At 50.1% G+C, this 68,029-nt stretch overlaps 2 protein-coding genes across 2 annotated transcripts; both read left to right on the top strand.

The window, feature by feature from the left end:
• Positions 1 to 1,533: 1,533 nt before the first annotated feature.
• On the top strand, positions 1,534 to 57,098 carry LOC127463076 (uncharacterized). The gene is made up of 26 exons (XM_051772101.1): positions 1,534 to 2,887; positions 3,012 to 3,315; positions 3,818 to 3,942; positions 4,264 to 4,393; positions 4,890 to 5,004; positions 6,572 to 6,703; positions 7,219 to 7,330; positions 7,652 to 7,781; positions 8,278 to 8,392; positions 9,961 to 10,092; positions 10,609 to 10,720; positions 11,042 to 11,171; positions 11,668 to 11,782; positions 23,832 to 23,963; positions 27,866 to 27,977; positions 28,299 to 28,428; positions 32,312 to 32,426; positions 33,994 to 34,125; positions 34,640 to 34,751; positions 35,073 to 35,202; positions 35,699 to 35,813; positions 51,211 to 51,342; positions 51,859 to 51,970; positions 52,292 to 52,413; positions 56,517 to 56,651; positions 56,872 to 57,098. The coding sequence occupies exons 2-26, from the start codon at positions 3,271 to 3,273 to the stop codon at positions 57,000 to 57,002; spliced, it is 3,003 nt and encodes a 1,000-aa protein (XP_051628061.1). The 5' UTR covers positions 1,534 to 2,887; positions 3,012 to 3,270; the 3' UTR covers positions 57,003 to 57,098.
• On the top strand, positions 17,579 to 18,647 carry LOC127463121 (basic proline-rich protein-like). The gene is made up of 2 exons (XM_051772210.1): positions 17,579 to 17,999; positions 18,510 to 18,647. Exons 1-2 carry the CDS (start codon positions 17,632 to 17,634, stop codon positions 18,511 to 18,513), a joined length of 372 nt encoding a protein of 123 aa, XP_051628170.1. The 5' UTR covers positions 17,579 to 17,631; the 3' UTR covers positions 18,514 to 18,647.
• Positions 57,099 to 68,029: the final 10,931 nt, after the last annotated feature.

Consider the following 68,029-nt stretch of genomic DNA (forward strand, 5'->3'; position numbering starts at 1 on the left):
TGGCCTTGGCCACTTGCAGGGATGGGGCAGCCACAACTTCTCTGTGCCAGGCCACCTCCCCACCCTCCCAGGGAAGAATGTCTCCCTTCTGTGCAATCTTTCCCTTTCTTCTCTGCAGGAAGTGGGCTGGGACAAGGGAATTGGCTCCCACGAGGCCGAGGATGAGAGCGGGCTGTGCACAGGGGACAACTTCCACTTCCGAACGGGGAAGGGCCCCTTCGTGCCCACCCCTGGCAAACTGGGACAGAGTAACATCTGCCTGCAGCTGGCTGGAGTTCCCGTTGGCTCTGGGCTTTCAGCCCGCCGGGGCTGCGGCGGGAGCCGCGCGGAGGGAACGGGGGGCAGGGCCGCGCCGAGGGCCGGGGCCGGGCTGAGCGGGCGGGGCGGGGCCGCAGGGCCAGGCGGGCTGGGATTGGGCGGAGGCGCTCGAGTGCTGATTGGGCAGCGCTGCCGGCCCGCGGTATAAAGGGCCGGCGGGGCAGGTGGGGGCGGTTGTGTGTGGGGGCTGAGGGTGCGGCCCCGCTGCTGCCCGGGCTGCGGAGGGGAGAGCGCCTTGGCCGCTGGGTTTGTGCACCGGGGCAGCCGGGGGCGTTTAGGGGCGCCTTGTGCTGGGCGGCGGGACCCGGGTAAGCCCCTTACCTGCCGGGTGCCCCCGGGGGGAGCCGTGGCATGGCTGTGGGTCCTGTGCTCTCTGGGTGTCTGAGGGTTTGCTTTGGGATCCCAAACCCTTTCCCCGTGCAGGGTTATGAGGCAAAGACTGCTTTAACTTGGTTTTTTGGTGCTGCGTTAATGCTTTTTGCTCGTTCTGTGTCCATTTGCAGCCTCGCTCGTGGTTTCCCCTGGTGTGGAGGCGAGTTGTGCTTCCTGCTGGGAGAGAGAACGGCCTTGGGAAGCTGCTCCATGAGCCACAGCTGTGCCGAGCCCGGCAGTCTGTCCAGGTAAGAGCAGGGCTTCTACTGCCCGTGAGGAGCTGGGTTTGCTGTTGGAAGATAGAATGTGCCCGTGCCTTTAAATGCAAGGACAGGCAGAAGCTGGGAGGGACCCTGAGCAGGTTTGGTGGCACGACAGCAGTTTGAAAAGACCTTGACTGTGGGAGAAATGTCCAGGAAAACGATTCCTTTTTTGCAGGGAGGCAGTTTGCGAGGACAGGGGGGTTGCTGTGCTCTCTAGCAAAACTACTGACCTTGGGATGTCTAGGGTGGGGAGATGTTGGCCACGTGTGGGCTGGAGCAAAGGTGTGTGGGTGCCTGTGTGTGACAGCCGTGGGTGTGCAGGAAGGGGGGTTCTGGTGCCATTGGAGCTGCCGGGGAGCCAAAAGGGGCACGGTTGTCTGAAAAAGGCAAAAAGTCTCAGTCTCTGTTGACACGTGTACCAAAGGAGATGCAAATTTTCCCTTTCTCGTTGCAGACTTCGCAAAGCTCCCCAGGAAAGGAAGCTTTATATTCCTCCCCAGCTTTATGCTAAAGGTTTCCTTCCTCCTGTCTCAGCACCCTTTCTGCTGTTGGGAGAGCACGAGGTGGATGGAGAGGATCCCCAGGCATCTGCAGGCACAAGGGACTCATACAACTGCGATTTTCCTCCAGCCCTCGTGAAAGGGACTTCCAGGATACTCTTGGGAATGTACCAGCTCTCCTGCTGGAGCTTTTCTATGGAATATTTGAACACAAAGGGTAAAACTAAAGTCAGGTCTGTTCTGGAGTATGTTACACTTGTGCAAAACTCCGTTCTTCTGTTTATTTTCTGTTCTGGAAAGCACAGTCTGGGGTTCCTGGGCACTTCCTATTGAGTGATTCCATGAAAATAATTTTGTACTGAAAGGGGAAAGGAGCTGTCTGTGGGAGGTCAGGTGTCCATGATAAAAGCTTTATGCTTTTCAGTCAGATAAGCCTTAAAATATCTCACAGTGTATAGGAATGCCTGGCTTCTAAAAGTCACCAGCTGAGTCTTAGAGGCTCCTTTGAAGAGCTGTTTTCAGGCAGGCAAATTGCCCCCCAGGAGGGACTCTGTGCCTGCTCTCCCGTGGCTCCAAGGGATCTCTGGCCCTTCACGCCGGCACCGAGATTTTCTCGGGAAGGGCCTCAGATCCCCGGACCAGTCTGGGACACAGGCAAGATCCCCCTGCATTTTGGGACCAAATTGGCCCCCTGGAGGGACAGTGCTGTTGGTGCCCCCCGGGTTGGGGCACCCCGAGGACTCCAGCGCGCACCGAAAGGATTATTCGGGGAGATCCTCGGGGTGCCCGGCCCTGGGGAGCTCAAAGCAAGGTCCCTGCCATGGATTCAGGCATTGCTGAGAGTATCCCAGGGGTCCCTGTCCCTGCTAGACAGGGAGCTCTCTAATGGGCTGTAATTGGGTTCTAAAAGTGGTGCTCCAAGTGCCAAAGAAGTGTGGGATTGGGATTAAGAAATGAGCAGTGAGGGTGCAATTGGCTGTTTTCTCTGGAATGTGACTGTGAGAGCTGCAGGAGTGCCAGGTGTGTGTTCCAGTCCCCAGCATTTGGTTTGCACATGTCCTGCTCAGACACAAGTACAATTTCCTCAGTCCTGAACACAGCAGAATGAGAATTATGGACTGGCAGTGTTAAGGTGATTGGTGTGACAGGGGTCAAACTGGGAAAACATTGGGGAATTCCTCAGTTTGTGTTTTTGCCAAACTCACCCAAACCTCTGCTAGGAAGTGATGGGCTGGAAAAGTTGAGGCAGAAATGGAATTTAAAACTGGGGCTCTTGACGCTGTAATTGCTGAAACTAAATGTGTCCAAGCAGCAGCTCTTGTTGTGCAGGGAATAACTCCTGTCAGCAGCAAGGCCCCCACTGAAGTGGCAGCTGCAGTTGTTCCTGTGGTGTGGGCCAGTGGAGCTGCAGGAGAGTGGAAGAGGGCAGAACCTGTAGGTATTACCCCTGATGTGGGATCTCTATGGGTAAGGCCAACCCAGTATCCTTTAAAATCAGAATGCCAGACTGGATTGGTTGCAGGAACAGCTAAATTGGCTCCTCCTGGTTTGCTTGTAGGACGTGAATGCAAGAACCTGCCAAGAAAACCAGTGGACAAGATGATTGATTAGTGCAGGACCTGAGAGAAGCACCTTGAATGACAACCTGGAGGAGTTTCCAGTATTGGATTTAAAAGATGGCCTTTGCATCTCCTTGAGCAAGGAAAGCCAAGAAAGCTTTGCTTTTGCAGGAGAAAATGGGGCAAGCAGGCAGGAAGAAGAGAAGCCCCGTGACTCCTCCCTGAGCCCCAGACAGCCCATGAACTGCCTTGCTGGGAATGGTGGGACGGGCTGGACTCTGCATTGCTCCCTCGGGATGTGTGGTAAGACTGTTATGGCGACTTTTTGAATAGATGGTGCAAGGGCAGCCTTTAAGCAGCTGAAGCATTCCCTGAGGAGAGCTCTGGGTCTGCCAGATGTGTCAGAACTGTTGGAAGCATCTTTGGTGGGGAGGGCAAACAAAGGCCAAGGTGTGCAGTGACCCCCCCTGAGAAGGGACATTCAGTTAATGGCATCCCTGATGGTGAACTTTGTGGGCTGTTCCCCCTGTAGGGCAGGTGATAGTCCCAGCTCCAGTTATGGGAAAAATGGTTAAAAGGGAGCCCCAAAAGCTGGAAGTCCTCCTGGAGGCTCCTGGCAAAGAGAGTTTGCTGCGTTCCCCCTGACAGAAGGACAGTGATAGCTTTTGAGTGCTGGTAGATCCTTTTAATAGATAGCCTTGAGTGTGTCCTTGTTGCACCAGTAGGACTTATCAAAGTCCCCATATTCCAGGAGATAGACACATTGAAGTTTAAAATATTCTTCCTAATCCTTTGTTGGCTTGAGGCTCTCCCCTCAGGAACTGCAGGAACTCCTGGTGCCGCCTGGGCCGATGGATTGGACGCCCCAGCCCCTCCGTTCCTGCCCAGCCACTGGGGCCGTGTCCAGTGGTGGCACTGCCAGCCCTGCAGGTGAAGTGGGAAGGGCCTTTGCAGGTCTTGTGGGTCACATTTATAGCAGGTAAAGTTGCAGTAAAAGGACCTGGGGTCTGTTATTCTTGAGTTCAGAAAGCTCCTTTTGATTGGTGAGCAGGACAAAGTGGATCCTTAAGAGTTCCCATCCGTGTTTGTGTCTCAGCCTGTGTTAGGATTCAGGGCTGTAGCTGTTGTTGTCACTGAGGAGTCAAACTGTGCTTTAAATAATGAGACCCTGGCCTGATGGCCCAGTGTCAAGGCAAAAGGTGGAATGCTCTCTGAGTGTTGAGATGTAACAAGGGCTAATCCTTTTTGCAGTGGGATGGAGCCTGGAAAGTGCACAGAGCTGAGCCCAGGGATTGAAAGGGACCAAGCAAGGGAGGTGAAGAAAGAAGGAAGAAGGGAAGTGAGGCAGCAGGCAAGCAGCACCAAGTTGCTGTGTAAGCAGGTGAGTTGTGTTGAGGTTCCTCAGGCAGGCACTGAGGACTTGGAGGGCTCCAGACAGAGCAGACCTGGGAAGGCCCTCGGTGAAGCCCCTCAGAAACCTGAAGCCCCTGGGCCTTTTGGGGAGCCTGAGCTATTGCAGCCCTGGGGATGGCTTTGGTTTCCTTCTCTCCTCAGAGTAAAACTCTGTGGGGGAGTCTGTGATCTCCCTGACTTTTGTGTCATAACTGAAACTTGGAAGGAAGTTGACCTTGTGTCGTTTCCCAACTGACTTGGCCGGGTTGAACCAGCAGTGCCAGATTGTTGTAGTGTGCAGGGTGTTGTTTGTGTCTGAGCAGTTTGGGGTTGATTTGCCAAGGGGAGCCATGGAATGTTATGGTGTTTTTGTCCCAATATTTGGAGGCAGTGCCCTGGATGAGTTGATTTCTGCCTCACTCCCTGATATCTGAGTTAGGAGATGTACCAAGAACTGGTAGTTTTTGCAGTGGGATGTTCCCTAGAAAGTGCATGGAGCTGAGCCAAGGAACTTAAAGGGACTGAGCAAGCAAAGTCAAGAAAGAATGAAGAAGGGAACTGAGGCAGCAGCCAAGCAGCACCAAGCTCCTCTACAACCAGGTGAGTTGTCTTGAAGTTGATAAGGTGGTCACTGAGAACTTTGGGGTCTGCAGGCACAGGTGACCACCAGAGACCCCCAATGGAGCCCCTCAGAGAACTTATAAGGGTTTGTGTAGATGGGAACAGGTGTTGGGAGTGTCCTGAATGTGCAACAGGAATGCAGGGAAGGAAAATGAACCCTCCTGTCATGCTGACCCCTCCCATCAGCTGCAGTGGAGACCCCTCCGTGTGCCCTTTGGGAGCGGATTGCCAGGACCCCCGTGGGGCTGGGATCATGGCAGGGTGTTGTAAGCAAGGAATGCCTGGCTTCTAAAAGTCACCAGCTGAGTCTTAGAGGCTCCTTTGAAGAGCTGAGTTCAGGCAGCAGAATTGCCCCCCAGGAGGGACTCTGTGCCTGCTCTCCCGTGGCTCCAAGGGATCTCTGGCCCTTCACGCCGGCACCGAGATTTTCTCGGGAAGGGCCTCAGATCTCCGGACCAGTCTGGGACACAGGCAAGATCCCCCTGCATTTTGGGACCAAATTGGCCCCTGGAGGGACAGTGCTGTTGGTGCCCCCCGGGTTGGGGCACCCCGAGGACTCCAGCGCGCACCGAAAGGATTATTCGGGGAGATCCTCGGGGTGCCCGGCCCTGGGGAGCTCAAAGCAAGGTCCCTGCCATGGATTCAGGCATTGCTGAGAGTATCCCAGGGGTCCCTGTCCCTGCTAGACAGGGAGCTCTCTAATGGGCTGTAATTGGGTTCTAAAAGTGGTGCTCCAAGTGCCAAAGAAGTGTGGGATTGGGATTAAGAAATGAGCAGTGAGGGTGCAATTGGCTGTTTTCTCTGGAATGTGACTGTGAGAGCTGCAGGAGTGCCAGGTGTGTGTTCCAGTCCCCAGCATTTGGTTTGCACATGTCCTGGTCAGACACAAGTACAATTTCCTCAGTCCTGAACACAGCAGAATGAGAATTATGGACTGGCAGTGTTAAGGTGATTGGTGTGACAGGGGTCAAACTGGGAAAACATTGGGGAATTCCTCAGTTTGTGTTTTTGCCAAACTCACCCAAACCTCTGCTAGGAAGTGATGGGCTGGAAAAGTTGAGGCAGAAATGGAATTTAAAACTGGGGCTCTTGACGCTGTAATTGCTGAAACTAAATGTGTCCAAGCAGCAGCTCTTGTTGTGCAGGGAATAACTCCTGTCAGCAGCAAGGCCCCCACTGAAGTGGCAGCTGCAGTTGTTCCTGTGGTGTGGGCCAGTGGAGCTGCAGGAGAGTGGAAGAGGGCAGAACCTGTAGGTATTACCCCTGATGTGGGATCTCTATGGGTAAGGCCAACCCAGTATCCTTTAAAATCAGAATGCCAGACTGGATTGGTTGCAGGAACAGCTAAATTGGCTCCTCCTGGTTTGCTTGTAGGACGTGAATGCAAGAACCTGCCAAGAAAACCAGTGGACAAGATGATTGATTAGTGCAGGACCTGAGAGAAGCACCTTGAATGACAACCTGGAGGAGTTTCCAGTATTGGATTTAAAAGATGGCCTTTGCATCTCCTTGAGCAAGGAAAGCCAAGAAAGCTTTGCTTTTGCAGGAGAAAATGGGGCAAGCAGGCAGGAAGAAGAGAAGCCCCGTGACTCCTCCCTGAGCCCCAGACAGCCCATGAACTGCCTTGCTGGGAATGGTGGGACGGGCTGGACTCTGCATTGCTCCCTCGGGATGTGTGGTAAGACTGTTATGGCGACTTTTTGAATAGATGGTGCAAGGGCAGCCTTTAAGCAGCTGAAGCATTCCCTGAGGAGAGCTCTGGGTCTGCCAGATGTGTCAGAACTGTTGGAAGCATCTTTGGTGGGGAGGGCAAACAAAGGCCAAGGTGTGCAGTGACCCCCCCTGAGAAGGGACATTCAGTTAATGGCATCCCTGATGGTGAACTTTGTGGGCTGTTCCCCCTGTAGGGCAGGTGATAGTCCCAGCTCCAGTTATGGGAAAAATGGTTAAAAGGGAGCCCCAAAAGCTGGAAGTCCTCCTGGAGGCTCCTGGCAAAGAGAGTTTGCTGCGTTCCCCCTGACAGAAGGACAGTGATAGCTTTTGAGTGCTGGTAGATCCTTTTAATAGATAGCCTTGAGTGTGTCCTTGTTGCACCAGTAGGACTTATCAAAGTCCCCATATTCCAGGAGATAGACACATTGAAGTTTAAAATATTCTTCCTAATCCTTTGTTGGCTTGAGGCTCTCCCCTCAGGAACTGCAGGAACTCCTGGTGCCGCCTGGGCCGATGGATTGGACGCCCCAGCCCCTCCGTTCCTGCCCGGCCACTGGGGCCGTGTCCAGTGGTGGCACTGCCAGCCCTGCAGGTGAAGTGGGAAGGGCCTTTGCAGGTCTTGTGGGTCACATTTATAGCAGGTAAAGTTGCAGTAAAAGGACCTGGGGTCTGTTATTCTTGAGTTCAGAAAGCTCCTTTTGATTGGTGAGCAGGACAAAGTGGATCCTTAAGAGTTCCCATCCGTGTTTGTGTCTCAGCCTGTGTTAGGATTCAGGGCTGTAGCTGTTGTTGTCACTGAGGAGTCAAACTGTGCTTTAAATAATGAGACCCTGGCCTGATGGCCCAGTGTTAAGAAAAAAGGGGGAATGCTCTCTGAGTGTTGAGATGTAACAAGGGCTAATCCTTTTTGCAGTGGGATGGAGCCTGGAAAGTGCACAGAGCTGAGCCCAGGGATTGAAAGGGACCAAGCAAGGGAGGTGAAGAAAGAAGGAAGAAGGGAAGTGAGGCAGCAGGCAAGCAGCACCAAGTTGCTGTGTAAGCAGGTGAGTTGTGTTGAGGTTCCTCAGGCAGGCACTGAGGACTTGGAGGGCTCCAGACAGAGCAGACCTGGGAAGGCCCTCGGTGAAGCCCCTCAGAAACCTGAAGCCCCTGGGCCTTTTGGGGAGCCTGAGCTATTGCAGCCCTGGGGATGGCTTTGGTTTCCTTCTCTCCTCAGAGTAAAACTCTGTGGGGGAGTCTGTGATCTCCCTGACTTTTGTGTCATAACTGAAACTTGGAAGGAAGTTGACCTTGTGTCGTTTCCCAACTGACTTGGCCGGGTTGAACCAGCAGTGCCAGATTGTTGTAGTGTGCAGGGTGTTGTTTGTGTCTGAGCAGTTTGGGGTTGATTTGCCAAGGGGAGCCATGGAATGTTATGGTGTTTTTGTCCCAATATTTGGAGGCAGTGCCCTGGATGAGTTGATTTCTGCCTCACTCCCTGATATCTGAGTTAGGAGATGTACCAAGAACTGGTAGTTTTTGCAGTGGGATGTTCCCTAGAAAGTGCATGGAGCTGAGCCAAGGAACTTAAAGGGACTGAGCAAGCAAAGTCAAGAAAGAATGAAGAAGGGAACTGAGGCAGCAGCCAAGCAGCACCAAGCTCCTCTACAACCAGGTGAGTTGTCTTGAAGTTGATAAGGTGGTCACTGAGAACTTTGGGGTCTGCAGGCACAGGTGACCACCAGAGACCCCCAATGGAGCCCCTCAGAGAACTTATAAGGGTTTGTGTAGATGGGAACAGGTGTTGGGAGTGTCCTGAATGTGCAACAGGAATGCAGGGAAGGAAAATGAACCCTCCTGTCATGCTGACCCCTCCCATCAGCTGCAGTGGAGACCCCTCCGTGTGCCCTTTGGGAGCGGATTGCCAGGACCCCCGTGGGGCTGGGATCATGGCAGGGTGTTGTAAGCAAGGAATGCCTGGCTTCTAAAAGTCACCAGCTGAGTCTTAGAGGCTCCTTTGAAGAGCTGAGTTCAGGCAGCAGAATTGCCCCCCAGGAGGGACTCTGTGCCTGCTCTCCCGTGGCTCCAAGGGATCTCTGGCCCTTCACGCCGGCACCGAGATTTTCTCGGGAAGGGCCTCAGATCCCCGGACCAGTCTGGGACACAGGCAAGATCCCCCTGCATTTTGGGACCAAATTGGCCCCCTGGAGGGACAGTGCTGTTGGTGCCCCCCGGGTTGGGGCACCCCGAGGACTCCAGCGCGCACCGAAAGGATTATTCGGGGAGATCCTCGGGGTGCCCGGCCCTGGGGAGCTCAAAGCAAGGTCCCTGCCATGGATTCAGGCATTGCTGAGAGTATCCCAGGGGTCCCTGTCCCTGCTAGACAGGGAGCTCTCTAATGGGCTGTAATTGGGTTCTAAAAGTGGTGCTCCAAGTGCCAAAGAAGTGTGGGATTGGGATTAAGAAATGAGCAGTGAGGGTGCAATTGGCTGTTTTCTCTGGAATGTGACTGTGAGAGCTGCAGGAGTGCCAGGTGTGTGTTCCAGTCCCCAGCATTTGGTTTGCACATGTCCTGGTCAGACACAAGTACAATTTCCTCAGTCCTGAACACAGCAGAATGAGAATTATGGACTGGCAGTGTTAAGGTGATTGGTGTGACAGGGGTCAAACTGGGAAAACATTGGGGAATTCCTCAGTTTGTGTTTTTGCCAAACTCACCCAAACCTCTGCTAGGAAGTGATGGGCTGGAAAAGTTGAGGCAGAAATGGAATTTAAAACTGGGGCTCTTGACGCTGTAATTGCTGAAACTAAATGTGTCCAAGCAGCAGCTCTTGTTGTGCAGGGAATAACTCCTGTCAGCAGCAAGGCCCCCACTGAAGTGGCAGCTGCAGTTGTTCCTGTGGTGTGGGCCAGTGGAGCTGCAGGAGAGTGGAAGAGGGCAGAACCTGTAGGTATTACCCCTGATGTGGGATCTCTATGGGTAAGGCCAACCCAGTATCCTTTAAAATCAGAATGCCAGACTGGATTGGTTGCAGGAACAGCTAAATTGGCTCCTCCTGGTTTGCTTGTAGGACGTGAATGCAAGAACCTGCCAAGAAAACCAGTGGACAAGATGATTGATTAGTGCAGGACCTGAGAGAAGCACCTTGAATGACAACCTGGAGGAGTTTCCAGTATTGGATTTAAAAGATGGCCTTTGCATCTCCTTGAGCAAGGAAAGCCAAGAAAGCTTTGCTTTTGCAGGAGAAAATGGGGCAAGCAGGCAGGAAGAAGAGAAGCCCCGTGACTCCTCCCTGAGCCCCAGACAGCCCATGAACTGCCTTGCTGGGAATGGTGGGACGGGCTGGACTCTGCATTGCTCCCTCGGGATGTGTGGTAAGACTGTTATGGCGACTTTTTGAATAGATGGTGCAAGGGCAGCCTTTAAGCAGCTGAAGCATTCCCTGAGGAGAGCTCTGGGTCTGCCAGATGTGTCAGAACTGTTGGAAGCATCTTTGGTGGGGAGGGCAAACAAAGGCCAAGGTGTGCAGTGACCCCCCCCTGAGAAGGGACATTCAGTTAATGGCATCCCTGATGGTGAACTTTGTGGGCTGTTCCCCCTGTAGGGCAGGTGATAGTCCCAGCTCCAGTTATGGGAAAAATGGTTAAAAGGGAGCCCCAAAAGCTGGAAGTCCTCCTGGAGGCTCCTGGCAAAGAGAGTTTGCTGCGTTCCCCCTGACAGAAGGACAGTGATAGCTTTTGAGTGCTGGTAGATCCTTTTAATAGATAGCCTTGAGTGTGTCCTTGTTGCACCAGTAGGACTTATCAAAGTCCCCATATTCCAGGAGATAGACACATTGAAGTTTAAAATATTCTTCCTAATCCTTTGTTGGCTTGAGGCTCTCCCCTCAGGAACTGCAGGAACTCCTGGTGCCGCCTGGGCCGATGGATTGGACGCCCCAGCCCCTCCGTTCCTGCCCGGCCACTGGGGCCGTGTCCAGTGGTGGCACTGCCAGCCCTGCAGGTGAAGTGGGAAGGGCCTTTGCAGGTCTTGTGGGTCACATTTATAGCAGGTAAAGTTGCAGTAAAAGGACCTGGGGTCTGTTATTCTTGAGTTCAGAAAGCTCCTTTTGATTGGTGAGCAGGACAAAGTGGATCCTTAAGAGTTCCCATCCGTGTTTGTGTCTCAGCCTGTGTTAGGATTCAGGGCTGTAGCTGTTGTTGTCACTGAGGAGTCAAACTGTGCTTTAAATAATGAGACCCTGGCCTGATGGCCCAGTGTTAAGAAAAAAGGGGGAATGCTCTCTGAGTGTTGAGATGTAACAAGGGCTAATCCTTTTTGCAGTGGGATGGAGCCTGGAAAGTGCACAGAGCTGAGCCCAGGGATTGAAAGGGACCAAGCAAGGGAGGTGAAGAAAGAAGGAAGAAGGGAAGTGAGGCAGCAGGCAAGCAGCACCAAGTTGCTGTGTAAGCAGGTGAGTTGTGTTGAGGTTCCTCAGGCAGGCACTGAGGACTTGGAGGGCTCCAGACAGAGCAGACCTGGGAAGGCCCTCGGTGAAGCCCCTCAGAAACCTGAAGCCCCTGGGCCTTTTGGGGAGCCTGAGCTATTGCAGCCCTGGGGATGGCTTTGGTTTCCTTCTCTCCTCAGAGTAAAACTCTGTGGGGGAGTCTGTGATCTCCCTGACTTTTGTGTCATAACTGAAACTTGGAAGGAAGTTGACCTTGTGTCGTTTCCCAACTGACTTGGCCGGGTTGAACCAGCAGTGCCAGATTGTTGTAGTGTGCAGGGTGTTGTTTGTGTCTGAGCAGTTTGGGGTTGATTTGCCAAGGGGAGCCATGGAATGTTATGGTGTTTTTGTCCCAATATTTGGAGGCAGTGCCCTGGATGAGTTGATTTCTGCCTCACTCCCTGATATCTGAGTTAGGAGATGTACCAAGAACTGGTAGTTTTTGCAGTGGGATGTTCCCTAGAAAGTGCATGGAGCTGAGCCAAGGAACTTAAAGGGACTGAGCAAGCAAAGTCAAGAAAGAATGAAGAAGGGAACTGAGGCAGCAGCCAAGCAGCACCAAGCTCCTCTACAACCAGGTGAGTTGTCTTGAAGTTGATAAGGTGGTCACTGAGAACTTTGGGGTCTGCAGGCACAGGTGACCACCAGAGACCCCCAATGGAGCCCCTCAGAGAACTTATAAGGGTTTGTGTAGATGGGAACAGGTGTTGGGAGTGTCCTGAATGTGCAACAGGAATGCAGGGAAGGAAAATGAACCCTCCTGTCATGCTGACCCCTCCCATCAGCTGCAGTGGAGACCCCTCCGTGTGCCCTTTGGGAGCGGATTGCCAGGACCCCCGTGGGGCTGGGATCATGGCAGGGTGTTGTAAGCAAGGAACGCCTGGCTTCTAAAAGTCACCAGCTGAGTCTTAGAGGCTCCTTTGAAGAGCTGAGTTCAGGCAGCAGAATTGCCCCCCAGGAGGGACTCTGTGCCTGCTCTCCCGTGGCTCCGAGGGATCTCTGGCCCTTCACGCCGGCACCGAGATTTTCTCGGGAAGGGCCTCAGATCTCCGGACCAGTCTGGGACACAGGCAAGATCCCCCTGCAGTTTAGGACCAAATTGGCCCCCTGGAGGGACAGTGCTGTTGGTGCCCCCCGGGTTGGGGCACCCCGAGGACTCCAGCGCGCACCGAAAGGATTATTCGGGGAGATCCTCGGGGTGCCCGGCCCTGGGGAGCTCAAAGCAAGGTCCCTGCCATGGATTCAGGCAGTGCTGAGAGTATCCCAGGGGTCCCTGTCCCTGCTAGACAGGGAGCTCTCTAATGGGCTGTAATTGGGTTCTAAAAGCGGTGCTCCAAGTGCCAAAGAAGTGTGGGATTGGGATTAAGAAATGAGCAGTGAGGGTGCAATTGGCTGTTTTCTCTGGAATGTGACTGTGAGAGCTGCAGGAGTGCCAGGTGTGTGTTCCAGTCCCCAGCATTTGGTTTGCACATGTCCTGCTCAGACACAGGTCCAACTTGCTCAGTCCTTAACCCAAGAGAGGGAGAATGAAGGACTGGCACTGTTAAGGTGATTGGTGTGACAGGGGTCAAACTGGGAAAACATTGGGGAATTCCTCAGTTGGTCTGTTTGCCAAACTAACCCAAACCTGTGCTAGGAAGAGATGGACTGGGGTCTCTGATCTCCTGGGCAGTTGTTTTGCATGACCCTGGGAGCCTCTGGGATTAGACTGGCCTGGGCAGACAGGGAGCAGTTTGTCCTGTGGAGCTGGGCTGGGTTTGTTGAGGATGCCTTGGGAGGCAGGGCTGGAGAGGCTCCTCTGTTGGCTGTAGTGGTGGAAGGTTGTAGCAGCAGGGCTGGAGCCTTCGCCCTCCTGCTCCCCCCGTGAGCCCCGCCGGGCCCGTGCCCTTGGCAATGGAGGGCCCCCCATTGCTGAGTCAGCGGTTCCGGGGGCCAGGAGGGATGGGATCAGGATGCCGAGCTCCGCCCAGGGCCGGGGCTGCCAGTGTTCAACCATGGAGGGAACTGAAAGCACAGTGAGATGGAGGCCAAGCTGCAGCACAGGGATGGGTGAGAAAAGACCCTGGTCCTCAGGTGGAGCTTTGAATTCCCTGGAAAAATGGATCCTGTCAGATGGATCAGGCCCTTGTGGGTGCTGGAGCAGAGGCCTCTGTCATTTATGGTCACCCTGAAAGGTTGCAAGGACAGCAAGTTCTGACTGCAGGATGAGGTGGCAAACAAAGTGAAGTGGTCCAGAGAAAAGCTGAGGCTAAAATTGGTCCTGTGCCAGAGCAGCCTCGTGCAGTGCTTGTTGCTGTCCCTGAGTGTCCCATTGCAGTGGATATTTCCAAGGGTGCCTTGTGCTGGGGAGCACTGGGGCAGTTCCCTTTCCCTGGGCAGGGCAGGCAGGGCACGTTTCCCCCCTCGAGGGTGGCTCCACAGTCCCCCCCTGTGCCCTGGGAGCGTGGCAGAACACCTGGACCCACTGTCCTTGTCAGAGAGGGCACAAGGGATGGTTGGATGGGGGAGGGAATGGCTCAGGGAGTACAAGCACCATTACAATGAGTAGGGCAGCACCTGGAAAGGAAGAAGGGGAGTTAATCCAGACAAAATCCAAGCACCTGCCCAAGCTGTGATATTTTTAGGAACTCAGTGGTGCTGTGGTCCCCAGGAAGTATTGCCCAGGACTAGGCAGGAGACTTCAGGCTCTGTCACCCCCAGAGCAAGTGTCCAGGGGCAGGCAGTGGGGAGGCAGCTCTGTTGTTGAGGATGGGGTTATTTTCTCTGCTTTATTTTGTCTCCAGAGATGTTCTTCCCATTAATCCAAACTGACTCCATCTCCTAACTCTCTGAAGAGGTTTTCTGCTTTTTGTGGGAGGGTAAGGTTTGGGTTCTAACTATAGAAGAGCCAACAAAATAAAGGCTTTGTGGCAAACAAATGGTGTCTCCCAAACTCTTTGTACTTCAAATAGATGCCTTTATTCTTAGTTTTTTCTTATTGGTATTCTCAAGGTACTTGATACCCTGTCTACAGTTATTTATTTTGGCTTCTCTTTTTTATTTGTTACAGAGTTGATGTGACTGACTTCTTTTTGAAATGCAGCAGTGCTCTCAAGGATATTTCCCCCCCACTCCTGGGCTTGTGCAGGGCTGTTGAGTCCGTGTGTGCCGCTGTTCTTGTCCCAGGGGGACCGAGTGACATTTGGAACCAAACCTGGGGACTTGAACTCTAGGAATGTTTCTGTGTCTTTGAATTTTAAATTGCACATGAAGCAGAAATATGTTTGTGTTTTCCAGGTTATATTGTCATGAAAATAGAAATGCATCATTGGATCTTACTCCTCTGAGGGCAAACCACCAGACTGATCATTTCTTAGTCCATCAGACCCAGTGCCAGGAACTCAGAGGGGTGTTTGTGTGCAAATGTGCTGAGTGGTGGTGGCCCCCGTGAGACTGTGACCAGCTGGAAATGTGTGTGTGTGTGTGTGCAGAGCTGGGCTGGATCCCTTGGGATTTGGCTCCCAGATCCCCCCCAGCCTTCAGGAAAACCAGAGGCCACCGAACCCTGAGGGAAGGGAGTCCCATTTGCAGAAGGGTTTGTAGATTGGGGAAAAGCTCTCCAGAACAAAGCCTGTGTTCCAAACCCCTTCAGGCCAAAGTCAAGGAGCACAAACCCTGGAGTCATCAAGTTATGAAGTTTGGTTCAAACCATTTCCTAATAAGTCAGTTTTAATGAAGTGTTAAAAGGAGAACTTAAATAAGGGTAATTTCTGATGGAGAATAATGGGAAGAAGTGGTTTAAGTTCCCTAAACATGTTTTATATCAGTCCATGGTTATTTAATTGAGCATTGTTTGGAATTTTTCTTTTTGCATTCGTTCCTGGTGTGCTTTTCTCTATCTAAGGGATGTTTGGAGGTCTTTTTGATTGCTTGAAGGTTTTTAATGTCAGTGCTGGATTGGGGTGGACAGTCATTGTAACATGATTTAGAGTTGGATGCATTTTATTCTGTGTGCCCTGTTTGATGTCTCGTGTTCAGCGAGTGACTGGTCAGAGTTTGGCCCAAGCCTTTGTTTTTCAGGTGAAAAAGCCGAAGGGGGAATTGTAGTTGCAGCTTTGCCCTTGAGCTGCAGCTGGAGCCTGGCCAAAGAACAAGGCAAAGCTCCCTGGGGAAGGAAGGGGGAGCCAGAGAAGAAAAGCAGCTGCAGCCAGAAAGGTGGGTTTGGGCGGGAGAAGAGGGGCTGTGACCCAGCAAGGGGCTCTGGAGGGCTCTGGGGTCCCTGTAATGGCTCTGGGGTCTCTGTAGGGGCTCTGGGGTCTCTATAGGGGCTCTGGAGGCCTCTGGGGTCCCTATAAGGGCTCTGGGGTCTCTGTAGGGACTCTGGGGTTTCTATCGTGGCTCTGGGGTCCCTATAATGGCTCTGGGGTCTCTGTAGGGGCTCTGGGGTCCCTCTCGTGGCTCGGGGTCCCTCTTGTGGCTCGGGGTCCCTCTCGTGGCTCGGGGTCCCTCTCGTGGCTCGGGGTCCCTCTCCTGGCTCGGGGTCCCTCTCCTGGCTCGGGGTCCCTCTCCTGGCTCGGGGTCCCTCTCCTGGCTCGGGGTCCCTCTCCTGGCTCGGGGTCCCTCTCCCTGCCGGCACAGGAGCTGCTGCCGCCCCAGCAAGAGGCAGAGGAGTCGCTGCCTAGAAGCAAGAACTCACTGAGAGCTGAACTGGGGCCGTGTGGGCAGGGCCAGAGGGGAGCAAAGGAAGGGATTTGTTGCTAAGAAAAGAAATAAAGTTTGGGTCATTTGTTGGGGAGATTTGTGTCAGTTTCTGATCATTTTTGGGGGTTATTTTTAGTGAGTTTCTGGTCATTTTTGGGGGAGATTTGGGTCAGTTTCTGGTCATTTTTCGGGATGATTTGGGTGAGTTTTGGGTTTATTTTTGTGGTAATTTTGGGTCAGTTTCTGGTCATTTTTTGGGGTGATTGGGCTGACTTTTTGGTCATTTTTTTGGGGAGATTTGGGTGAGTGTTGGTATCAGTGTTTTGGGATTTTGGGGTCAGTTTCTGGTCATATCTGGGGCTGATTTTGTATCATTTTGGGTCAGTTTGGGGGGGGGTTCTTGCATTTTTAGGTCAGGTTTTGGGCCAATTTGGAGTTAGTTTTTGAGGTGATTTGGGCCAGTTTTGGGTCAGTTCTGGATCAATTTTTGGAGTGAATTGGATCAGTTTTTGTGTCACTTTTTGGGGAGATTTGGGTGAGTTCTGGGTCATTTTTGGGGAGATTTGAATCAGTTTCTGGTAGTTTTTTGGGGAGACTTGGGTGAGTTCTGGGTCTCTCCTGATTGTAATTCCTTCAGGCTCCTCTCCTGATTTTAATTTTTTTAGTCCCCTCTCCTGATTTTAATTTTTTTAGTCCCCTCTCCTGATTTTAATTTTTTTAGTCCCCTCTCCTGATTTTAATTTTTTTAGTCCCCTCTCCTGATTTTAATTTTTTCAGGCTCCTCTCCTGATTTTAATTTTTTTAGGCTCCTCTCATGATTTTTATTGTATTAGTCCCGTGTCCTGATTTTAATTTTTTCAGGCTCTTCTCCTGATTGTAATTTTTTTAGGCTCTTCTCTTGATTTTAATTCTCTTAGGTTCTTCTCCTGATTTTAATTCTCTTGGGCTCTCCTCCTGATTTTTATATTTTTAGACTCTTCCCCTGATTTTCATTTTTTTTTTAGGCTCTTCTCCTGATTTTAATTCTCTTAGGAGAAGAGCCTAGAGAATTAAAACCAGGAGAAGAGCCTAATTACACAAGTAAATTTTCAAACCACCAGCAATCACAAGCCAATTATCCGATTTCCCAAAAGAACTACACGAACAAATACGGTTATAAAACAAAAAAAAAATGCCATAAGTAAAAAATCGCATAGCAACAGTGCCCCCTGGTGACAGAGAAAAGGAATTGCACATATATTTGAGATGAAATACTGCCACCTGCTGACGGAAAACAGGAACTGCATTGAAAAAATTTTGAACAGCGCATGCGCAGTCGTTGGCAAAACGCCGGCGATCACGTGGTAAGTAAGGGCAGGCAGGAGAGGGACCGGCGACGCATGCGCAGTGGCTCTCGTGCCGGTGCAGCGCTCCCTGCTCGAGTTAAGGGCCGGTTCCGGCGGCAGGGCGGGACTCGCGGTCTCCCGTCTGTCCCGGGGTGTGCGGGGGGGGAATAACGTGAAGATTTCTTGGGGTGAAAGCGCAGAAATTAGCGAGGAGGGACGCTAATTTGGGTAAACTCGGTCACCAGAAGTAGTGAGCGACCGGAAGTCCTCCAAGGCCCCGGCCCGGAAGTCCGCCAAGCCCATAGTAAAGATGGCGCCGCCAGGACCGGAACGACCACACTAAAGATGGCGGCCCCTGCCCGGAAGTTCGCCAAGCCCACAGTAAAGATGGCGCCGCCAGGACCGGAACGACCACACTAAAGATGGCGGCGAGAGGCTTCCGCCGCGACCCGGACCCCCACCCCGCGCCCGCAGCGCCGTCTCGCCGCGCTGCTTCCCGCTGCGGGGACAGGGCGGGGCGCTCGGCGGCGCCGGGCGCGGGCGGCAGGTTCGTGGGCGGCGGCAGGCACCGGCGCCGGCAGCCCCCGTCTCGGGGCCGCGGCGCGCGAGGACCGCATGGCGCGCACGTCGCGCCGCCCTCTCGCCCCGCTCCGCTCCCGCTCCCGCCCCTGCCCCCGCTTCTGCCCCGCTCGCTCCCGCCGTGCCCTGGAGATGCTATCGGGGCTGCGCCGCCGCCTTCCCCCCCCGGAAGCGACCCACGGCGGCAGATTCGACGGAGATCGACCCCGGGGTAAGCTGGGCGCGTCCAAAGGCGCCGCGGGTCTCGCCAAGGAGGGGAGGGGGGGGGGAGGCGCGCGGCTGCAGTGCCGCTCCCGGCCGTGTCCGCCAGGCGGCGACTGTGAGGCAGGGCCCGGCGCTCGGCGGCGCTCTTGCAAGCGACGCCCCTGGCAAAGCGGCGCTGCTTGGGCACTGCCGGCCTTCCCCCGGAGTGCCCGGGCTGGCCCAGCACCTGGCCGAACCTCTTAGGGAAGAGGCAAGGAACAACTGCGCTTCTTCTGCCCTTTCTTTAGCCCGGGACTGGAACACAGACAAAATCAAGGGGCTCTTGGACCTGTGCAGGCTCCGAGCAGTTTTCAGCCTTCCTTAGCAGGGCATTCTCACCCTCCGAAAAGCTGAAAGGCTTTAACAGCTGGACACGCGCCTGCAGCTGTGCAGATTAATGTAGTTTCTTTTAGGAAATGAAGGGGAAGTTTTCCTGTTGGGAGCCTAAATACCGAGTCTACTCTGCTTTTTCAATCAGGTGACGAAGCTTAGGGAAGAAAAGACCAAAGGCCTCGAGGTGAGTACATTCTACCGAGTTCTGCTTTTCTGGCATCGGTTTGGGAAAATCACGTGAAATTCTAAAAAGCTTCTCTCCGTGTTTTCTAGTTGTTTTTTCAGCCTTGCTCTAAGTTTCATGTAGAAAAGGGCATAGAATTATTAGAACAGACAAACTAGACTTCCTCGGGAGAGATGGAAGAAAAGTCTGCTGATTCCAGTTCTGCTTTTCTTGTCTTCCCTTCGACTGTCGTTTTCTCTCCCCTGCTGTTCAAATAGGCTGCAGTTAATTGCTCTGCTGAAGAGTTTGCTGTCCTAAGTGTCTGTCAAATTGATGCCTTCAACTCAAGACAGCACCTGCTCCTTAGTTACAAAAAGTTCCTCACAGGAAATTTTCAGGCGTGCCCATAAATCTCCTCGCTGTTTGTTTGGGAGAACAGGCTTTTCTCGTCTGTAACAGAACAGTCGTGTCATCTGCTCTGGAATGCTGGTGGCAATCTAGTCAGAAGAGGACCCCGTGCTTCACTAATTTTCCCTTTTTGTTGTTGGGGGTGACTTCTTCCCAGGCATGTTATTCTTGACCCCCCGGGGCAAACGGAGGTGTCAGCGTCAGGAGCCATCCTAACTGAGGCCCTGGGAGGTCAGTGCTTTTTGTGGGACTGGACGGTGAAGCTGTCTGTGGGAATGCCCTGGCTATGGCTCAGTGTAGTCCTAATTAAGGTGTCTTTTACTCCGTGTTCCCAGGCTGCCTCTTTCCCTTCGGTCGCCGTGGGTGTGCCGGACGCCTCTGGCAGGACTAACCCTGTGGCTTTTATGTCCAGCGTGCTGTGCTGTGTGTGCCTGCAGGTAAGAAAAGCTGGGAGTGCAGTCCCTCTGCTTTGGTTGCTGTGTCTCTTTGGGAGTGATTTTGGAGGGGAATCCCAGAGCGATTTGGTTTGAAGGGGACCTTCAAAGGCCAGCCTGTCTTCCGTGGGCAGGGACACCTTCCACTGTCCCCGGTTGCTGCGAGTCCCGTCCAGCCTGGCCTGGAACACTTGCAGGGATGGGGCAGGCTCAGCTTCCCTGTGCAGTGTGCTCTAATAGCTCTCCACTGGCATCGTGAAAAATGTTGTCAGCGTGTTTTGTTGGATGACGGTAAGCAGGACCTGGGTGAAAAGGACATTCTCTGAGGTGCTGGGAGAAGGAGGACTCGTGCGGGCACCTGCAGAGACAGCGGGAACGGGAGCGTGCTGCGGAGGAGGGAAATTCCAGGGGGTGGGTGCCGAGAAATTTGTCCTTCCCTCGCCCTGTGCTCTGCACTTAGCAGTGGGTCAAGTGCAGAAGTTTCCTGGGGACCCTGGGAAATGATGCCGGGTCTGCCAAGAAAAGTGGGGCCAAAGGAGCAGGACCTGGGTCTGCCAGCGTGGGAGAAACAAGGGACGGGTCATCCTCTGCCTCCAGGAGGGAGGGCAGCAGGAAAGGCCACGGACTAAAGCACTGAAGTGCCGTTCCCCAGGGAGCCCCTGCCCAGACCTGAACTTGCTTCTGCACTTGCTGTCCCTTTCCCAGCGGAGCCAAAGCGTCGGGTGCGGCTGCCGGGGGGATGGAGCTGCCAAGGACAAGCTGGGAGGGTGTTTGCCAGGGAAGGGGGTAGAAGGAGCTCTTGATGTGCTTTGTTTACTTCTTCATCCCACAGAATTGCCACGAGAGGAAATACTTCAGAGGGGCTTCCCTCCAGATAAGGCCTGAAGATGCCAGGAGGTTTCAGCCGGGAGGAAAGGAGCTGTGGAAGAAAAGCAGCCTAAAAACAGCCAGTGGGGATCATCAGGTTTTCCAGCCAAGAAGAACAAGGAGAGAGATGAGGGAATCGGGTTCCAATTCCTAATGCTTTGGTGGGTGCAGGAATGATTTCTGTGTGTTTTCCAGTCCCTTTGGATTCCTGAGATGATTTTAAAATGATGGCTTTAGCAATCAACTAAATCGCAGATGTTGTTTTTGAGAGGAAATGATGCCAAAGAAATGCAGAGAGAGAGCATGGAATCATCCTGGGATCCTGGAGTGGTTTGGGTTGGAAAGGATCTCAGGGATCATCTCCTTCCACCCCCTGCCACAGGCAGGGACACCTTCTAATAGACCTCCAGCCTGGCCTTGGCCACTTGCAGGGATGGGGCAGCCACAACTTCTCTGTGCCAGGCCACCTCCCCACCCTCCCAGGGAAGAATGTCTCCCTTCTGTGCAATCTTTCCCTTTCTTCTCTGCAGGAAGTGGGCTGGGACAAGGGAATTGGCTCCCACGAGGCCGAGGATGAGAGCGGGCTGTGCACAGGGGACAACTTCCACTTCCGAACGGGGAAGGGCCCCTTCGTGCCCACCCCTGGCAAACTGGGACAGAGTAACATCTGCCTGCAGCTGGCTGGAGTTCCCGTTGGCTCTGGGCTTTCAGCCCGCCGGGGCTGCGGCGGGAGCCGCGCGGAGGGAACGGGGGGCGGGGCCGCGCCGAGGGCCGGGGCCGGGCTGAGCGGGCGGGGCGGGGCCGCAGGGCCAGGCGGGCTGGGATTGGGCGGAGGCGCTCGAGTGCTGATTGGGCAGCGCTGCCGGCCCGCGGTATAAAGGGCCGGCGGGGCAGGTGGGGGCGGTTGTGTGTGGGGGCTGAGGGTGCGGCCCCGCTGCTGCCCGGGCTGCGGAGGGGAGAGCGCCTTGGCCGCTGGGTTTGTGCACCGGGGCAGCCGGGGGCGTTTAGGGGCGCCTTGTGCTGGGCGGCGGGACCCGGGTAAGCCCCTTACCTGCCGGGTGCCCCCGGGGGGAGCCGTGGCATGGCTGTGGGTCCTGTGCTCTCTGGGTGTCTGAGGGTTTGCTTTGGGATCCCAAACCCTTTCCCCGTGCAGGGTTATGAGGCAAAGACTGCTTTAACTTGGTTTTTTGGTGCTGCGTTAATGCTTTTTGCTCGTTCTGTGTCCATTTGCAGCCTCGCTCGTGGTTTCCCCTGGTGTGGAGGCGAGTTGTGCTTCCTGCTGGGAGAGAGAACGGCCTTGGGAAGCTGCTCCATGAGCCACAGCTGTGCCGAGCCCGGCAGTCTGTCCAGGTAAGAGCAGGGCTTCTACTGCCCGTGAGGAGCTGGGTTTGCTGTTGGAAGATAGAATGTGCCCGTGCCTTTAAATGCAAGGACAGGCAGAAGCTGGGAGGGACCCTGAGCAGGTTTGGTGGCACGACAGCAGTTTGAAAAGACCTTGACTGTGGGAGAAATGTCCAGGAAAACGATTCCTTTTTTGCAGGGAGGCAGTTTGCGAGGACAGGGGGGTTGCTGTGCTCTCTAGCAAAACTACTGACCTTGGGATGTCTAGGGTGGGGAGATGTTGGCCACGTGTGGGCTGGTGCAAAGGTGTGTGGGTGCCTGTGTGTGACAGCCGTGGGTGTGCAGGAAGGGGGGTTCTGGTGCCATTGGAGCTGCCGGGGAGCCAAAAGGGGCACGGTTGTCTGAAAAAGGCAAAAAGTCTCAGTCTCTGTTGACACGTGTACCAAAGGAGATGCAAATTTTCCCTTTCTCGTTGCAGACTTCGCAAAGCTCCCCAGGAAAGGAAGCTTTATATTCCTCCCCAGCTTTATGCTAAAGGTTTCCTTCCTCCTGTCTCAGCACCCTTTCTGCTGTTGGGAGAGCACGAGGTGGATGGAGAGGATCCCCAGGCATCTGCAGGCACAAGGGACTCATACAACTGCGATTTTCCTCCAGCCCTCGTGAAAGGGACTTCCAGGATACTCTTGGGAATGTACCAGCTCTCCTGCTGGAGCTTTTCTATGGAATATTTGAACACAAAGGGTAAAACTAAAGTCAGGTCTGTTCTGGAGTATGTTACACTTGTGCAAAACTCCGTTCTTCTGTTTATTTTCTGTTCTGGAAAGCACAGTCTGGGGTTCCTGGGCACTTCCTATTGAGTGATTCCATGAAAATAATTTTGTACTGAAAGGGGAAAGGAGCTGTCTGTGGGAGGTCAGGTGTCCATGATAAAAGCTTTATGCTTTTCAGTCAGATAAGCCTTAAAATATCTCACAGTGTATAGGAATGCCTGGCTTCTAAAAGTCACCAGCTGAGTCTTAGAGGCTCCTTTGAAGAGCTGTTTTCAGGCAGGCAAATTGCCCCCCAGGAGGGACTCTGTGCCTGCTCTCCCGTGGCTCCAAGGGATCTCTGGCCCTTCACGCCGGCACCGAGATTTTCTCGGGAAGGGCCTCAGATCCCCGGACCAGTCTGGGACACAGGCAAGATCCCCCTGCATTTTGGGACCAAATTGGCCCCCTGGAGGGACAGTGCTGTTGGTGCCCCCCGGGTTGGGGCACCCCGAGGACTCCAGCGCGCACCGAAAGGATTATTCGGGGAGATCCTCGGGGTGCCCGGCCCTGGGGAGCTCAAAGCAAGGTCCCTGCCATGGATTCAGGCATTGCTGAGAGTATCCCAGGGGTCCCTGTCCCTGCTAGACAGGGAGCTCTCTAATGGGCTGTAATTGGGTTCTAAAAGTGGTGCTCCAAGTGCCAAAGAAGTGTGGGATTGGGATTAAGAAATGAGCAGTGAGGGTGCAATTGGCTGTTTTCTCTGGAATGTGACTGTGAGAGCTGCAGGAGTGCCAGGTGTGTGTTCCAGTCCCCAGCATTTGGTTTGCACATGTCCTGCTCAGACACAAGTACAATTTCCTCAGTCCTGAACACAGCAGAATGAGAATTATGGACTGGCAGTGTTAAGGTGATTGGTGTGACAGGGGTCAAACTGGGAAAACATTGGGGAATTCCTCAGTTTGTGTTTTTGCCAAACTCACCCAAACCTCTGCTAGGAAGTGATGGGCTGGAAAAGTTGAGGCAGAAATGGAATTTAAAACTGGGGCTCTTGACGCTGTAATTGCTGAAACTAAATGTGTCCAAGCAGCAGCTCTTGTTGTGCAGGGAATAACTCCTGTCAGCAGCAAGGCCCCCACTGAAGTGGCAGCTGCAGTTGTTCCTGTGGTGTGGGCCAGTGGAGCTGCAGGAGAGTGGAAGAGGGCAGAACCTGTAGGTATTACCCCTGATGTGGGATCTCTATGGGTAAGGCCAACCCAGTATCCTTTAAAATCAGAATGCCAGACTGGATTGGTTGCAGGAACAGCTAAATTGGCTCCTCCTGGTTTGCTTGTAGGACGTGAATGCAAGAACCTGCCAAGAAAACCAGTGGACAAGATGATTGATTAGTGCAGGACCTGAGAGAAGCACCTTGAATGACAACCTGGAGGAGTTTCCAGTATTGGATTTAAAAGATGGCCTTTGCATCTCCTTGAGCAAGGAAAGCCAAGAAAGCTTTGCTTTTGCAGGAGAAAATGGGGCAAGCAGGCAGGAAGAAGAGAAGCCCCGTGACTCCTCCCTGAGCCCCAGACAGCCCATGAACTGCCTTGCTGGGAATGGTGGGACGGGCTGGACTCTGCATTGCTCCCTCGGGATGTGTGGTAAGACTGTTATGGCGACTTTTTGAATAGATGGTGCAAGGGCAGCCTTTAAGCAGCTGAAGCATTCCCTGAGGAGAGCTCTGGGTCTGCCAGATGTGTCAGAACTGTTGGAAGCATCTTTGGTGGGGAGGGCAAACAAAGGCCAAGGTGTGCAGTGACCCCCCCTGAGAAGGGACATTCAGTTAATGGCATCCCTGATGGTGAACTTTGTGGGCTGTTCCCCCTGTAGGGCAGGTGATAGTCCCAGCTCCAGTTATGGGAAAAATGGTTAAAAGGGAGCCCCAAAAGCTGGAAGTCCTCCTGGAGGCTCCTGGCAAAGAGAGTTTGCTGCGTTCCCCCTGACAGAAGGACAGTGATAGCTTTTGAGTGCTGGTAGATCCTTTTAATAGATAGCCTTGAGTGTGTCCTTGTTGCACCAGTAGGACTTATCAAAGTCCCCATATTCCAGGAGATAGACACATTGAAGTTTAAAATATTCTTCCTAATCCTTTGTTGGCTTGAGGCTCTCCCCTCAGGAACTGCAGGAACTCCTGGTGCCGCCTGGGCCGATGGATTGGACGCCCCAGCCCCTCCGTTCCTGCCCAGCCACTGGGGCCGTGTCCAGTGGTGGCACTGCCAGCCCTGCAGGTGAAGTGGGAAGGGCCTTTGCAGGTCTTGTGGGTCACATTTATAGCAGGTAAAGTTGCAGTAAAAGGACCTGGGGTCTGTTATTCTTGAGTTCAGAAAGCTCCTTTTGATTGGTGAGCAGGACAAAGTGGATCCTTAAGAGTTCCCATCCGTGTTTGTGTCTCAGCCTGTGTTAGGATTCAGGGCTGTAGCTGTTGTTGTCACTGAGGAGTCAAACTGTGCTTTAAATAATGAGACCCTGGCCTGATGGCCCAGTGTCAAGGCAAAAGGTGGAATGCTCTCTGAGTGTTGAGATGTAACAAGGGCTAATCCTTTTTGCAGTGGGATGGAGCCTGGAAAGTGCACAGAGCTGAGCCCAGGGATTGAAAGGGACCAAGCAAGGGAGGTGAAGAAAGAAGGAAGAAGGGAAGTGAGGCAGCAGGCAAGCAGCACCAAGTTGCTGTGTAAGCAGGTGAGTTGTGTTGAGGTTCCTCAGGCAGGCACTGAGGACTTGGAGGGCTCCAGACAGAGCAGACCTGGGAAGGCCCTCGGTGAAGCCCCTCAGAAACCTGAAGCCCCTGGGCCTTTTGGGGAGCCTGAGCTATTGCAGCCCTGGGGATGGCTTTGGTTTCCTTCTCTCCTCAGAGTAAAACTCTGTGGGGGAGTCTGTGATCTCCCTGACTTTTGTGTCATAACTGAAACTTGGAAGGAAGTTGACCTTGTGTCGTTTCCCAACTGACTTGGCCGGGTTGAACCAGCAGTGCCAGATTGTTGTAGTGTGCAGGGTGTTGTTTGTGTCTGAGCAGTTTGGGGTTGATTTGCCAAGGGGAGCCATGGAATGTTATGGTGTTTTTGTCCCAATATTTGGAGGCAGTGCCCTGGATGAGTTGATTTCTGCCTCACTCCCTGATATCTGAGTTAGGAGATGTACCAAGAACTGGTAGTTTTTGCAGTGGGATGTTCCCTAGAAAGTGCATGGAGCTGAGCCAAGGAACTTAAAGGGACTGAGCAAGCAAAGTCAAGAAAGAATGAAGAAGGGAACTGAGGCAGCAGCCAAGCAGCACCAAGCTCCTCTACAACCAGGTGAGTTGTCTTGAAGTTGATAAGGTGGTCACTGAGAACTTTGGGGTCTGCAGGCACAGGTGACCACCAGAGACCCCCAATGGAGCCCCTCAGAGAACTTATAAGGGTTTGTGTAGATGGGAACAGGTGTTGGGAGTGTCCTGAATGTGCAACAGGAATGCAGGGAAGGAAAATGAACCCTCCTGTCATGCTGACCCCTCCCATCAGCTGCAGTGGAGACCCCTCCGTGTGCCCTTTGGGAGCGGATTGCCAGGACCCCCGTGGGGCTGGGATCATGGCAGGGTGTTGTAAGCAAGGAACGCCTGGCTTCTAAAAGTCACCAGCTGAGTCTTAGAGGCTCCTTTGAAGAGCTGATTTCAGGCAGGCAAATTGCCCCCCAGGAGGGACTCTGTGCCTGCTCTCCCGTGGCTCCAAGGGATCTCTGGCCCTTCACGCCGGCACCGAGATTTTCTCGGGAAGGGCCTCAGATCTCCGGACCAGTCTGGGACACAGGCAAGATCCCCCTGCATTTTGGGACCAAATTGGCCCCTGGAGGGACAGTGCTGTTGGTGCCCCCCGGGTTGGGGCACCCCGAGGACTCCAGCGCGCACCGAAAGGATTATTCGGGGAGATCCTCGGGGTGCCCGGCCCTGGGGAGCTCAAAGCAAGGTCCCTGCCATGGATTCAGGCATTGCTGAGAGTATCCCAGGGGTCCCTGTCCCTGCTAGACAGGGAGCTCTCTAATGGGCTGTAATTGGGTTCTAAAAGTGGTGCTCCAAGTGCCAAACAAGTGTGGGATTGGGATTAAGAAATGAGCAGTGAGGGTGCAATTGGCTGTTTTCTCTGGAATGTGACTGTGAGAGCTGCAGGAGTGCCAGGTGTGTGTTCCAGTCCCCAGCATTTGGTTTGCACATGTCCTGCTCAGACACAAGTACAATTTCCTCAGTCCTGAACACAGCAGAATGAGAATTATGGACTGGCAGTGTTAAGGTGATTGGTGTGACAGGGGTCAAACTGGGAAAACATTGGGGAATTCCTCAGTTTGTGTTTTTGCCAAACTCACCCAAACCTCTGCTAGGAAGTGATGGGCTGGAAAAGTTGAGGCAGAAATGGAATTGAAAACTGGGGCTCTTGACGCTGTAATTGCTGAAACTAAATGTGTCCAAGCAGCAGCTCTTGTTGTGCAGGGAATAACTCCTGTCAGCAGCAAGGCCCTGACTGAAGTGGCAGCTGCAGTTGTTCCTGTGGTGTGGGCCAGTGGAGCTGCAGGAGAGTGGAAGAGGGCAGAACCTGTAGGTATTACCCCTGATGTGGGATCTCTATGGGTAAGGCCAACCCAGTATCCTTTAAAATCAGAATGCCAGACTGGATTGGTTGCAGGAACAGCTAAATTGGCTCCTCCTGGTTTGCTTGTAGGACGTGAATGCAAGAACCTGCCAAGAAAACCAGTGGACAAGATGATTGATTAGTGCAGGACCTGAGAGAAGCACCTTGAATGACAACCTGGAGGAGTTTCCAGTATTGGATTTAAAAGATGGCCTTTGCATCTCCTTGAGCAAGGAAAGCCAAGAAAGCTTTGCTTTTGCAGGAGAAAATGGGGCAAGCAGGCAGGAAGAAGAGAAGCCCCGTGACTCCTCCCTGAGCCCCAGACAGCCCATGAACTGCCTTGCTGGGAATGGTGGGACGGGCTGGACTCTGCATTGCTCCCTCGGGATGTGTGGTAAGACTGTTATGGCGACTTTTTGAATAGATGGTGCAAGGGCAGCCTTTAAGCAGCTGAAGCATTCCCTGAGGAGAGCTCTGGGTCTGCCAGATGTGTCAGAACTGTTGGAAGCATCTTTGGTGGGGAGGGCAAACAAAGGCCAAGGTGTGCAGTGACCCCCCTGAGAAGGGACTTTCAGTTAATGGCATCCCTGATGGTGAACTTTGTGGGCTGTTCCCCCTGTAGGGCAGGTGATAGTCCCAGCTCCAGTTATGGGAAAAATGGTTAAAAGGGAGCCCCAAAAGCTGGAAGTCCTCCTGGAGGCTCCTGGCAAAGAGAGTTTGCTGCGTTCCCCCTGACAGAAGGACAGTGATAGCTTTTGAGTGCTGGTAGATCCTTTTAATAGATAGCCTTGAGTGTGTCCTTGTTGCACCAGTAGGACTTATCAAAGTCCCCATATTCCAGGAGATAGACACATTGAAGTTTAAAATATTCTTCCTAATCCTTTGTTGGCTTGAGGCTCTCCCCTCAGGAACTGCAGGAACTCCTGGTGCCGCCTGGGCCGATGGATTGGACGCCCCAGCCCCTCCGTTCCTGCCCGGCCACTGGGGCCGTGTCCAGTGGTGGCACTGCCAGCCCTGCAGGTGAAGTGGGAAGGGCCTTTGCAGGTCTGGTGGGTCACATTTATAGCAGGTAAAGTTGCAGTAAAAGGACCTGGGGTCTGTTATTCTTGAGTTCAGAAAGCTCCTTTTGATTGGTGAGCAGGACAAAGTGGATCCTTAAGAGTTCCCATCCGTGTTTGTGTCTCAGCCTGTGTTAGGATTCAGGGCTGTAGCTGTTGTTGTCACTGAGGAGTCAAACTGTGCTTTAAATAATGAGACCCTGGCCTGATGGCCCAGTGTCAAGGCAAAAGGTGGAATGCTCTCTGAGTGTTGAGATGTAACAAGGGCTAATCCTTTTTGCAGTGGGATGGAGCCTGGAAAGTGCACAGAGCTGAGCCCAGGGATTGAAAGGGACCAAGCAAGGGAGGTGAAGAAAGAAGGAAGAAGGGAAGTGAGGCAGCAGGCAAGCAGCACCAAGTTGCTGTGTAAGCAGGTGAGTTGTGTTGAGGTTCCTCAGGCAGGCACTGAGGACTTGGAGGGCTCCAGACAGAGCAGACCTGGGAAGGCCCTCGGTGAAGCCCCTCAGAAACCTGAAGCCCCTGGGCCTTTTGGGGAGCCTGAGCTATTGCAGCCCTGGGGATGGCTTTGGTTTCCTTCTCTCCTCAGAGTAAAACTCTGTGGGGGAGTCTGTGATCTCCCTGACTTTTGTGTCATAACTGAAACTTGGAAGGAAGTTGACCTTGTGTCGTTTCCCAACTGACTTGGCCGGGTTGAACCAGCAGTGCCAGATTGTTGTAGTGTGCAGGGTGTTGTTTGTGTCTGAGCAGTTTGGGGTTGATTTGCCAAGGGGAGCCATGGAATGTTATGGTGTTTTTGTCCCAATATTTGGAGGCAGTGCCCTGGATGAGTTGATTTCTGCCTCACTCCCTGATATCTGAGTTAGGAGATGTACCAAGAACTGGTAGTTTTTGCAGTGGGATGTTCCCTAGAAAGTGCATGGAGCTGAGCCAAGGAACTTAAAGGGACTGAGCAAGCAAAGTCAAGAAAGAATGAAGAAGGGAACTGAGGCAGCAGCCAAGCAGCACCAAGCTCCTCTACAACCAGGTGAGTTGTCTTGAAGTTGATAAGGTGGTCACTGAGAACTTTGGGGTCTGCAGGCACAGGTGACCACCAGAGACCCCCAATGGAGCCCCTCAGAGAACTTATAAGGGTTTGTGTAGATGGGAACAGGTGTTGGGAGTGTCCTGAATGTGCAACAGGAATGCAGGGAAGGAAAATGAACCCTCCTGTCATGCTGACCCCTCCCATCAGCTGCAGTGGAGACCCCTCCGTGTGCCCTTTGGGAGCGGATTGCCAGGACCCCCGTGGGGCTGGGATCATGGCAGGGTGTTGTAAGCAAGGAATGCCTGGCTTCTAAAAGTCACCAGCTGAGTCTTAGAGGCTCCTTTGAAGAGCTGAGTTCAGGCAGCAGAATTGCCCCCCAGGAGGGACTCTGTGCCTGCTCTCCCGTGGCTCCAAGGGATCTCTGGCCCTTCACGCCGGCACCGAGATTTTCTCGGGAAGGGCCTCAGATCTCCGGACCAGTCTGGGACACAGGCAAGATCCCCCTGCATTTTGGGACCAAATTGGCCCCTGGAGGGACAGTGCTGTTGGTGCCCCCCGGGTTGGGGCACCCCGAGGACTCCAGCGCGCACCGAAAGGATTATTCGGGGAGATCCTCGGGGTGCCCGGCCCTGGGGAGCTCAAAGCAAGGTCCCTGCCATGGATTCAGGCATTGCTGAGAGTATCCCAGGGGTCCCTGTCCCTGCTAGACAGGGAGCTCTCTAATGGGCTGTAATTGGGTTCTAAAAGTGGTGCTCCAAGTGCCAAACAAGTGTGGGATTGGGATTAAGAAATGAGCAGTGAGGGTGCAATTGGCTGTTTTCTCTGGAATGTGACTGTGAGAGCTGCAGGAGTGCCAGGTGTGTGTTCCAGTCCCCAGCATTTGGTTTGCACATGTCCTGCTCAGACACAAGTACAATTTCCTCAGTCCTGAACACAGCAGAATGAGAATTATGGACTGGCAGTGTTAAGGTGATTGGTGTGACAGGGGTCAAACTGGGAAAACATTGGGGAATTCCTCAGTTTGTGTTTTTGCCAAACTCACCCAAACCTCTGCTAAGAAGTGATGGGCTGGAAAAGTTGAGGCAGAAATGGAATTGAAAACTGGGGCTCTTGACGCTGTAATTGCTGAAACTAAATGTGTCCAAGCAGCAGCTCTTGTTGTGCAGGGAATAACTCCTGTCAGCAGCAAGGCCCCCACTGAAGTGGCAGCTGCAGTTGTTCCTGTGGTGTGGGCCAGTGGAGCTGCAGGAGAGTGGAAGAGGGCAGAACCTGTAGGTATTACCCCTGATGTGGGATCTCTATGGGTAAGGCCAACCCAGTATCCTTTAAAATCAGAATGCCAGACTGGATTGGTTGCAGGAACAGCTAAATTGGCTCCTCCTGGTTTGCTTGTAGGACGTGAATGCAAGAACCTGCCAAGAAAACCAGTGGACAAGATGATTGATTAGTGCAGGACCTGAGAGAAGCACCTTGAATGACAACCTGGAGGAGTTTCCAGTATTGGATTTAAAAGATGGCCTTTGCATCTCCTTGAGCAAGGAAAGCCAAGAAAGCTTTGCTTTTGCAGGAGAAAATGGGGCAAGCAGGCAGGAAGAAGAGAAGCCCCGTGACTCCTCCCTGAGCCCCAGACAGCCCATGAACTGCCTTGCTGGGAATGGTGGGACGGGCTGGACTCTGCATTGCTCCCTCGGGATGTGTGGTAAGACTGTTATGGCGACTTTTTGAATAGATGGTGCAAGGGCAGCCTTTAAGCAGCTGAAGCATTCCCTGAGGAGAGCTCTGGGTCTGCCAGATGTGTCAGAACTGTTGGAAGCATCTTTGGTGGGGAGGGCAAACAAAGGCCAAGGTGTGCAGTGACCCCCCTGAGAAGGGACTTTCAGTTAATGGCATCCCTGATGGTGAACTTTGTGGGCTGTTCCCCCTGTAGGGCAGGTGATAGTCCCAGCTCCAGTTATGGGAAAAATGGTTAAAAGGGAGCCCCAAAAGCTGGAAGTCCTCCTGGAGGCTCCTGGCAAAGAGAGTTTGCTGCGTTCCCCCTGACAGAAGGACAGTGATAGCTTTTGAGTGCTGGTAGATCCTTTTAATAGATAGCCTTGAGTGTGTCCTTGTTGCACCAGTAGGACTTATCAAAGTCCCCATATTCCAGGAGATAGACACATTGAAGTTTAAAATATTCTTCCTAATCCTTTGTTGGCTTGAGGCTCTCCCCTCAGGAACTGCAGGAACTCCTGGTGCCGCCTGGGCCGATGGATTGGACGCCCCAGCCCCTCCGTTCCTGCCCAGCCACTGGGGCCGTGTCCAGTGGTGGCACTGCCAGCCCTGCAGGTGAAGTGGGAAGGGCCTTTGCAGGTCTTGTGGGTCACATTTATAGCAGGTAAAGTTGCAGTAAAAGGACCTGGGGTCTGTTATTCTTGAGTTCAGAAAGCTCCTTTTGATTGGTGAGCAGGACAAAGTGGATCCTTAAGAGTTCCCATCCGTGTTTGTGTCTCAGCCTGTGTTAGGATTCAGGGCTGTAGCTGTTGTTGTCACTGAGGAGTCAAACTGTGCTTTAAATAATGAGACCCTGGCCTGATGGCCCAGTGTTAAGAAAAAAGGGGGAATGCTCTCTGAGTGTTGAGATGTAACAAGGGCTAATCCTTTTTGCAGTGGGATGGAGCCTGGAAAGTGCACAGAGCTGAGCCCAGGGATTGAAAGGGACCAAGCAAGGGAGGTGAAGAAAGAAGGAAGAAGGGAAGTGAGGCAGCAGGCAAGCAGCACCAAGTTGCTGTGTAAGCAGGTGAGTTGTGTTGAGGTTCCTCAGGCAGGCACTGAGGACTTGGAGGGCTCCAGACAGAGCAGACCTGGGAAGGCCCTCGGTGAAGCCCCTCAGAAACCTGAAGCCCCTGGGCCTTTTGGGGAGCCTGAGCTATTGCAGCCCTGGGGATGGCTTTGGTTTCCTTCTCTCCTCAGAGTAAAACTCTGTGGGGGAGTCTGTGATCTCCCTGACTTTTGTGTCATAACTGAAACTTGGAAGGAAGTTGACCTTGTGTCGTTTCCCAACTGACTTGGCCGGGTTGAACCAGCAGTGCCAGATTGTTGTAGTGTGCAGGGTGTTGTTTGTGTCTGAGCAGTTTGGGGTTGATTTGCCAAGGGGAGCCATGGAATGTTATGGTGTTTTTGTCCCAATATTTGGAGGCAGTGCCCTGGATGAGTTGATTTCTGCCTCACTCCCTGATATCTGAGTTAGGAGATGTACCAAGAACTGGTAGTTTTTGCAGTGGGATGTTCCCTAGAAAGTGCATGGAGCTGAGCCAAGGAACTTAAAGGGACTGAGCAAGCAAAGTCAAGAAAGAATGAAGAAGGGAACTGAGGCAGCAGCCAAGCAGCACCAAGCTCCTCTACAACCAGGTGAGTTGTCTTGAAGTTGATAAGGTGGTCACTGAGAACTTTGGGGTCTGCAGGCACAGGTGACCACCAGAGACCCCCAATGGAGCCCCTCAGAGAACTTATAAGGGTTTGTGTAGATGGGAACAGGTGTTGGGAGTGTCCTGAATGTGCAACAGGAATGCAGGGAAGGAAAATGAACCCTCCTGTCATGCTGACCCCTCCCATCAGCTGCAGTGGAGACCCCTCCGTGTGCCCTTTGGGAGCGGATTGCCAGGACCCCCGTGGGGCTGGGATCATGGCAGGGTGTTGTAAGCAAGGAATGCCTGGCTTCTAAAAGTCACCAGCTGAGTCTTAGAGGCTCCTTTGAAGAGCTGAGTTCAGGCAGCAGAATTGCCCCCCAGGAGGGACTCTGTGCCTGCTCTCCCGTGGCTCCAAGGGATCTCTGGCCCTTCACGCCGGCACCGAGATTTTCTCGGGAAGGGCCTCAGATCTCCGGACCAGTCTGGGACACAGGCAAGATCCCCCTGCATTTTGGGACCAAATTGGCCCCTGGAGGGACAGTGCTGTTGGTGCCCCCCGGGTTGGGGCACCCCGAGGACTCCAGCGCGCACCGAAAGGATTATTCGGGGAGATCCTCGGGGTGCCCGGCCCTGGGGAGCTCAAAGCAAGGTCCCTGCCATGGATTCAGGCATTGCTGAGAGTATCCCAGGGGTCCCTGTCCCTGCTAGACAGGGAGCTCTCTAATGGGCTGTAATTGGGTTCTAAAAGTGGTGCTCCAAGTGCCAAACAAGTGTGGGATTGGGATTAAGAAATGAGCAGTGAGGGTGCAATTGGCTGTTTTCTCTGGAATGTGACTGTGAGAGCTGCAGGAGTGCCAGGTGTGTGTTCCAGTCCCCAGCATTTGGTTTGCACATGTCCTGCTCAGACACAAGTACAATTTCCTCAGTCCTGAACACAGCAGAATGAGAATTATGGACTGGCAGTGTTAAGGTGATTGGTGTGACAGGGGTCAAACTGGGAAAACATTGGGGAATTCCTCAGTTTGTGTTTTTGCCAAACTCACCCAAACCTCTGCTAAGAAGTGATGGGCTGGAAAAGTTGAGGCAGAAATGGAATTGAAAACTGGGGCTCTTGACGCTGTAATTGCTGAAACTAAATGTGTCCAAGCAGCAGCTCTTGTTGTGCAGGGAATAACTCCTGTCAGCAGCAAGGCCCCCACTGAAGTGGCAGCTGCAGTTGTTCCTGTGGTGTGGGCCAGTGGAGCTGCAGGAGAGTGGAAGAGGGCAGAACCTGTAGGTATTACCCCTGATGTGGGATCTCTATGGGTAAGGCCAACCCAGTATCCTTTAAAATCAGAATGCCAGACTGGATTGGTTGCAGGAACAGCTAAATTGGCTCCTCCTGGTTTGCTTGTAGGACGTGAATGCAAGAACCTGCCAAGAAAACCAGTGGACAAGATGATTGATTAGTGCAGGACCTGAGAGAAGCACCTTGAATGACAACCTGGAGGAGTTTCCAGTATTGGATTTAAAAGATGGCCTTTGCATCTCCTTGAGCAAGGAAAGCCAAGAAAGCTTTGCTTTTGCAGGAGAAAATGGGGCAAGCAGGCAGGAAGAAGAGAAGCCCCGTGACTCCTCCCTGAGCCCCAGACAGCCCATGAACTGCCTTGCTGGGAATGGTGGGACGGGCTGGACTCTGCATTGCTCCCTCGGGATGTGTGGTAAGACTGTTATGGCGACTTTTTGAATAGATGGTGCAAGGGCAGCCTTTAAGCAGCTGAAGCATTCCCTGAGGAGAGCTCTGGGTCTGCCAGATGTGTCAGAACTGTTGGAAGCATCTTTGGTGGGGAGGGCAAACAAAGGCCAAGGTGTGCAGTGACCCCCCTGAGAAGGGACTTTCAGTTAATGGCATCCCTGATGGTGAACTTTGTGGGCTGTTCCCCCTGTAGGGCAGGTGATAGTCCCAGCTCCAGTTATGGGAAAAATGGTTAAAAGGGAGCCCCAAAAGCTGGAAGTCCTCCTGGAGGCTCCTGGCAAAGAGAGTTTGCTGCGTTCCCCCTGACAGAAGGACAGTGATAGCTTTTGAGTGCTGGTAGATCCTTTTAATAGATAGCCTTGAGTGTGTCCTTGTTGCACCAGTAGGACTTATCAAAGTCCCCATATTCCAGGAGATAGACACATTGAAGTTTAAAATATTCTTCCTAATCCTTTGTTGGCTTGAGGCTCTCCCCTCAGGAACTGCAGGAACTCCTGGTGCCGCCTGGGCCGATGGATTGGACGCCCCAGCCCCTCCGTTCCTGCCCGGCCACTGGGGCCGTGTCCAGTGGTGGCACTGCCAGCCCTGCAGGTGAAGTGGGAAGGGCCTTTGCAGGTCTGGTGGGTCACATTTATAGCAGGTAAAGTTGCAGTAAAAGGACCTGGGGTCTGTTATTCTTGAGTTCAGAAAGCTCCTTTTGATTGGTGAGCAGGACAAAGTGGATCCTTAAGAGTTCCCATCCGTGTTTGTGTCTCAGCCTGTGTTAGGATTCAGGGCTGTAGCTGTTGTTGTCACTGAGGAGTCAAACTGTGCTTTAAATAATGAGACCCTGGCCTGATGGCCCAGTGTCAAGGCAAAAGGTGGAATGCTCTCTGAGTGTTGAGATGTAACAAGGGCTAATCCTTTTTGCAGTGGGATGGAGCCTGGAAAGTGCACAGAGCTGAGCCCAGGGATTGAAAGGGACCAAGCAAGGGAGGTGAAGAAAGAAGGAAGAAGGGAAGTGAGGCAGCAGGCAAGCAGCACCAAGTTGCTGTGTAAGCAGGTGAGTTGTGTTGAGGTTCCTCAGGCAGGCACTGAGGACTTGGAGGGCTCCAGACAGAGCAGACCTGGGAAGGCCCTCGGTGAAGCCCCTCAGAAACCTGAAGCCCCTGGGCCTTTTGGGGAGCCTGAGCTATTGCAGCCCTGGGGATGGCTTTGGTTTCCTTCTCTCCTCAGAGTAAAACTCTGTGGGGGAGTCTGTGATCTCCCTGACTTTTGTGTCATAACTGAAACTTGGAAGGAAGTTGACCTTGTGTCGTTTCCCAACTGACTTGGCCGGGTTGAACCAGCAGTGCCAGATTGTTGTAGTGTGCAGGGTGTTGTTTGTGTCTGAGCAGTTTGGGGTTGATTTGCCAAGGGGAGCCATGGAATGTTATGGTGTTTTTGTCCCAATATTTGGAGGCAGTGCCCTGGATGAGTTGATTTCTGCCTCACTCCCTGATATCTGAGTTAGGAGATGTACCAAGAACTGGTAGTTTTTGCAGTGGGATGTTCCCTAGAAAGTGCATGGAGCTGAGCCAAGGAACTTAAAGGGACTGAGCAAGCAAAGTCAAGAAAGAATGAAGAAGGGAACTGAGGCAGCAGCCAAGCAGCACCAAGCTCCTCTACAACCAGGTGAGTTGTCTTGAAGTTGATAAGGTGGTCACTGAGAACTTTGGGGTCTGCAGGCACAGGTGACCACCAGAGACCCCCAATGGAGCCCCTCAGAGAACTTATAAGGGTTTGTGTAGATGGGAACAGGTGTTGGGAGTGTCCTGAATGTGCAACAGGAATGCAGGGAAGGAAAATGAACCCTCCTGTCATGCTGACCCCTCCCATCAGCTGCAGTGGAGACCCCTCCGTGTGCCCTTTGGGAGCGGATTGCCAGGACCCCCGTGGGGCTGGGATCATGGCAGGGTGTTGTAAGCAAGGAATGCCTGGCTTCTAAAAGTCACCAGCTGAGTCTTAGAGGCTCCTTTGAAGAGCTGAGTTCAGGCAGCAGAATTGCCCCCCAGGAGGGACTCTGTGCCTGCTCTCCCGTGGCTCCAAGGGATCTCTGGCCCTTCACGCCGGCACCGAGATTTTCTCGGGAAGGGCCTCAGATCTCCGGACCAGTCTGGGACACAGGCAAGATCCCCCTGCATTTTGGGACCAAATTGGCCCCTGGAGGGACAGTGCTGTTGGTGCCCCCCCGGTTGGGGCACCCCGAGGACTCCAGCGCGCACCGAAAGGATTATTCGGGGAGATCCTCGGGGTGCCCGGCCCTGGGGAGCTCAAAGCAAGGTCCCTGCCATGGATTCAGGCATTGCTGAGAGTATCCCAGGGGTCCCTGTCCCTGCTAGACAGGGAGCTCTCTAATGGGCTGTAATTGGGTTCTAAAAGTGGTGCTCCAAGTGCCAAACAAGTGTGGGATTGGGATTAAGAAATGAGCAGTGAGGGTGCAATTGGCTGTTTTCTCTGGAATGTGACTGTGAGAGCTGCAGGAGTGCCAGGTGTGTGTTCCAGTCCCCAGCATTTGGTTTGCACATGTCCTGCTCAGACACAAGTACAATTTCCTCAGTCCTGAACACAGCAGAATGAGAATTATGGACTGGCAGTGTTAAGGTGATTGGTGTGACAGGGGTCAAACTGGGAAAACATTGGGGAATTCCTCAGTTTGTGTTTTTGCCAAACTCACCCAAACCTCTGCTAAGAAGTGATGGGCTGGAAAAGTTGAGGCAGAAATGGAATTGAAAACTGGGGCTCTTGACGCTGTAATTGCTGAAACTAAATGTGTCCAAGCAGCAGCTCTTGTTGTGCAGGGAATAACTCCTGTCAGCAGCAAGGCCCCCACTGAAGTGGCAGCTGCAGTTGTTCCTGTGGTGTGGGCCAGTGGAGCTGCAGGAGAGTGGAAGAGGGCAGAACCTGTAGGTATTACCCCTGATGTGGGATCTCTATGGGTAAGGCCAACCCAGTATCCTTTAAAATCAGAATGCCAGACTGGATTGGTTGCAGGAACAGCTAAATTGGCTCCTCCTGGTTTGCTTGTAGGACGTGAATGCAAGAACCTGCCAAGAAAACCAGTGGACAAGATGATTGATTAGTGCAGGACCTGAGAGAAGCACCTTGAATGACAACCTGGAGGAGTTTCCAGTATTGGATTTAAAAGATGGCCTTTGCATCTCCTTGAGCAAGGAAAGCCAAGAAAGCTTTGCTTTTGCAGGAGAAAATGGGGCAAGCAGGCAGGAAGAAGAGAAGCCCCGTGACTCCTCCCTGAGCCCCAGACAGCCCATGAACTGCCTTGCTGGGAATGGTGGGACGGGCTGGACTCTGCATTGCTCCCTCGGGATGTGTGGTAAGACTGTTATGGCGACTTTTTGAATAGATGGTGCAAGGGCAGCCTTTAAGCAGCTGAAGCATTCCCTGAGGAGAGCTCTGGGTCTGCCAGATGTGTCAGAACTGTTGGAAGCATCTTTGGTGGGGAGGGCAAACAAAGGCCAAGGTGTGCAGTGACCCCCCTGAGAAGGGACTTTCAGTTAATGGCATCCCTGATGGTGAACTTTGTGGGCTGTTCCCCCTGTAGGGCAGGTGATAGTCCCAGCTCCAGTTATGGGAAAAATGGTTAAAAGGGAGCCCCAAAAGCTGGAAGTCCTCCTGGAGGCTCCTGGCAAAGAGAGTTTGCTGCGTTCCCCCTGACAGAAGGACAGTGATAGCTTTTGAGTGCTGGTAGATCCTTTTAATAGATAGCCTTGAGTGTGTCCTTGTTGCACCAGTAGGACTTATCAAAGTCCCCATATTCCAGGAGATAGACACATTGAAGTTTAAAATATTCTTCCTAATCCTTTGTTGGCTTGAGGCTCTCCCCTCAGGAACTGCAGGAACTCCTGGTGCCGCCTGGGCCGATGGATTGGACGCCCCAGCCCCTCCGTTCCTGCCCAGCCACTGGGGCCGTGTCCAGTGGTGGCACTGCCAGCCCTGCAGGTGAAGTGGGAAGGGCCTTTGCAGGTCTTGTGGGTCACATTTATAGCAGGTAAAGTTGCAGTAAAAGGACCTGGGGTCTGTTATTCTTGAGTTCAGAAAGCTCCTTTTGATTGGTGAGCAGGACAAAGTGGATCCTTAAGAGTTCCCATCCGTGTTTGTGTCTCAGCCTGTGTTAGGATTCAGGGCTGTAGCTGTTGTTGTCACTGAGGAGTCAAACTGTGCTTTAAATAATGAGACCCTGGCCTGATGGCCCAGTGTTAAGAAAAAAGGGGGAATGCTCTCTGAGTGTTGAGATGTAACAAGGGCTAATCCTTTTTGCAGTGGGATGGAGCCTGGAAAGTGCACAGAGCTGAGCCCAGGGATTGAAAGGGACCAAGCAAGGGAGGTGAAGAAAGAAGGAAGAAGGGAAGTGAGGCAGCAGGCAAGCAGCACCAAGTTGCTGTGTAAGCAGGTGAGTTGTGTTGAGGTTCCTCAGGCAGGCACTGAGGACTTGGAGGGCTCCAGACAGAGCAGACCTGGGAAGGCCCTCGGTGAAGCCCCTCAGAAACCTGAAGCCCCTGGGCCTTTTGGGGAGCCTGAGCTATTGCAGCCCTGGGGATGGCTTTGGTTTCCTTCTCTCCTCAGAGTAAAACTCTGTGGGGGAGTCTGTGATCTCCCTGACTTTTGTGTCATAACTGAAACTTGGAAGGAAGTTGACCTTGTGTCGTTTCCCAACTGACTTGGCCGGGTTGAACCAGCAGTGCCAGATTGTTGTAGTGTGCAGGGTGTTGTTTGTGTCTGAGCAGTTTGGGGTTGATTTGCCAAGGGGAGCCATGGAATGTTATGGTGTTTTTGTCCCAATATTTGGAGGCAGTGCCCTGGATGAGTTGATTTCTGCCTCACTCCCTGATATCTGAGTTAGGAGATGTACCAAGAACTGGTAGTTTTTGCAGTGGGATGTTCCCTAGAAAGTGCATGGAGCTGAGCCAAGGAACTTAAAGGGACTGAGCAAGCAAAGTCAAGAAAGAATGAAGAAGGGAACTGAGGCAGCAGCCAAGCAGCACCAAGCTCCTCTACAACCAGGTGAGTTGTCTTGAAGTTGATAAGGTGGTCACTGAGAACTTTGGGGTCTGCAGGCACAGGTGACCACCAGAGACCCCCAATGGAGCCCCTCAGAGAACTTATAAGGGTTTGTGTAGATGGGAACAGGTGTTGGGAGTGTCCTGAATGTGCAACAGGAATGCAGGGAAGGAAAATGAACCCTCCTGTCATGCTGACCCCTCCCATCAGCTGCAGTGAAGACCCCTCCGTGTGCCCTTTGGGAGCGGATTGCCAGGACCCCCGTGGGGCTGGGATCATGGCAGGGTGTTGTAAGCAAGGAATGCCTGGCTTCTAAAAGTCACCAGCTGAGTCTTAGAGGCTCCTTTGAAGAGCTGAGTTCAGGCAGCAGAATTGCCCCCCAGGAGGGACTCTGTGCCTGCTCTCCCGTGGCTCCAAGGGATCTCTGGCCCTTCACGCCGGCACCGAGATTTTCTCGGGAAGGGCCTCAGATCTCCGGACCAGTCTGGGACACAGGCAAGATCCCCCTGCATTTTGGGACCAAATTGGCCCCTGGAGGGACAGTGCTGTTGGTGCCCCCCGGGTTGGGGCACCCCGAGGACTCCAGCGCGCACCGAAAGGATTATTCGGGGAGATCCTCGGGGTGCCCGGCCCTGGGGAGCTCAAAGCAAGGTCCCTGCCATGGATTCAGGCAGTGCTGAGAGTATCCCAGGGGTCCCTGTCCCTGCTAGACAGGGAGCTCTCTAATGGGCTGTAATTGGGTTCTAAAAGTGGTGCTCCAAGTGCCAAAGAAGTGTGGGATTGGGATTAAGAAATGAGCAGTGAGGGTGCAATTGGCTGTTTTCTCTGGAATGTGACTGTGAGAGCTGCAGGAGTGCCAGGTGTGTGTTCCAGTCCCCAGCATTTGGTTTGCACATGTCCTGCTCAGACACAGGTCCAACTTGCTCAGTCCTTAACCCAAGAGAGGGAGAATGAAGGACTGGCACTGTTAAGGTGATTGGTGTGACAGGGGTCAAACTGGGAAAACATTGGGGAATTCCTCAGTTGGTCTGTTTGCCAAACTAACCCAAACCTGTGCTAGGAAGAGATGGACTGGGGTCTCTGATCTCCTGGGCAGTTGTTTTGCATGACCCTGGGAGCCTCTGGGATTAGACTGGCCTGGGCAGACAGGGAGCAGTTTGTCCTGTGGAGCTGGGCTGGGTTTGTTGAGGATGCCTTGGGAGGCAGGGCTGGAGAGGCTCCTCTGTTGGCTGTAGTGGTGGAAGGTTGTAGCAGCAGGGCTGGAGCCTTCGCCCTCCTGCTCCCCCCGTGAGCCCCGCCGGGCCCGTGCCCTTGGCAATGGAGGGCCCCCCATTGCTGAGTCAGCGGTTCCGGGGGCCAGGAGGGATGGGATCAGGATGCCGAGCTCCGCCCAGGGCCAGGGCTGCCAGTGTTCAACCATGCAGGGAACTGAAAGCACAGTGAGATGGAGGCCAAGCTGCAGCACAGGGATGGGTGAGAAAAGACCCTAGTCCTCAGGTGGAGCTTTGAATTCCCTGGAAAAATGGATCCTGTCAGATGGATCAGGCCCTTGTGGGTGCTGGAGCAGAGGCCTCTCTCATTTTTGGTCACCCTGAAAGGTTGCAAGGACAGCAAGTTCTGACTGCAGGATGAGGTGGCAAACAAAGTGAAGTGGTCCAGAGAAAAGCTGAGGCTAAAATTGGCCCTGTGCCAGAGCAGCCTCGTGCAGTGCTTGTTGCTGTCCCTGAGTGTCCCATTGCAGTGGATATTTCCAAGGGTGCCTTGTGCTGGGGAGCACTGGGGCAGTTCCCTTTCCCTGGGCAGGGCAGGCAGGGCACGTTTCCCCCCTCGAGGGTGGCTCCACAGTCCCCCCCTGTGCCCTGGGAGCGTGGCAGAACACCTGGACCCACTGTCCTTGTCAGAGAGGGCACAAGGGATGGTTGGATGGGGGAGGGAATGGCTCAGGGAGTACAAGCACCATTACAATGAGTAGGGCAGCACCTGGAAAGGAAGGGGGGATTAATCCAGACAAAATCCAAGCACCTGCCCAAGCTGTGATATTTTTAGGAACTCAGTGGTGCTGTGGTCCCCAGGAAGTATTGCCCAGGACTAGGCAGGAGACTTCAGGCTCTGTCACCCCCAGAGCAAGTGTCCAGGGGCAGGCAGTGGGGAGGCAGCTCTGTTGTTGAGGATGGGGTTATTTTCTCTGCTTTATTTTGTCTCCAGAGATGTTCTTCCCATTAATCCAAACTGACTCCATCTCCTAACTCTCTGAAGAGGTTTTCTGCTTTTTGTGGGAGGGTAAGGTTTGGGTTCTAACTATAGAAGAGCCAACAAAATAAAGGCTTTGTGGCAAACAAATGGTGTCTCCCAAACTCTTTGTACTTCAAATAGATGCCTTTATTCTTAGTTTTTTCTTATTGGTATTCTCAAGGTACTTGATACCCTGTCTACAGTTATTTATTTTGGCTTCTCTTTTTTATTTGTTACAGAGTTGATGTGACTGACTTCTTTTTGAAATGCAGCAGTGCTCTCAAGGATATTTCCCCCCCACTCCTGGGCTTGTGCAGGGCTGTTGAGTCCGTGTGTGCCGCTGTTCTTGTCCCAGGGGGACCGAGTGACATTTGGAACCAAACCTGGGGACTTGAACTCTAGGAATGTTTCTGTGTCTTTGAATTTTAAATTGCACATGAAGCAGAAATATGTTTGTGTTTTCCAGGTTATATTGTCATGAAAATAGAAATGCATCATTGGATCTTACTCCTCTGAGGGCAAACCACCAGACTGATCATTTCTTAGTCCATCAGACCCAGTGCCAGGAACTCAGAGGGCTGTTTGTGTGCAAATGTGCTGAGTGGTGGTGGCCCCCGTGAGACTGTGACCAGCTGGAAATGTGTGTGTGTGTGTGTGTGCAGAGCTGGGCTGGATCCCTTGGGATTTGGCTCCCAGATCCCCCCCAGCCTTCAGGAAAACCAGAGGCCACCGAACCCTGAGGGAAGGGAGTCCCATTTGCAGAAGGGTTTGTAGATTGGGGAAAAGCTCTCCAGAACAAAGCCTGTGTTCCAAACCCCTTCAGGCCAAAGTCAAGGAGCACAAACCCTGGAGTCATCAAGTTATGAAGTTTGGTTCAAACCATTTCCTAATAAGTCAGTTTTAATGAAGTGTTAAAAGGAGAACTTAAATAAGGGTAATTTCTGATGGAGAATAATGGGAAGAAGTGGTTTAAGTTCCCTAAACATGTTTTATATCAGTCCATGGTTATTTAATTGAGCATTGTTTGGAATTTTTCTTTTTGCATTCGTTCCTGGTGTGCTTTTCTCTATCTAAGGGATGTTTGGAGGTCTTTTTGATTGCTTGAAGGTTTTTAATGTCAGTGCTGGATTGGGGTGGACAGTCATTGTAACATGATTTAGAGTTGGATGCATTTTATTCTGTGTGCCCTGTTTGATGTCTCGTGTTCAGCGAGTGACTGGTCAGAGTTTGGCCCAAGCCTTTGTTTTTCAGGTGAAAAAGCCGAAGGGGGAATTGTAGTTGCAGCTTTGCCCTTGAGCTGCAGCTGGAGCCTGGCCAAAGAACAAGGCAAAGCTCCCTGGGGAAGGAAGGGGGAGCCAGAGAAGAAAAGCAGCTGCAGCCAGAAAGGTGGGTTTGGGCGGGAGAAGAGGGGCTGTGACCCAGCAAGGGGCTCTGGAGGGCTCTGGGGTCCCTGTAATGGCTCTGGGGTCTCTGTAGGGGCTCTGGGGTCTCTATAGGGGCTCTGGAGGCCTCTGGGGTCCCTATAAGGGCTCTGGGGTCTCTGTAGGGACTCTGGGGTTTCTATCGTGGCTCTGGGGTCCCTATAATGGCTCTGGGGTCTCTGTAGGGGCTCTGGGGTCCCTCTCGTGGCTCGGGGTCCCTCTCGTGGCTCGGGGTCCCTCTCGTGGCTCGGGGTCCCTCTCCTGGCTCGGGGTCCCTCTCCTGGCTCGGGGTCCCTCTCCTGGCTCGGGGTCCCTCTCCTGGCTCGGGGTCCCTCTCCCTGCCGGCACAGGAGCTGCTGCCGCCCCAGCAAGAGGCAGAGGAGTCGCTGCCTAGAAGCAAGAACTCACTGAGAGCTGAACTGGGGCCGTGTGGGCAGGGCCAGAGGGGAGCAAAGGAAGGGATTTGTTGCTAAGAAAAGAAATAAAGTTTGGGTCATTTGTTGGGGAGATTTGTGTCAGTTTCTGATCATTTTTGGGGGTTATTTTTAGTGAGTTTCTGGTCATTTTTGGGGGAGATTTGGGTCAGTTTCTGGTCATTTTTCGGGATGATTTGGGTGAGTTTTGGGTTTATTTTTGTGGTAATTTTGGGTCAGTTTCTGGTCATTTTTTGGGGTGATTGGGCTGACTTTTTGGTCATTTTTTTGGGGAGATTTGGGTGAGTGTTGGTATCAGTGTTTTGGGATTTTGGGGTCAGTTTCTGGTCATATCTGGGGCTGATTTTGTATCATTTTGGGTCAGTTTGGGGGGGGGTTCTTGCATTTTTAGGTCAGGTTTTGGGCCAATTTGGAGTTAGTTTTTGAGGTGATTTGGGCCAGTTTTGGGTCAGTTCTGGATCAATTTTTGGAGTGAATTGGATCAGTTTTTGTGTCACTTTTTGGGGAGATTTGGGTGAGTTCTGGGTCATTTTTGGGGAGATTTGAATCAGTTTCTGGTAGTTTTTTGGGGAGACTTGGGTGAGTTCTGGGTCTCTCCTGATTGTAATTCCTTCAGGCTCCTCTCCTGATTTTAATTTTTTTAGTCCCCTCTCCTGATTTTAATTTTTTTAGTCCCCTCTCCTGATTTTAATTTTTTTAGTCCCCTCTCCTGATTTTAATTTTTTTAGTCCCCTCTCCTGATTTTAATTTTTTCAGGCTCCTCTCCTGATTTTAATTTTTTTAGGCTCCTCTCATGATTTTTATTGTATTAGTCCCGTGTCCTGATTTTAATTTTTTCAGGCTCTTCTCCTGATTGTAATTTTTTTAGGCTCTTCTCTTGATTTTAATTCTCTTAGGTTCTTCTCCTGATTTTAATTCTCTTGGGCTCTCCTCCTGATTTTTATATTTTTAGACTCTTCCCCTGATTTTCATTTTTTTTTTAGGCTCTTCTCCTGATTTTAATTCTCTTAGGAGAAGAGCCTAGAGAATTAAAACCAGGAGAAGAGCCTAATTACACAAGTAAATTTTCAAACCACCAGCAATCACAAGCCAATTATCCGATTTCCCAAAAGAACTACACGAACAAATACGGTTATAAAACAAAAAAAAAATGCCATAAGTAAAAAATCGCATAGCAACAGTGCCCCCTGGTGACAGAGAAAAGGAATTGCACATATATTTGAGATGAAATACTGCCACCTGCTGACGGAAAACAGGAACTGCATTGAAAAAATTTTGAACAGCGCATGCGCAGTCGTTGGCAAAACGCCGGCGATCACGTGGTAAGTAAGGGCAGGCAGGAGAGGGACCGGCGACGCATGCGCAGTGGCTCTCGTGCCGGTGCAGCGCTCCCTGCTCGAGTTAAGGGCCGGTTCCGGCGGCAGGGCGGGACTCGCGGTCTCCCGTCTGTCCCGGGGTGTGCGGGGGGGGAATAACGTGAAGATTTCTTGGGGTGAAAGCGCAGAAATTAGCGAGGAGGGACGCTAATTTGGGTAAACTCGGTCACCAGAAGTAGTGAGCGACCGGAAGTCCTCCAAGGCCCCGGCCCGGAAGTCCGCCAAGCCCATAGTAAAGATGGCGCCGCCAGGACCGGAACGACCACACTAAAGATGGCGGCCCCTGCCCGGAAGTTCGCCAAGCCCACAGTAAAGATGGCGCCGCCAGGACCGGAACGACCACACTAAAGATGGCGGCGAGAGGCTTCCGCCGCGACCCGGACCCCCACCCCGCGCCCGCAGCGCCGTCTCGCCGCGCTGCTTCCCGCTGCGGGGACAGGGCGGGGCGCTCGGCGGCGCCGGGCGCGGGCGGCAGGTTCGTGGGCGGCGGCAGGCACCGGCGCCGGCAGCCCCCGTCTCGGGGCCGCGGCGCGCGAGGACCGCATGGCGCGCACGTCGCGCCGCCCTCTCGCCCCGCTCCGCTCCCGCTCCCGCCCCTGCCCCCGCTTCTGCCCCGCTCGCTCCCGCCGTGCCCTGGAGATGCTATCGGGGCTGCGCCGCCGCCTTCCCCCCCCGGAAGCGACCCACGGCGGCAGATTCGACGGAGATCGACCCCGGGGTAAGCTGGGCGCGTCCAAAGGCGCCGCGGGTCTCGCCAAGGAGGGGAGGGGGGGGGGAGGCGCGCGGCTGCAGTGCCGCTCCCGGCCGTGTCCGCCAGGCGGCGACTGTGAGGCAGGGCCCGGCGCTCGGCGGCGCTCTTGCAAGCGACGCCCCTGGCAAAGCGGCGCTGCTTGGGCACTGCCGGCCTTCCCCCGGAGTGCCCGGGCTGGCCCAGCACCTGGCCGAACCTCTTAGGGAAGAGGCAAGGAACAACTGCGCTTCTTCTGCCCTTTCTTTAGCCCGGGACTGGAACACAGACAAAATCAAGGGGCTCTTGGACCTGTGCAGGCTCCGAGCAGTTTTCAGCCTTCCTTAGCAGGGCATTCTCACCCTCCGAAAAGCTGAAAGGCTTTAACAGCTGGAGACGCGCCTGCAGCTGTGCAGATTAATGTAGTTTCTTTTAGGAAATGAAGGGGAAGTTTTCCTGTTGGGAGCCTAAATACCGAGTCTACTCTGCTTTTTCAATCAGGTGACGAAGCTTAGGGAAGAAAAGACCAAAGGCCTCGAGGTGAGTACATTCTACCGAGTTCTGCTTTTCTGGCATCGGTTTGGGAAAATCACGTGAAATTCTAAAAAGCTTCTCTCCGTGTTTTCTAGTTGTTTTTTCAGCCTTGCTCTAAGTTTCATGTAGAAAAGGGCATAGAATTATTAGAACAGACAAACTAGACTTCCTCGGGAGAGATGGAAGAAAAGTCTGCTGATTCCAGTTCTGCTTTTCTTGTCTTCCCTTCGACTGTCGTTTTCTCTCCCCTGCTGTTCAAATAGGCTGCAGTTAATTGCTCTGCTGAAGAGTTTGCTGTCCTAAGTGTCTGTCAAATTGATGCCTTCAACTCAAGACAGCACCTGCTCCTTAGTTACAAAAAGTTCCTCACAGGAAATTTTCAGGCGTGCCCATAAATCTCCTCGCTGTTTGTTTGGGAGAACAGGCTTTTCTCGTCTGTAACAGAACAGTCGTGTCATCTGCTCTGGAATGCTGGTGGCAATCTAGTCAGAAGAGGACCCCGTGCTTCACTAATTTTCCCTTTTTGTTGTTGGGGGTGACTTCTTCCCAGGCATGTTATTCTTGACCCCCCGGGGCAAACGGAGGTGTCAGCGTCAGGAGCCATCCTAACTGAGGCCCTGGGAGGTCAGTGCTTTTTGTGGGACTGGACGGTGAAGCTGTCTGTGGGAATGCCCTGGCTATGGCTCAGTGTAGTCCTAATTAAGGTGTCTTTTACTCCGTGTTCCCAGGCTGCCTCTTTCCCTTCGGTCGCCGTGGGTGTGCCGGACGCCTCTGGCAGGACTAACCCTGTGGCTTTTATGTCCAGCGTGCTGTGCTGTGTGTGCCTGCAGGTAAGAAAAGCTGGGAGTGCAGTCCCTCTGCTTTGGTTGCTGTGTCTCTTTGGGAGTGATTTTGGAGGGGAATCCCAGAGCGATTTGGTTTGAAGGGGACCTTCAAAGGCCAGCCTGTCTTCCGTGGGCAGGGACACCTTCCACTGTCCCCGGTTGCTGCGAGTCCCGTCCAGCCTGGCCTGGAACACTTGCAGGGATGGGGCAGGCTCAGCTTCCCTGTGCAGTGTGCTCTAATAGCTCTCCACTGGCATCGTGAAAAATGTTGTCAGCGTGTTTTGTTGGACGACGGTAAGCAGGACCTGGGTGAAAAGGACATTCTCTGAGGTGCTGGGAGAAGGAGGACTCGTGCGGGCACCTGCAGAGACAGCGGGAACGGGAGCGTGCTGCGGAGGAGGGAAATTCCAGGGGGTGGGTGCCGAGAAATTTGTCCTTCCCTCGCCCTGTGCTCTGCACTTAGCAGTGGGTCAAGTGCAGAAGTTTCCTGGGGACCCTGGGAAATGATGCCGGGTCTGCCAAGAAAAGTGGGGCCAAAGGAGCAGGACCTGGGTCTGCCAGCGTGGGAGAAACAAGGGACGGGTCATCCTCTGCCTCCAGGAGGGAGGGCAGCAGGAAAGGCCACGGACTAAAGCACTGAAGTGCCGTTCCCCAGGGAGCCCCTGCCCAGACCTGAACTTGCTTCTGCACTTGCTGTCCCTTTCCCAGCGGAGCCAAAGCGTCGGGTGCGGCTGCCGGGGGGATGGAGCTGCCAAGGACAAGCTGGGAGGGTGTTTGCCAGGGAAGGGGGTAGAAGGAGCTCTTGATGTGCTTTGTTTACTTCTTCATCCCACAGAATTGCCACGAGAGGAAATACTTCAGAGGGGCTTCCCTCCAGATAAGGCCTGAAGATGCCAGGAGGTTTCAGCCGGGAGGAAAGGAGCTGTGGAAGAAAAGCAGCCTAAAAACAGCCAGTGGGGATCATCAGGTTTTCCAGCCAAGAAGAACAAGGAGAGAGATGAGGGAATCGGGTTCCAATTCCTAATGCTTTGGTGGGTGCAGGAATGATTTCTGTGTGTTTTCCAGTCCCTTTGGATTCCTGAGATGATTTTAAAATGATGGCTTTAGCAATCAACTAAATCGCAGATGTTGTTTTTGAGAGGAAATGATGCCAAAGAAATGCAGAGAGAGAGCATGGAATCATCCTGGGATCCTGGAGTGGTTTGGGTTGGAAAGGATCTCAGGGATCATCTCCTTCCACCCCCTGCCCCAGGCAGGGACACCTTCTAATAGACCTCCAGCCTGGCCTTGGCCACTTGCAGGGATGGGGCAGCCACAACTTCTCTGTGCCAGGCCACCTCCCCACCCTCCCAGGGAAGAATGTCTCCCTTCTGTGCAATCTTTCCCTTTCTTCTCTGCAGGAAGTGGGCTGGGACAAGGGAATTGGCTCCCACGAGGCCGAGGATGAGAGCGGGCTGTGCACAGGGGACAACTTCCACTTCCGAACGGGGAAGGGCCCCTTCGTGCCCACCCCTGGCAAACTGGGACAGAGTAACATCTGCCTGCAGCTGGCTGGAGTTCCCGTTGGCTCTGGGCTTTCAGCCCGCCGGGGCTGCGGCGGGAGCCGCGCGGAGGGAACGGGGGCCGGGGCCGCGCCGAGGGCCGGGGCCGGGCTGAGCGGGCGGGGCGGGGCCGCAGGGCCAGGCGGGCTGGGATTGGGCGGAGGCGCTCGAGTGCTGATTGGGCAGCGCTGCCGGCCCGCGGTATAAAGGGCCGGCGGGGCAGGTGGGGGCGGTTGTGTGTGGGGGCTGAGGGTGCGGCCCCGCTGCTGCCCGGGCTGCGGAGGGGAGAGCGCCTTGGCCGCTGGGTTTGTGCACCGGGGCAGCCGGGGGCGTTTAGGGGCGCCTTGTGCTGGGCGGCGGGACCCGGGTAAGCCCCTTACCTGCCGGGTGCCCCCGGGGGGAGCCGTGGCATGGCTGTGGGTCCTGTGCTCTCTGGGTGTCTGAGGGTTTGCTTTGGGATCCCAAACCCTTTCCCCGTGCAGGGTTATGAGGCAAAGACTGCTTTAACTTGGTTTTTTGGTGCTGCGTTAATGCTTTTTGCTCGTTCTGTGTCCATTTGCAGCCTCGCTCGTGGTTTCCCCTGGTGTGGAGGCGAGTTGTGCTTCCTGCTGGGAGAGAGAACGGCCTTGGGAAGCTGCTCCATGAGCCACAGCTGTGCCGAGCCCGGCAGTCTGTCCAGGTAAGAGCAGGGCTTCTACTGCCCGTGAGGAGCTGGGTTTGCTGTTGGAAGATAGAATGTGCCCGTGCCTTTAAATGCAAGGACAGGCAGAAGCTGGGAGGGACCCTGAGCAGGTTTGGTGGCACGACAGCAGTTTGAAAAGACCTTGACTGTGGGAGAAATGTCCAGGAAAACGATTCCTTTTTTGCAGGGAGGCAGTTTGCGAGGACAGGGGGGTTGCTGTGCTCTCTAGCAAAACTACTGACCTTGGGATGTCTAGGGTGAGGAGATGTTGGCCACGTGTGGGCTGGTGCAAAAGTGTGTGGGTGCCTGTGTGTGACAGCCGTGGGTGTGCAGGAAGGGGGGTTCTGGTGCCATTGGAGCTGCCGGGGAGCCAAAAGGGGCACGGTTGTCTGAAAAAGGCAAAAAGTCTCAGTCTCTGTTGACACGTGTACCAAAGGAGATGCAAATTTTCCCTTTCTCGTTGCAGACTTCGCAAAGCTCCCCAGGAAAGGAAGCTTTATATTCCTCCCCAGCTTTATGCTAAAGGTTTCCTTCCTCCTGTCTCAGCACCCTTTCTGCTGTTGGGAGAGCACGAGGTGGATGGAGAGGATCCCCAGGCATCTGCAGGCACAAGGGACTCATACAACTGCGATTTTCCTCCAGCCCTCGTGAAAGGGACTTCCAGGATACTCTTGGGAATGTACCAGCTCTCCTGCTGGAGCTTTTCTATGGAATATTTGAACACAAAGGGTAAAACTAAAGTCAGGTCTGTTCTGGAGTATGTTACACTTGTGCAAAACTCCGTTCTTCTGTTTATTTTCTGTTCTGGAAAGCACAGTCTGGGGTTCCTGGGCACTTCCTATTGAGTGATTCCATGAAAATAATTTTGTACTGAAAGGGGAAAGGAGCTGTCTGTGGGAGGTCAGGTGTCCATGATAAAAGCTTTATGCTTTTCAGTCAGATAAGCCTTAAAATATCTCACAGTGTATAGGAATGCCTGGCTTCTAAAAGTCACCAGCTGAGTCTTAGAGGCTCCTTTGAAGAGCTGTTTTCAGGCAGGCAAATTGCCCCCCAGGAGGGACTCTGTGCCTGCTCTCCCGTGGCTCCAAGGGATCTCTGGCCCTTCACGCCGGCACCGAGATTTTCTCGGGAAGGGCCTCAGATCCCCGGACCAGTCTGGGACACAGGCAAGATCCCCCTGCATTTTGGGACCAAATTGGCCCCCTGGAGGGACAGTGCTGTTGGTGCCCCCCGGGTTGGGGCACCCCGAGGACTCCAGCGCGCACCGAAAGGATTATTCGGGGAGATCCTCGGGGTGCCCGGCCCTGGGGAGCTCAAAGCAAGGTCCCTGCCATGGATTCAGGCATTGCTGAGAGTATCCCAGGGGTCCCTGTCCCTGCTAGACAGGGAGCTCTCTAATGGGCTGTAATTGGGTTCTAAAAGTGGTGCTCCAAGTGCCAAAGAAGTGTGGGATTGGGATTAAGAAATGAGCAGTGAGGGTGCAATTGGCTGTTTTCTCTGGAATGTGACTGTGAGAGCTGCAGGAGTGCCAGGTGTGTGTTCCAGTCCCCAGCATTTGGTTTGCACATGTCCTGGTCAGACACAAGTACAATTTCCTCAGTCCTGAACACAGCAGAATGAGAATTATGGACTGGCAGTGTTAAGGTGATTGGTGTGACAGGGGTCAAACTGGGAAAACATTGGGGAATTCCTCAGTTTGTGTTTTTGCCAAACTCACCCAAACCTCTGCTAGGAAGTGATGGGCTGGAAAAGTTGAGGCAGAAATGGAATTTAAAACTGGGGCTCTTGACGCTGTAATTGCTGAAACTAAATGTGTCCAAGCAGCAGCTCTTGTTGTGCAGGGAATAACTCCTGTCAGCAGCAAGGCCCCCACTGAAGTGGCAGCTGCAGTTGTTCCTGTGGTGTGGGCCAGTGGAGCTGCAGGAGAGTGGAAGAGGGCAGAACCTGTAGGTATTACCCCTGATGTGGGATCTCTATGGGTAAGGCCAACCCAGTATCCTTTAAAATCAGAATGCCAGACTGGATTGGTTGCAGGAACAGCTAAATTGGCTCCTCCTGGTTTGCTTGTAGGACGTGAATGCAAGAACCTGCCAAGAAAACCAGTGGACAAGATGATTGATTAGTGCAGGACCTGAGAGAAGCACCTTGAATGACAACCTGGAGGAGTTTCCAGTATTGGATTTAAAAGATGGCCTTTGCATCTCCTTGAGCAAGGAAAGCCAAGAAAGCTTTGCTTTTGCAGGAGAAAATGGGGCAAGCAGGCAGGAAGAAGAGAAGCCCCGTGACTCCTCCCTGAGCCCCAGACAGCCCATGAACTGCCTTGCTGGGAATGGTGGGACGGGCTGGACTCTGCATTGCTCCCTCGGGATGTGTGGTAAGACTGTTATGGCGACTTTTTGAATAGATGGTGCAAGGGCAGCCTTTAAGCAGCTGAAGCATTCCCTGAGGAGAGCTCTGGGTCTGCCAGATGTGTCAGAACTGTTGGAAGCATCTTTGGTGGGGAGGGCAAACAAAGGCCAAGGTGTGCAGTGACCCCCCCCTGAGAAGGGACATTCAGTTAATGGCATCCCTGATGGTGAACTTTGTGGGCTGTTCCCCCTGTAGGGCAGGTGATAGTCCCAGCTCCAGTTATGGGAAAAATGGTTAAAAGGGAGCCCCAAAAGCTGGAAGTCCTCCTGGAGGCTCCTGGCAAAGAGAGTTTGCTGCGTTCCCCCTGACAGAAGGACAGTGATAGCTTTTGAGTGCTGGTAGATCCTTTTAATAGATAGCCTTGAGTGTGTCCTTGTTGCACCAGTAGGACTTATCAAAGTCCCCATATTCCAGGAGATAGACACATTGAAGTTTAAAATATTCTTCCTAATCCTTTGTTGGCTTGAGGCTCTCCCCTCAGGAACTGCAGGAACTCCTGGTGCCGCCTGGGCCGATGGATTGGACGCCCCAGCCCCTCCGTTCCTGCCCGGCCACTGGGGCCGTGTCCAGTGGTGGCACTGCCAGCCCTGCAGGTGAAGTGGGAAGGGCCTTTGCAGGTCTTGTGGGTCACATTTATAGCAGGTAAAGTTGCAGTAAAAGGACCTGGGGTCTGTTATTCTTGAGTTCAGAAAGCTCCTTTTGATTGGTGAGCAGGACAAAGTGGATCCTTAAGAGTTCCCATCCGTGTTTGTGTCTCAGCCTGTGTTAGGATTCAGGGCTGTAGCTGTTGTTGTCACTGAGGAGTCAAACTGTGCTTTAAATAATGAGACCCTGGCCTGATGGCCCAGTGTTAAGAAAAAAGGGGGAATGCTCTCTGAGTGTTGAGATGTAACAAGGGCTAATCCTTTTTGCAGTGGGATGGAGCCTGGAAAGTGCACAGAGCTGAGCCCAGGGATTGAAAGGGACCAAGCAAGGGAGGTGAAGAAAGAAGGAAGAAGGGAAGTGAGGCAGCAGGCAAGCAGCACCAAGTTGCTGTGTAAGCAGGTGAGTTGTGTTGAGGTTCCTCAGGCAGGCACTGAGGACTTGGAGGGCTCCAGACAGAGCAGACCTGGGAAGGCCCTCGGTGAAGCCCCTCAGAAACCTGAAGCCCCTGGGCCTTTTGGGGAGCCTGAGCTATTGCAGCCCTGGGGATGGCTTTGGTTTCCTTCTCTCCTCAGAGTAAAACTCTGTGGGGGAGTCTGTGATCTCCCTGACTTTTGTGTCATAACTGAAACTTGGAAGGAAGTTGACCTTGTGTCGTTTCCCAACTGACTTGGCCGGGTTGAACCAGCAGTGCCAGATTGTTGTAGTGTGCAGGGTGTTGTTTGTGTCTGAGCAGTTTGGGGTTGATTTGCCAAGGGGAGCCATGGAATGTTATGGTGTTTTTGTCCCAATATTTGGAGGCAGTGCCCTGGATGAGTTGATTTCTGCCTCACTCCCTGATATCTGAGTTAGGAGATGTACCAAGAACTGGTAGTTTTTGCAGTGGGATGTTCCCTAGAAAGTGCATGGAGCTGAGCCAAGGAACTTAAAGGGACTGAGCAAGCAAAGTCAAGAAAGAATGAAGAAGGGAACTGAGGCAGCAGCCAAGCAGCACCAAGCTCCTCTACAACCAGGTGAGTTGTCTTGAAGTTGATAAGGTGGTCACTGAGAACTTTGGGGTCTGCAGGCACAGGTGACCACCAGAGACCCCCAATGGAGCCCCTCAGAGAACTTATAAGGGTTTGTGTAGATGGGAACAGGTGTTGGGAGTGTCCTGAATGTGCAACAGGAATGCAGGGAAGGAAAATGAACCCTCCTGTCATGCTGACCCCTCCCATCAGCTGCAGTGGAGACCCCTCCGTGTGCCCTTTGGGAGCGGATTGCCAGGACCCCCGTGGGGCTGGGATCATGGCAGGGTGTTGTAAGCAAGGAATGCCTGGCTTCTAAAAGTCACCAGCTGAGTCTTAGAGGCTCCTTTGAAGAGCTGAGTTCAGGCAGCAGAATTGCCCCCCAGGAGGGACTCTGTGCCTGCTCTCCCGTGGCTCCGAGGGATCTCTGGCCCTTCACGCCGGCACCGAGATTTTCTCGGGAAGGGCCTCAGATCTCCGGACCAGTCTGGGACACAGGCAAGATCCCCCTGCAGTTTAGGACCAAATTGGCCCCCTGGAGGGACAGTGCTGTTGGTGCCCCCCGGGTTGGGGCACCCCGAGGACTCCAGCGCGCACCGAAAGGATTATTCGGGGAGATCCTCGGGGTGCCCGGCCCTGGGGAGCTCAAAGCAAGGTCCCTGCCATGGATTCAGGCAGTGCTGAGAGTATCCCAGGGGTCCCTGTCCCTGCTAGACAGGGAGCTCTCTAATGGGCTGTAATTGGGTTCTAAAAGCGGTGCTCCAAGTGCCAAAGAAGTGTGGGATTGGGATTAAGAAATGAGCAGTGAGGGTGCAATTGGCTGTTTTCTCTGGAATGTGACTGTGAGAGCTGCAGGAGTGCCAGGTGTGTGTTCCAGTCCCCAGCATTTGGTTTGCACATGTCCTGCTCAGACACAGGTCCAACTTGCTCAGTCCTTAACCCAAGAGAGGGAGAATGAAGGACTGGCACTGTTAAGGTGATTGGTGTGACAGGGGTCAAACTGGGAAAACATTGGGGAATTCCTCAGTTGGTCTGTTTGCCAAACTAACCCAAACCTGTGCTAGGAAGAGATGGACTGGGGTCTCTGATCTCCTGGGCAGTTGTTTTGCATGACCCTGGGAGCCTCTGGGATTAGACTGGCCTGGGCAGACAGGGAGCAGTTTGTCCTGTGGAGCTGGGCTGGGTTTGTTGAGGATGCCTTGGGAGGCAGGGCTGGAGAGGCTCCTCTGTTGGCTGTAGTGGTGGAAGGTTGTAGCAGCAGGGCTGGAGCCTTCGCCCTCCTGCTCCCCCCGTGAGCCCCGACGGGCCCGTGCCCTTGGCAATGGAGGGCCCCCCATTGCTGAGTCAGCGGTTCCGGGGGCCAGGAGGGATGGGATCAGGATGCCGAGCTCCGCCCAGGGCCGGGGCTGCCAGTGTTCAACCATGGAGGGAACTGAAAGCACAGTGAGATGGAGGCCAAGCTGCAGCACAGGGATGGGTGAGAAAAGACCCTAGTCCTCAGGTGGAGCTTTGAATTCCCTGGAAAAATGGATCCTGTCAGATGGATCAGGCCCTTGTGGGTGCTGGAGCAGAGGCCTCTCTCATTTTTGGTCACCCTGAAAGGTTGCAAGGACAGCAAGTTCTGACTGCAGGATGAGGTGGCAAACAAAGTGAAGTGGTCCAGAGAAAAGCTGAGGCTAAAATTGGCCCTGTGCCAGAGCAGCCTCGTGCAGTGCTTGTTGCTGTCCCTGAGTGTCCCATTGCAGTGGACATTTCCAAGGGTGCCTTGTGCTGGGGAGCACTGGGGCAGTTCCCTTTCCCTGGGCAGGGCAGGCAGGGCACGTTTCCCCCCTCGAGGGTGGCTCCACAGTCCCCCCCTGTGCCCTGGGAGCGTGGCAGAACACCTGGACCCACTGTCCTTGTCAGAGAGGGCACAAGGGATGGTTGGATGGGGGAGGGAATGGCTCAGGGAGTACAAGCACCATTACAATGAGTAGGGCAGCACCTGGAAAGGAAGAAGGGGAGTTAATCCAGACAAAATCCAAGCACCTGCCCAACCTGTGATATTTTTAGGAACTCAGTGGTGCTGTGGTCCCCAGGAAGTATTGCCCAGGACTAGGCAGGAGACTTCAGGCTCTGTCACCCCCAGAGCAAGTGTCCAGGGGCAGGCAGTGGGGAGGCAGCTCTGTTGTTGAGGATGGGGTTATTTTCTCTGCTTTATTTTGTCTCCAGAGATGTTCTTCCCATTAATCCAAACTGACTCCATCTCCTAACTCTCTGAAGAGGTTTTCTGCTTTTTGTGGGAGGGTAAGGTTTGGGTTCTAACTATAGAAGAGCCAACAAAATAAAGGCTTCGTGGCAAACAAATGGTGTCTCCCAAACTCTTTGTACTTCAAATAGATGCCTTTATTCTTAGTTTTTTCTTATTGGTATTCTCAAGGTACTTAATACCCTGTCTACAGTTATTTATTTTGGCTTCTCTTTTTTATTGTTGTTACAGAGTTGATGTGACTGACTTCTTTTTGAAATGCAGCAGTGCTCTCAAGGATATTTCCCCCCCACTCCTGGGCTTGTGCAGGGCTGTTGAGTCCGTGTGTGCCACTGTTCTTGTCCCAGGGGGACCGAGTGACATTTGGAACCAAACCTGGGGACTTGAACTCTAGGAATGTTTCTGTGTCTTTGAATTTTAAATTGCACATGAAGCAGAAATATGTTTGTGTTTTCCAGGTTATATTGTCATGAAAATAGAAATGCATCATTGGATCTTACTCCTCTGAGGGCAAACCACCAGACTGATCATTTCTTAGTCCATCAGACCCAGTGCCAGGAACTCAGAGGGCTGTTTGTGTGCAAATGTGCTGAGTGGTGGTGGCCCCCGTGAGACTGTGACCAGCTGGAAATGTGTGTGTGTGTGTGTGCAGAGCTGGGCTGGATCCCTTGGGATTTGGCTCCCAGATCCCCCCCAGCCTTCAGGAAAACCAGAGGCCACCGAACCCTGAGGGAAGGGAGTCCCATTTGCAGAAGGGTTTGTAGATTGGGGGAAAAGCTCTCCAGCACAAAGCCTGTGTTCCAAACCCCTTCAGGCCAAAGTCAAGGAGCACAAACCCTGGAGTCATCAAGTTATGAAGTTTGGTTCAAACCATTTCCTAATAAGTCAGTTTTAATGAAGTGTTAAAAGGAGAACTTAAATAAGGGTAATTTCTGATGGAGAATAATGGGAAGAAGTGGTTTAAGTTCCCTAAACATGTTTTATATCAGTCCATGGTTATTTAATTGAGCATTGTTTGGAATTTTTCTTTTTGCATTCGTTCCTGGTGTGCTTTTCTCTATCTAAGGGATGTTTGGAGGTCTTTTTGATTGCTTGAAGGTTTTTAATGTCAGTGCTGGATTGGGGTGGACAGTCATTGTAACATGATTTAGAGTTGGATGCATTTTATTCTGTGTGCCCTGTTTGATGTCTCGTGTTCAGCGAGTGACTGGTCAGAGTTTGGCCCAAGCCTTTGTTTTTCAGGTGAAAAAGCCGAAGGGGGAATTGTAGTTGCAGCTTTGCCCTTGAGCTGCAGCTGGAGCCTGGCCAAAGAACAAGGCAAAGCTCCCTGGGGAAGGAAGGGGGAGCCAGAGAAGAAAAGCAGCTGCAGCCAGAAAGGTGGGTTTGGGCGGGAGAAGAGGGGCTGTGACCCAGCAAGGGGCTCTGGAGGGCTCTGGGGTCCCTGTAATGGCTCTGGGGTCTCTATAGGGGCTCTGGGGTCTCTATAGGGGCTCTGGAGGGCTCTGGGGTCCCTATAATGGCTCTGGGGTCTCTGTAGGGACTCTGGGGTTTCTATCGTGGCTCTGGGGTCCCTATAATGGCTCTGGGGTCTCTGTAGGGGCTCTGGGGTCCCTCTCCTGGCTCGGGGTCCCTCTCCTGGCTCGGGGTCCCTCTCCCTGCCGGCACAGGAGCTGCTGCCGCCCCAGCAAGAGGCAGAGGAGTCGCTGCCCAGAAGCAAGAACTCACTGAGAGCTGAACTGGGGCCGTGTGGGCAGGGCCAGAGGGGAGCAAAGGAAGGGATTTGTTGCTAAGAAAAGAAATAAAGTTTGGGTCATTTGTTGGGGAGATTTGTGTCAGTTTCTGATCATTTTTGGGGGTTATTTTTTGTGAGTTTCTGGTCATTTTTGGGGGAGATTTGGGTCAGTTTCTGGTCATTTTTTGGGGAGATTTGGGTGACGGATCATTTTTTAGGGGAGATTTGGGTCAGTTTTGGGTCATTTATTGGGGTTTTTTTTGCTAAGTTTCTGGTCATTCTTTGGGGAGATTTGGGTGAGTTCTGGGTCATTTTGGGGGGTGATTTGGGTCAGTTTCTGGTAATTTTATGGGGTGATTTGGCTGACTTGTGGGTGATTTTTTGGGGAGATTTGGGTGAGTTCTGGGTCATTTTATGGGGTGATTTGGCTGACTTTCTGGTCGCTTTTTGGGGTGATTTTGGTGAGTTTTGGGTCTATTTTTGCGGTAATTTTGGGTCAATTTCTGGTCATTTTTTGGGGTGATTGGGCTGACTTTTGTGTTATTTTTTGGGGAGATTTGGGTGAGTCTTGGTATCAGTGTTTTGGGGTTTTGGGGTCAGTTTCTGGTCATATTTGGGGCTGATTTTGTATCATTTTGGGTCAGTTTTGGGGGGGGTTTTTTGCATTTTTAGGTCAGGTTTTGGGCCAATTTGGAGTTAGTTTTTGAGGTGAATTGGGCCAGTTTTGTGTCAGTTCTGGATCAATTTTAGGGGTGAATTGGATCAATTTTTGTGTCTTTTTTGGGGAGATTTGAATCAGTTTCTGGTCATTTTTTAGGGAGATTTGGGTGAGCTCTGGGTAATTTTTGGTGAGATTTAAATCAGTTTCTGGTAGTTTTCTGGGGAGACTTGGCTGAGTTCTGGGTCTCTCCTGATAGTAATTTTTTCAGGCTCCTCTCCTGATTTTAAATTTCTCAGGCTTCTCTCCTGATTTTTATTGTATTAGTCCTCTGTCCTGATTTTACTGTTTTCAGGCTCCTCTCCTCATTTTAATTTTTTCAGGCTCCTCTCCTGATTTTTAAATTTTCAGTCTCCTCTCCAGATTTTGATTCTCTTAGGCTCCTCTGCTGATTTTAATTTTTTTAGGCTCCTCTCCTGATTTTTAGATATTTGGCTTCTCTCCTGATTTTAATTTTTTTAGGCTCCTCTCCTGATATTAATTTTTTTAGGCTCCTCTCCTGATTTTTAGATTTTTAGTCTCCTCTCCTGATTTTTATTCTCTTAGGCTCCCCTCCTGATTTTAATTTTTTTAGGCTCCTCTCCAGATTTTTAGATTTTTAGTCTCCTCTCCTGATTTTTATTCTCTTAGGCTTCCCTCCTGATTTTAATTTTTTTAGGCTCCTCTCCTGATTTTAATTTTTTTAGGCTCCTCTCCTGATTTTTATTTTTTTGGGCTCCTCGTCTGATTTAAATTGTTTTAGGCTCCTCTGCTGGTTTTAATTTTTTTAGACTCCTCTCCTGATTTTAATTTTTTTAGGCTCCTCTGCTGGTTTTAATTTTTTTTGGCTGCTCTCTTGATTTTTATTCTCTTAGGCTCTTCTCCTGATTTTAATATTTTTAGGCTCCTTTCCTGATTTAAAATTTTTTTGGGCTCCTGTCCTGATTTCAATTTTTTTAGGCTCCTCTGCTGGTTTTAATTTTTTTTGGCTCCTCTCCTGATTTTTAGATTTTTAGGCTCCTCTCCTGATTTCAATTTTTTCAGGCTCCTCTCCTGATTTTAGTTTTTTTAGTTTCCTCTCTTGATATTAATTTTTTTAGGCTCCTCTCATGATTCTAGTTTTTGTAGGCTCCTGTCCTGATTTTCATTTTTTTAGGCTCTTCTCCTGATTTTAATTTTTTTAGGCTCCTCTCCAGATTTTTAGATTTTTAGTCTCCTCTCCTGATTTTTATTCTCTTAGGCTCTTCTCCTGATTTTAATTTTTTTGGCTCCTCTCCTGATTTTAATTTTTTTAGGCTCCTCTCCTGATTTTAAGATTTTTAGGCTCCTCTCCTGATTTTCAGATTTTTAGGCTCCTCTCCTGATTTTAGTTTTTTCAGGCTCCTCTCCTGATTATAATTTTTTAAGGCTCCTCTCCTGATTTTATTTTATTAGGCCCCTCTCCTGATTTTTAGATTTTTAGGCTCCTCTCCTGATTTTAATTTTTTTAGGCTCCTCTCCTAGTTGTTAGATATTTGTCTTCTCTCCTGATTTAATTTTTTTAGGCTCCTCTCCTGATTTTAATTTTTTTAGGCTCCTCTCCTGATTTTTAGATATTTGGCTTCTCTCCTGATTTTAATTTTTTTAGGCTCCTCTCCTGATATTAATTTTTTTAGGCTCCTCTCCTGATTTTTAGATTTTTATTCTCCTCTCCTGATTTTTATTCTCTTAGACTCCCCTCCTGATTTTAAGATTTTTAGGCTCATTTCCTGATTTAAAATTTTTTTCGCTCCTCTCCTGATTTTAATTTTTTTAGGCTCCTCTCCTGATTTTAATTTTTTTAGACTCTTCTCCTGATTTTAATATTTTTAGGCTCCTTTCCTGATTTTAATTTTTTTAGGCTCCTCTCCTGATTTTTGTTTTTTTTTAGGCTCCTCTCCTCATTTTTAGATTTTTAGGCTCCTCTCCTGATTTAAAATTTTTTTGGGCTTCTGTCCTGAATTTTTTTTTTTTAGGCTCCTCTGCTGGTTTTAATTTTTTTTTGGCTCCTCTCCTGATTTTTATTCTCTTAGGCTCCTCTCCTGCTGGTTTTAATTTTCTTAGGCTCCTCTGCTGGTTTTATTTTTTTAGACTCCTCTCCTGATTTCAATTTTTTTAGGCTCCTCTCCTGATTTTTGTTTTTTTATGCTCCTCTCCTGATTTTAGTTTTTTTAGTTTCCTCTCCTGATATTAATTTTTTTTGGCTCCTCTCATGATTCTAGTTTTTGTAGGCTCCTGTCCTGATTTTAATTTTTTTGGGCTGCTCTGCTGGTTTTAATTTTTTTAGGCTCTTCTCCTGATTTTAATTTTTTTAGGCTCCTCTACTGATATTAATTTTTTTAGACTCCTCTCCTGATTTTAATTTTTTTAGTCTCCTCTCCTGATTTTAATTTTTTTAGGCTCCTCTCCTGATTTTTAGTGTTTTAGGCTCCTCTCCTGATTTTTAGTGTTTTAGGCTCGTCTCCAGATTTTAAGATTTTTATACTCCTTTCCTGATTTTAATTTTTTTAGGCTCCTCTCCTGATTTTAGTTTTTATAGTTTCCTCTCCTGATATTAATTTTTTTAGGCTCCTCTCATGATTCTAGTTTTTGTAGGCTCCTGTCCTGATTTTAATTTTTGTAGGCTCCTCTCTTGATTTTAATTTTTTTGGGCTCCTCGTCTGATTTTAATTTTTTTAGGCTCCTCTCCTGGTTTTAATTTTTTAGGCTCCTCTCCTGATTTTAATTTTTTTAGGCTTCTCTCCTGATTTTAATTTTATTTGGGCTCCTCTCCTGATTTTAATTTTCTTAGGCTCCTCTCCTGATTTTAATTTTTTTAGGCTCCTCTCCTGATTTTAATTTTTTTAGACTCCTCTCCTGATTTTAATTTGTTTAGTCTCCTCTCCAGATTTTAATTTTTTTAGTCTCCTCTCCTGATTTTAATTTTTTTAGGCTCCTCTCCTGATTTTTAGTATTTTAGGCTCGTCTCCAGATTTTAAGATTTTTATACTCCTTTCCTGATTTTAATTTTTTTAGGCTCCTCTCCTGATTTTAGTTTTTATAGTTTCCTCTCCTGATTTTAATTTTTTTAGGCTCCTCTCATGATTCTAGTTTTTGTAGGCTCCTGTCCTGATTTTAATTTTTGTAGGCTCCTCTCTTGATTTTAATTTTTTTGGGCTCCTCGTCTGATTTTAATTTTTTTAGGCTCCTCTCCTGGTTTTAATTTTTTTAGTCTCCTCTCCTGATTTTAATTTTTTTTGGCTGCTCTCTTGATTTTTATTCTCTTAGGCTCTTCTCCTGATTTTAATATTTTTAGGCTCCTTTCCTGATTTAAAATTTTTTTGGGCTCCTGTCCTGATTTTTATTTTTTTAGGCTCCTCTGCTGGTTTTAATTTTTTTTGGCTCCTCTCCTGATTTTTCTTTTTTTAGGCTCCTCTCCTGATTTTAATTTTTTTAGGCTCCTCTCCTGATTTTAATTTTTTTAGGCTCCTCTCCTGATTTTAATTTTTTTAGGCTCTTCTCCTGATTTTAATTTTTTTAGGTTCCTCTCCTGATTTTAATTTTTTTAGGCTGCTCTCCTGGTTCTTATTCTCTTATGCTCTTCTCCTGATTTTAATTTTTTTAGGCTCCTCTCCTGATTTTTAGGATTTTAGGCTCGTCTCCTGATTTTAAGATTTTTAGGCTCCTCTCCTGGTTTTCACATTTTTACGCTCCTCTCCTGGTTTTCAGATTTTTAGGCTCCTCTCCTGATTTTAATTTTTTTAGGCTCCTCTCCAGATTTTTTTTTTTTTTAGGCTCCTCTCCTGATTTTCAGATTTTTAGGCTCCTCTCATGATTTTTGGATTTTTATGCTCTTCTCCTGATTTTAAGATTTTTAGGTTCCTCTCCTGATTTTAATTTTTTTAGGCTGCTCTCTTGATTTTTATTCTCTTAGGCTCCTCTCCTGATTTTAATATTTTTAGGCTCCTATCCTGATTTAAAATTTATTTGGGCTTCTGTCCTGATTTTTATTTTTTTAGGCTCCTCTGCTGGTTTTAATTTTTTTTGGCTCCTCTCCTGATTTTTAGATTTTTAGGCTCCTCTCCTGATTTTTCTTTTTTTAGGCTCCTCTCCTGATTTTTAGATTTTTAGGCTCCTCTCCTGATTTTTCTTTTTTTAGGCTCCTCTCCTGATTTTAGTTTCTTTAGTTTCCTCTCCTGATATTAATTTTTTTAGGCTCCTCTCATGATTCTAGTTTTTGTAGGCTCCTCTCATGATTTTATTTTTTTAGGCTCCTCTCCTGATTTTAATTTTCTTAGGCTCCTCTCCTGATTTTAATTTTTTTAGACTCCTCTCCTGATTTTAATTTGTTTAGTCTCCTCTCCTGATTTTAATTTGTTTAGTCTCCTCTCCTGATTTTAATTTGTTTAGTCTCCTCTCCTGATTTTAATTTTTTTAGGCTCCTCTCCTGATTTTTAGGATTTTAGGCTCGTCTCCAGATTTTAAGATTTTTATACTCCTTTCCTGATTTTAATTTTTTTAGGCTCCTCTCCTGATTTTAATTTTTTTAGGCTGCTCTCCTTATTTTTATTCTCTTAGGCTCTTCTCCTGATATTAAGATTTTTAGGCTCACTTCGTGATTTAAAATTTTTTTAGGCTCTTCTCGTGATTTTTAATTTTTTTAGGCTCCTCTCCTGATTTTAATTTTTTTAGGCTCCTTTCCTGATTTAAAATTTTTTTGGCTCCTCTCCTGGTTTTAATTTTTTTAGGCTCCTCTCCTGATTTTAGTTTTTTTAGGCTCCTCTCCTGGTTTTTAGATATTTGTCTTCTCTCCTGATTTTAATTTTCTTAGGCTCATCTCCGGATTTAAATATTTTTAGGCCCCTCTCCTGATTTTAGTTTTTTTTGGGCTCCTCGTCTGATTTTAATTTTTTTAGGCTCCTCTCCTGATTTTAGTTTTTTTTAGGTTCCTCTCCTGATATTAATTTTTTTAGGCTCCTCTCCTGATTTTTAGATATTTGGCTTCTCTCCTGATTTTAATTTTTGTAGGCTCCTCTCCTGATTTTAATTTTTTTAGGCTCCTCTCCGGATTTTAATTTTTTTAGGCTCCTCTCCTGATTTTAGTTTTTTTAGGCTCCTCTCCGGATTTTAATTTTTTTAGGCTCCTCTCCTGATTTTAAATTTTTAGTCTCGTCTCCTGATTTTTATTCTCTTAGGCTCCTCTCCTGATTTTAATTTTTTTAGACTCCTCTGCTGGTTTTAATTTTTTTAGGCTCCTCTCCTGATTTTATATTTTTTTTGGCTGCTCTCTTGATTTTTATTCTCTTAGGCTCTTCTCCTGATTTTAATATTTTTAGGCTCCTTTCCTGATTTAAAATTTTTTTGGGCTCCTGTCCTGATTTTTATTTTTTTAGGCTCCTCTGCTGGTTTTAATTTTTTTTGGCTCCTCTCCTGATTTTTAGATTTTTAGGCTCCTCTCCTGATTTCAATTTTTTTTTAGGCTCCTCTCCTGATTTTAATTTTTTTTAGGCTCCTCTCCTGATTTTAATTTTATTTGGGCTCCTCTCCTGATTTTAATTTTCTTAGGCTCCTCTCCTGATTTTAATTTTTTTAGGCTCCTCTCCTGATTTTAATTTTTTTAGACTCCTCTCCTGATTTTAATTTGTTTAGTCTCCTCTCCAGATTTTAATTTTTTTAGTCTTCTCTCCTGATTTTATTTTTTTTAGGCTCCTCTCCTGATTTTTAGTATTTTAGGCTCGTTTCCAGATTTTAAGATTTTTATACTCCTTTCCTGATTTTAATTTTTTTAGGCTCCTCTCCTGATTTTAGTTTATATAGTTTCCTCTCCTGATTTTAATTTTTTTAGGCTCCTCTCATGATTCTAGTTTTTGTAGGCTCCTGTCCTGATTTTAATTTTTGTAGGCTCCTCTCTTGATTTTAATTTTTTTGGGCTCCTCGTCTGATTTTAATTTTTTTAGGCTCCTCTCCTGGTTTTAATTTTTTTAGTCTCCTCTCCTGATTTTAATTTTTTTTGGCTGCTCTCTTGATTTTTATTCTCTTAGGCTCTTCTCCTGATTTTAATATTTTTAGGCTCCTTTCCTGATTTAAAATTTATTTGGGCTCCTGTCCTGATTTTTATTTTTTTAGGCTCCTCTGCTGGTTTTAATTTTTTTTGGCTCCTCTCCTGATTTTTCTTTTTTTAGGCTCCTCTCCTGATTTTAGTTTTTTTAGTTTCCTCTCCTGATATTAATTTTTTTAGGCTCCTCTCATGATTCTAGTTTTTTTAGGCTCCTCTCCTGATTTTAATTTTTTTAGGCTCCTCTCCTGATTTTATTTTTTTTAGGCTCCTCTCCTGATTTTAATTTTTTTAGGCTCTTCTCCTGATTTTAATTTTTTTAGGTTCCTCTCCTGATTTTAATTTTTTTAGGCTGCTCTCCTGGTTCTTATTCTCTTATGCTCTTCTCCTGATTTTAATTTTTTTAGGCTCCTCTCCTGATTTTTAGGATTTTAGGCTCGTCTCCTGATTTTAAGATTTTTAGGCTCCTCTCCTGGTTTTCACATTTTTACGCTCCTCTCCTGGTTTTCAGATTTTTAGGCTCCTCTCCTGATTTTAATTTTTTTAGGCTCCTCTCCAGATTTTTGTTTTTTTTAGGCTCCTCTCGTGATTTTCAGATTTTTAGGCTCCTCTCATGATTTTTGGATTTTTATGCTCTTCTCCTGATTTTAAGATTTTTAGGTTCCTCTCCTGATTTTAATTTTTTTAGGCTGCTCTCTTGATTTTTATTCTCTTAGGCTCCTCTCCTGATTTTAATATTTTTAGGCTCCTATCCTGATTTAAAATTTATTTGGGCTTCTGTCCTGATTTTTATTTTTTTAGGCTCCTCTGCTGGTTTTAATTTTTTTTGGCTCCTCTCCTGATTTTTAGATTTTTAGGCTCCTCTCCTGATTTTTCTTTTTTTAGGCTCCTCTCCTGATTTTTAGATTTTTAGGCTCCTCTCCTGATTTTAGTTTCTTTAGTTTCCTCTCCTGATATTAATTTTTTTAGGCTCCTCTCATGATTCTAGTTTTTGTAGGCTCCTCTCATGATTTTATTTTTTTAGGCTCCTCTCCTGATTTTAATTTTCTTAGGCTCCTCTCCTGATTTTAATTTGTTTAGTCTCCTCTCCTGATTTTAATTTGTTTAGTCTCCTCTCCTGATTTTAATTTTTTTAGGCTCCTCTCCTGATTTTTAGGATTTTAGGCTCGTCTCCAGATTTTAAGATTTTTATACTCCTTTCCTGATTTTAATTTTTTTAGGCTCCTCTCCTGATTTTAATTTTTTTAGGCTGCTCTCCTTATTTTTATTCTCTTAGGCTCTTCTCCTGATATTAAGATTTTTAGGCTCACTTCGTGATTTAAAATTTTTTTAGGCTCTTCTCCTGATTTTTAATTTTTTTAGGCTCCTCTCCTGATTTTAATTTTTTTAGGCTCCTTTCCTGATTTAAAATTTTTTTGGCACCTCTCCTGGTTTTAATTTTTTTAGGCTCCTCTCCTGATTTTAGTTTTTTTAGGCTCCTCTCCTGGTTTTTAGATATTTGTCTTCTCTCCTGATTTTAATTTTCTTAGGCTCCTCTCTGGATTTAAATTTTTTTAGGCCCCTCTCCTGATTTTAGTTTTTTTTGGGCTCCTCGTCTGATTTTAATTTTTTTAGGCTCCTCTCCTGATTTTAATTTTTTTAGACTCCTCTGCTGGTTTTAATTTTTTTAGGCTCCTCTCCTGATTTTAATTTTTTTAGGCTCCTCTCCTGATTTTAATTTTTTTAGGCTCCTCTCCTGATTTTTAGATTTTTAGGCTCCTCTCCTGATTTTTAGATTTTCATGCTCTTCTCCTGATTTTAAGATTTTTAGGCTCCTCTCCTGATTTTAATTTTTTTAGACTCCTCTCCTGATTTTAATTTGTTTAGTGTCCTCTCCTGATTTTAATTTTTTTAGGCTGCTCTCTTGATTTTTATTCTCTTAGGCTCTTCTCCTGCTTTTAATATTTTTAGGCTCCTATCCTGATTTAAAATTTTTTTGGGCTCCTGTCCTGATTTTTATTTTTTTAGGCTCCTCTGCTGGTTTTAATTTTTTTTTGGCTCCTCTCCTGATTTTTAAATTTTTAGGCTCCTCTCCTGATTTTTGTTCTCTTAGACTCCTCTCCTGCTTTTAATTTTTTTAGGCTCCTCTGCTGGTTTTAATTTTTTTAGGCTCCCCTCCTGATATTAATTCTTTTAGGCTCCTCTCATTATTCTAGTTTTTGTAGGCTTCTGTCCTGATTTTAATTTTTGTATGCTCTTGTCCTGATTTTAATTTTTTTAAGCTCTTCTCCTGATTTTATGATTTTTAGGCTCCTCTCCTGATTTTAATTTTTTTAGGCTCCTCTCCTGATTTTTGTTTTTTTTAGGCTCCTCTCCTGATTTTTAGATTTTTAGGCTCCTCTCCTGATTTTATTTTTTTTAGGCTCCTCTCCTGATTTTATTTTTTTTAGACTCCTCTCCTGATTTTAATTTGTTTAGTGTCCTCTCCTGATTTTAATTTTTTTAGGCTGCTCTCTTGATTTTTATTCTCTTAGGATCTTCTCCTGATTTTAATTTTTTTAGGCTCCTCTCCTGATTTTTGTTTTTTTTTAGGCTCCTCTCCTGATTTTTAGATTTTTAGGCTCGTCTCCAGATTTTAGGATTTTTATACTCCTTTCCTGATTTTAATTTTTTTTGGCTCCTCTCCTGATTTTATTTTTTTTAGGCTGCTCTCCTTATTTTTATTCTCTTAGGCTCTTCTCCTGATTTTAAGATTTTTAGGCTCATTTCCTGATTTAAACTTTTTTTTTGGCTCTTCTCCTGATTTTAATTTTTTTAGTCTCCTCTCCTGATTTTTAGGATTTAAGGCTCGTCTCCTGATTTTAATTTTTTTAGGCTCCTCTCCTGATTTTCAGATTTTTATACTCCTCTCCTTATTTTAATTTTTTTAGACTCCTCTCCTGATATTAATTTTTTTAGGCTCCTCTCCTGATTTTTGTTTTTTTTTAGGCTCCTCTCCTGATTTTTAGATTTTTAGGCTCGTCTCCAGATTTTAAGATTTTTATACTCCTTTCCTGATTTTAATTTTTTTAGACTCCTCTCCTGATTTTAATTTTTTTAGGCTCCTCTCCTTTTTTTAAATTTTTTTAGGCTCCTCTCCTTATTTTTATTCTCTTAGGCTCTTCTCCTGATTTTAAGATTTTTAGGCTCATTTCTTGATTTAAAATTTATTAGGCTCCTCTCCTGATTTTTGGTTTTTTTTAGGCTCCTCTCCTGATTTTTAGGATTTTAGACTCTTCTCCTGATTTTAAGATTTTTAGGCTCCTCTCCTGATTTAATTTTTTCAGGCTCCTCTCCTGATTATAATTTTTTTAGGCTCCTCTCCTGATTTTTAGACTTTTAGACTCTTCTCCTGATTTTATTTTATTAAGCCCCTCTCCTGATTTTTAGATTTTGAGGCTCCTCTCCTGATTTTAATTTTTTTAGGCACCTTTCCTGATTTAAAATTTTTTTGGGCTCCTCTCCTGGTTTTAATTTTTTTAGGCTCCTCTCCTGGTTTTAATTTTTTTAGGCTTCTCTCCTGATTTTAATTTTCTTAGGCTCCTCTCCTGATTTTAATTTTTTTAGACTCCTCTCCTGATTTTAATTTTTTTAGGCTCCTCTCCTGAATTTAATTTTCTTAGGCTCCTCTCCTGATTTTAATTTTCTTAGGCTCCTCTCCTGATTTTTAGTATTTTAGGCTCGTCTCCAGATTTTAAGATTTTTATACTCCTTTCCTGATTTTAATTTTTTTAGGCTCCTCTCCTGATTTTAGTTTTTATAGTTTCCTCTCCTGATATTATTTTTTTAGGCTCCTCCCATGATTCTAGTTTTTGTAGGCTCCTGTCCTGATTTTAATTTTTGTAGGCTCCTCTCTTGATTTTAATTTTTTTGGGCTCCTCGTCTGATTTTAATTTTTTTAGGCTCCTCTCCTGGTTTTAATTTTTTTAGTCTCCTCTCCTGATTTTATATTTTTTTTGGCTGCTCTCTTGATTTTTATTCTCTTAGGCTCTTCTCCTGATTTTAATATTTTTAGGCTCCTTTCCTGATTAAAATTTTTTTGGGCTCCTGTCCTGATTTCAATTTTTTTAGGCTCCTCTCCTGATTTTTCTTTTTTTAGGCTCCTCTCCTGATTTTAGTTTTTTTAGTTTCCTCTCCTGATATTAATATTTTTAGGCTCCTCTCCTGATTTTTGTTTTTTTTTAGGCTCCTCTCCTGATTTTTAGATTTTTAGGCTCGTCTTCTGATTTTAAGATTTTTATACTCCTCTCCTTATT

Source organism: Manacus candei, unplaced genomic scaffold, assembly GCF_025592945.1.
Source record: "Manacus candei isolate 608988 ecotype Guabito, Panama unplaced genomic scaffold, ASM2559294v1 h1tg000150l, whole genome shotgun sequence".
In the NCBI taxonomy this organism is placed as follows: Eukaryota; Metazoa; Chordata; class Aves; order Passeriformes; family Pipridae; genus Manacus; species Manacus candei.

Bases quoted from the DNA above. Each gene is read 5' to 3' on its own strand.
- LOC127463076 (XM_051772101.1), top strand. From the start codon at position 3,271: ATGGTGGGACGGGCTGGACTCTGCATTGCTCCCTCGGGATGTGTG. The intron at 7,782-8,277 runs GTGAGTTGTGTT...GATGTTCCCTAG, and splicing joins CCAAGTTGCTGTGTAAGCAG to AAAGTGCATGGAGCTGAGCC. The intron at 51,343-51,858 runs GTAAGACTGTTA...CTCTCCCCTCAG, and splicing joins TTGCTCCCTCGGGATGTGTG to GAACTGCAGGAACTCCTGGT.
- LOC127463121 (XM_051772210.1), top strand. From the start codon at position 17,632: ATGGCGGCGAGAGGCTTCCGCCGCGACCCGGACCCCCACCCCGCGCCC.